The 72,089-nt window shown below is 35.4% G+C and overlaps 1 protein-coding gene across 1 annotated transcript; it reads right to left on the reverse strand.

Moving 5' to 3' along the window:
* Positions 1 to 15,585: 15,585 nt before the first annotated feature.
* Positions 15,586 to 53,673, reverse strand: LOC149790775 (protein Wnt-9a-like). Its single transcript, XM_089972833.1, has 4 exons — positions 53,011 to 53,673; positions 43,122 to 43,399; positions 23,128 to 23,396; positions 15,586 to 19,055 (listed from the first exon to the last, which is right to left on the reverse strand). The coding sequence occupies exons 1-4, from the start codon at positions 53,088 to 53,090 to the stop codon at positions 18,579 to 18,581; spliced, it is 1,104 nt and encodes a 367-aa protein (XP_089828959.1). The 5' UTR covers positions 53,091 to 53,673; the 3' UTR covers positions 15,586 to 18,578.
* Between the last annotated feature and the right edge of the window lie 18,416 nt (positions 53,674 to 72,089).

Raw genomic sequence — 72,089 nt, forward strand, 5'->3', positions numbered from 1 at the left:
CGCGTAAAGATAATATGCATTAATGTATAAACTTATAAAGAAAAACGTAGCATTCTCCGACATAAAAACCAACGGAAGAACAGCATTGTGGAGTCGTGACCGTTTCTTGCTATCGCTGAAGTCGCTGGACCAAATACAGTACAATTAATTTTAATTATTTTATATAACGTTGTACATGTATTACTATTCTGACACTTTTATGACTTTAACTATATGTGTAGTAAAATCTTTAAATCGATTAAAAAGTCAAAGTTATTATAGTTATTTATAGTATATTTACATGGTAGGCAAATTATCAAAAATAGCCTTTCACGTTTGTCTGACAATACCCGAGTTATTCTCCTGGGCAGCAAAGGTAACTGTCAGGAGCGTTTTCTGGAATGGATGTATGAGTGATACTGTAGGTGTCTTCTCCGATCTGATATTTTTCGTAATTTCTCGAAGCTGAAGCAGGCAATTTATAATGTACTCAACAAAAGTAACATCTTTCTCGGACAATGAACTGATGACGCTGGCGTTACGTCTCACTTAGTTACTAAAGCAGTCTTAAACAGCAGGGTGCGATTCTAGGAACCTTTCAATGTCTACAGTATAGCTCCACATGGTACAATCGTCCTGAATCAGCTTTACGTTTTTAAGTCTGACCAATTTCGTTTTGCTTTTAAGTACATCAGCAGCTGTATTGCTCCTATGAAAAAAAGATACAATCCTTCTAATACGACGAAGAATTCTTGACACATCGTGGATATTTAACGTTCTACGCACTGCTAGGTTTAAAGTATGCTCATAAAAGCCTATATGAGGGCTGCATCCGGACTCGGAAACAGCCACAGCGATGTTGTGTCACTTTTCACCATGGTCGAATAATTCCACTGGATGACCCCGATGATGATGCTGTCAACCCTGTCATCTTGTGGTGTCAAGTTAGATGGATACTAAAGCTGCTCTTTCCACCACTATAACGTAATTCTGTATTACACTTCTTGCATATGGCAATATCTTCCTCAATTTTTCCAATACTCTATCTTTTCTTTAAATCGAAAAATTCCCACGTTACAGTTTTTACTTTTTAGTTGGGAATCCTTTCAAAATCCAATTTTTTTAGGAAAATAAGTTTCTGAAAATTAAAATACAGATCTACACGCCGGTCAACGAACTTAAAAAATGAGTCGATGTTAATCGATATTTGGAGAAAAGAAAAGGACGCTAAAGTGACGTTAGCAATTTGATCTCGCCGACCATGCATTTCGCACGGAAAACATTTGGTTAAATATTTTGCACTCATTTTATTCTTTGAAGCTAAAACATCAATCATGACAATATTCTTGCATGTACGTTTAGGGCATCTGATTCACATATATATAATTTTAAGGAATTGGTATATTTACGAACACCGACGTTTGAGTAATGTTCATTTAGTTTCATCGCGAACAGGACATAAATATCTCAGGCAAGGTGAAGTTTGTAAATTATTACTTATAGCTGGAAATATATCCATTCGTCTTGACTTGTTATTGTTGCAGCAATATCAGATAATTACAGAACTATCTGAAAGAATGTTTTTAAACTTGCACAGTATATATCGGTTCTTCAAAGGTAATCAGTTTTCTTTGAAGTTTCAGCAAAACCATTTTTCCTGGTACATTCCCGCCTTAAGTTTATATCAGCCAAACATGTTTTCTCCAAAAATATCGCCAGATGGTATATTTTGACGCTCACGAGGAAATAATAGCAATTTGTGACATTGGCAAAGCCCAGCGCGATCCCTGTTATTGTGTTCATTTCTGATTGTATCCGTATAGATTTTGCATGCGATCTCGAAATCAAGACATGTCGTGACTGGGACAAGACGCCGTTTGCAATTTGGATAAGTATGTTTGGGTTAAACGGAAAACTGATGCTAAAGTTGCTAGAACAGATAGTTCAGATGGGGCAGTAGCCAAGTGTAATAAAGTGTGTGATGCCTGGCAAAGAGTTTGGAATAAAAACTTTCCTTGGATTGACACAATTCATTCTGATGGACAAACAAGAGCTATATGCCAGTGTTTTAAAGAATGTGGAAAATTAAACTCAATGGCAACTACTGGTTCTTCTAATCTGCAAAGTTCCACATTTTCTAGGAATGAGACATCTAGAGACCAGCTACTTGTTAGGTAGTCATAAAATCATTGAGCTGCACAATAACGGAAGCCTGTACAACTCTGCTTCAAGAGTTCAGAGATGTATTTGCAGACTTTGCAGTCCTAGCTGTAACCGTGTTGGAATCAACATTGATGTCTGTGGCATGTCAGATAGGTTTCAGTGTGCAGCACAAAATCAAGACGAAGGAAAGGTCCAGAAAAAAAACATGAGACTTTAACACAATTGATGCGAGTCAAAGAAGAGGGAACTAGTGTGGAGAAATACCATCCAAAGCAAGCATCAGAAACCATTCTAACACAATCACGGTGGTAATCCAGCCATTTTGTTAGCAAGGTATGTTACTGGGTAAATTTTAACACCTTTCAAAGCCCTAGGGCATTTACTTTTTCTATTGCCTGTGGTTTCATTTGTGCGTGCCTGCTGCGTTTGAGCATCCTGAGATGGTAATTGTATCCTTAGACTGAATCTTGTGAGCTCTTCTTCGTCCTCCGTTGTTAGCATCCTTCTAGTTGCGCATTGCCAATATAATTCACTTTCATCTGCATTATATACCTGCTCATGACCGAGGTTCTCATCAACTACAATCTTATGAAATTCTTTCACAAACTCGGCATCTCCTTTGTAGTCTGCGGACCGTTTTTCTCCACACACTTTATGCATGGAAATTCTATGACGCTTCTTGAAACTTTGACTATAGTCACAAACATGTTCTAATTTAAGTTCTTTATGAAACAACTGAGCCTGTACTATTACCATCCTGTCCGACAAGTCCACTCCGTCACTTCGACGTTGTCGAAACCATTCCAACATCACCCGGTCATACTCAATAATTATACCACCTTTCATGTTTGTTTTTTCTACTGTTCATTCGCTTCTTGGAATCACTGTCTGCATAGAATTTCAATATTTTCTCCTTCTGCTTCTTTATATACTAAACAGTTGATGAACCAATACCACATGTGTCACATAGCTTTTGCACGGTAACACTACGGTCCAGTTTTTTCAACAGTTCTTCTTTATCTTGTATCAATATTGACTGGTGTTTACGCTAGACTCCACCACTGACACTTGCATCTTCCTTAGAAGCCATTGCTAGGGTTAAATGTAAGTTAAATAAGCTATAAATTGCACAAATTACAGGTATCACCTCCAAAAATTGCAGTGTAAGCTATCTGAGTATGCACCCAGTGCCCTCTCGTACTTTTTTCCGGACTAAAAGATGTGTGGGTCCATCCGTTGCCGGAACATCGGTGGTTTACCTATACGGTTCTTGACGTAATCTGGAAAAAGTGTGCGGTATACAGATATTTGTTCGATAAAAGCAAGACCGTGAAACAATCGCTGTGTGTATTGCCAGAACAGCAAACTGGTATACCGATATATCGTTGCACCCATTAAAGGAAGTATGTATCCTGGGTCACATGATCTATTCCATGTCCCATTATTAGATGCCTCAACTACTGTTTGGCTGAATTCTACACAAAATTCTTAATTTTTTGTACACAATTTGTTGGGAGGGGGACAGCATGGGGGTGGGGGGCTGTTGGTCCATTGGAGAATAAAAGTTTCACTGTTTTAAAATACTTCTGAATGAATTTTACTTTCACACCCAAAACTAAATTTTCTTGAAACATTTTTGTGTCATGGTCTACTGGATAATTTTGGCTAGTAACACTTAGGTGTTCTTCAAAATCTTATGGATAAGCACCATACTCAGTGATTCATGCCATTTTACCAAAACTGCAATCTCGAATTATTCAGTTATGAAACTCTGACTAGGGCTTTTATATATTTTATTAGTGAGTTGATTTAGATGTGTGTTGTTTTTTATGTAAGGAAATCATTGGCTTCAGATTTAAACAAAACAATAAATGCACCTTATTATTGTCCAGCTACTGTGTTTGATGGACCCGGTGACAAACGAATAGTAAATGGATTAGATAATACAAAGTTATATCACAGAGAAAACAACCATGTATGCCTAATATATATATATATATATATAAATATATATATATATATATATATATATATATATATATATATATATATATATATATATATATATATATATATATATATATGAGAGATAGCAAAAGCAATGTATTATAGATGTGTGCGGTATTACCGGTATATTGGTTTGCATTGGCATTTTCTTCCGGTGGCATGTACCACTGTATTTTTTCACTATACCGACTGTACTGGTACTTTGGTAGTTTCCGTTAGTAAGGAACGATATCATTTTGAATAATACAAATGTAATTATATTCATGGTCTTTAAAAACATGTTTGACACGAGTCACGTATGCCAACACGAGTCACGTATGCCAACACGATAATAAAAATGGGATATTGTAAAAGATATTCGGTTCAAATCCAGATTGTTGGAAACAGTTGACATTATAAAACAAAACTAAATGTAATTTTTAGCAATTTGCTAGTGTATGTTAATGTGCTAATTTTTAGTTATTTGCTAGTGTATGTTAATGTGCTAATTTTTAGTTATTTGCTAGTGTATGTTAATGTGCTAATTTTTAGTTATTTGTTAGTGTATTTTAATGTGCTAATTTTTAGTTATTTGCTAGTGTATGTTAATGTGCTAATTTTTAGTTATTTGCTAGTGTATGTTAATGTGCTAATTTTTAGTTATTTGCTAGTGTATGTTAATGTGCTAATTTTTAGTTATTTGCTAGTGTATGTTAATGTGCTAAGGGAATGTATTCCTCGAAAAACTGCAAATCAACCCAAGATAAACAAGACAAGCGATAGATTACATAAAACAATATTGTAGAATGAACTAATATAGTTGGTGCAAAAAGTGAAACATTTATAACAGATATTAAAGCGTATAAACAAATAAAGAACAGCTTTAAATTAAACGATTACAAAAAGAGTCAAATGATATAAAAATAGATATAAAAACAGGACTAAGAAATCAACATAGCAATTAAACTTGATGTGTATGAAATGGTATATAAAAGACTTCAGCAATAAAATTAATGACAGAATTGATAAAGATAATTAAAACTTAAGACACTCAAAGCAAAAAATCAAAGAAATGGGGACTGACGAACATTTTGTGGATTTTTTGTTATAGGTACGTACAGCAGTATAGAAAGCCACATATACAAGTATTATTAAAATATTCCAAAACGTTTCTGCTTGGGGCTTTCTTAATGTTTGTCATTAGTATTATTATCATTATTAATGCTGCCAACATGTATGTACTGACCTCGATAAATGTGTTTTGGAACTGGAACTACAAGAGATATAACATGCTTGGTATATTCCTCAATAAATAAAAAGACACCAGGATTTTTAAAAATGAAAGTATATGGTATTATATTACACGTGTTTTGTCACCTTAAGAGCGAACAGTATGATTTTAGGACTGACATTAGTGTAAAAGGTATGTATCGATATTGCGAATATGTTGTTTAAAAAGAAAGCTCACTAGCAACATAAAAACAATTTATTTAACCAAGCTATAAGTCTTCAGGAAATGAATATTATTAGACCCCTCAATCACTACATGTACAATATCACAAAAACAAGGTTGATCTTTCACCGTATTATAATAAACGTTTTATATTGAAGGGATACCTTGCCTTGTGGAAATTATTTTCTAGTAATGACCCAAAAAGGTCATAAAAAAAGAGTCCGCTGGAGTCCATAATTTAATTTCATACCATTTTACATAATGATTAAATAAACCGAGAAATAAAATCAAGAATATAAAGGCATGCATCGGCTCTTTATGATCGAATAATTACAGGTGTTCGTTATGGAAAACTGGTATAAGTCATTCTACGTGACCTAATAGTTTTTGATAAATATTTGATAACCACTTCCGTATTTTTATCCAAAAAAATGTTTTAGATAAATGCTTGCATTTAAGCCTTAACGGTAAATTATAGTCTGAAATACTTTTGCTTCGTTTTTAAAATGTTTCTCCATTTTATTTAAAATTGACCAAAAACAAAACAAAATGGGTCAAAAAGTTAGGATTTAGTGTAAGAGGTAGAATTCAGGCGAAAACGTTTTGAAACAATGTTTTCATCAATTCATTTCTGAAATCGTCTAGAAATACATGCACCATTACATACGCGTTCTCTACACCGGTGATCCACCATGCGTGTGGAATGGAGGGAGCGGGAAGGGAGGGCTTTCAAAGAATATATATTTACCTAGTAGAATTGCATCATGGGATTATATATAAAAAAATGGCATGCAGCGACTGTCTAGAGGGCGCATTACAAAATGTACGTGACAATTTTTAGAATGTTTCCCCAGTATCATACAAATTAACAATTCCCAAGACAACATGAGTTTAACCCGAGCCATCGTTGTGCGTTGGCAAGAACGAAACCGCAGAATGGAATATTGCCTGGAAAGCGTTCGAGAATCCGACAGAACCAAACAACGTAACGGAACAGAACTCTTGTTTCAGCAGGCAGGCATATCGAAAACGACTGCCTGTGGCTTTCCTAAAATGCGAAAACTTCAATATATCTCGGCAACATGCTATCATATAAAGCAAATCCTTCAGTGGTTCGCGGTCGTCTTTCAAGAGCTCCATTTCCCAGACGGAAAATATGTTCACGTCTATTATCATGAAGAACATTTCGATGTCATTACCAGTACCAACCTGATTTCTCAGATACAGCATAGTGAAAAATGTGACCAAGGGGGAGCAACATATTGTTACCGAAAGAGATGTCAGAATTGTTTAGCGTCTAAATCCTGCATTCCTGAAGAAAGAAAAAAAAGACGAATTTACTGCTGAGCTTGCAACGAACCTTCAGCAATACTACGTTTATTGAGCAACATCGTATGATATCAGGTCCACAACAAAGAAGTGCTTGCCAATTATTGCGATTGTCATCTACCTGTGGATATCTCATTCGCACAAACGACCACTAAGACCACGTTTGTAAAGGGATGAAACGGTGTCTTTTGTGATCAAATTCGAATGTATTGAAGAGACTGGTCCGGTATTCACATCGCTAATTTCTGCGTCACTCAAAGGGCTTTCGAGAAGTTAATACAGGAGCATATCGTGTTTCGTTGTTCTCATTGTAGCAAGATACCAGGAGGACGTGAAAAAACACTTCCCGATTTTGCCCGACAGATCTTAGACCCTATTGACGATACATGGAGTGAAGAGGACACCCGGCATAATGGAAACCGCCATCAGTATGATTTGGTGATGGTTTAGAGTTGGACAATTTCTTCTGAAACACTTTTCAGAGTAAGGTATCGAATGCCCCAAAGTCATCATGAATGGAGTCCAAATCATAAAGATGCAAATAGGACAAGTAGAGTTTAAGATTCCATGAGTTAATTTGCCATGTCTTTGAATCGTTGAAATAACAGAAATGAATAAAAGGTACTTTCAAAACTTCTGTATTTGCCTGACGCTCAATATTACGATCATGACACCTAACACGTGGAAGTAGTTTGTGAAGATGTAATCTCGGTCATTTACGAAGAAGAGCTAGTTTAAAAATTACGTCATTGCACTCTGCGTGATAACCAATGCTCGCTTAAACTTGTACAAAGACTTACACCTTTTACGAGATCGAATCCTTAACTTTGACACGGACAGTTGCATCTAATAAAATGGCGGTGAAAGCCCTTACCCAGAAATCGACGGTGATGCAACGTCGAACACCTCGTAGACAAGAAGGGTATAAACGCATACCAACTGCAAATGTCAAAGGAATTATCGAGCGAGTCAAGTGATCAAATTTGACATGCTGAAAGAAGCTCTGCAGTTCCAAGAGGATCAACACTTTCGCGTGACTACCTTGGAGCCGCACAAAATCGTACGGTCACAAAATTACTAAATTGTCAATCGGCCTTTGAAAAACAACATATCGGTGTGTGCCATAAACGAGTGCGGCTTCCAACGACAACACTTTACCGTACGGACACACTAAGCTCCAGCATAAAATAGGAATACTTCCAAAACCTACACTTCATCACGACTACAAGGGCAGAGCTAGACATATGAATCATTCCACATATACAAACGAGTGAGGCACTCAGGTGAGAAACTGGAGTGTGACGCTGTCCCTTGAGATCATATCGATGCCGAACCCTGAGACATAGCACTACATGTCCGCTTTTCTACTACTAGTGTTACTATAATGTCTTGGCCTACATTTATGAAAAACGGTAAAAGAGGAAAAAATTAACCTTTCCATTCAACACAAACAATAATAAATTAAAATATAAAAAATAGTATGAATAAACATTTTAACTAAGGTCTAAACATCAACAGTAAAAATACATAAAATTGAATTAAATTAGAGTAATTAATATTAAAATAATAATACAATAAATATTGAACCTAATATAGATAATATAGGATATCATAAAACACTTTAACAAATCCCTAGCTTATTCGGGGAATTCGAGCTGATCAGACAAAATAAGAGAAAGAAAGGAAGAAAGGCTACTGCCCATCTGTTGATGCGGAAGACCTGTGAAGTAAAGCCTGTGATGAGGACACCACCACAGCAGAGAAGTGAACGGATTCCACAGACAGAAGACTGGCCACTGAAAGCTGCCATTACCACAGCGGCACAAACCACCTCAACAACATTCAGAAGCTAGTCAGGCCACCTCTGCGTTTCCCATCTGGACCAGTCTTTGGGGTGAAGATCGACGGAATCGACTCTGCGTGTGTAGCACTAGGCAAGGAGGTACGGGCTTTAAACAGGTGCACTTCAGCAAACAAAAGGCGCTGTCCAGTTCCAACCTGATCTCTTGAAAAGAAAACGTTTTTGAGTTTGTGTGTTTCTATTTCTGTACGTCTTTGTCTCTCTCCATTAAAATAAAACATTTTCCCTTCTCCGGTGTGTGTTTGTGAGGATCTGAAAGTATGTCTTTGAACGCTTCTATTATTGCTAGTATGATAGTGTATGTATACCTTTTGTTTTATGTATGATTTTGTTTCAACTATAAAAATCATTTCTATTTTTAAAATGCGAGTTTTGTCGGTTTGTGTGTTTGTATGTATCTGTCGTTACTAAAACAAATGTTTCTCTTTTTAAAAGGTGTGTTTGTATGTTATGGTGTGGTGTATTTGTATGTAAACAGTAGAGATGGTTTCTTTTAGGTTCGAACGATATTTCTTTTCAGTGGTAAGATTTTGTATGTGATATATATTTTTTAGTATGGGATGTTTCTCTTCACGTTCGTACTGTAGACATATAAAAGCGACGGACTCATCTTTCGGATTATATACAAGACATCGTCCCTTACCACAATGCCAAAATGTCAATCAACCAAAATAGAGACGGAAACAATAATAGAGACGGGAACAACATTCTAACAGTGACTTCCAAGGAACAATTTTAGCTAAAGCAACAAATCGTAGCTGAAGAAGACGACACAAGAAACAACCAAGCAAGACATCCATACCAACCGAGAAGGCAGATACACGCAATAATTCTACAAATAATGTTAACTACGATTGATGAAACATACATAATAATAAGTAATGTTAACAACAAACAGGTAAATCCATGCATACCTATGCTTAACAAAGATAAACATAAAATCACAGTAAGTAACAACAATAATAAAGATGTCAGCTATCATCCTGACACGAACAAGTACATATCCTTAAGCACTATGTTTGCGTACATTAGAGACCGTCTAATGGGGATTACAGAATTAACTAAAGGTAACCAAATTATGCTACAACATCCCCTGCATCGAATGAGTAAACTATTGGACAACTATTCCCCAATGTACTAATCATTACAACTACTGGTGAACTATTGGACAACTATGCCCCAATGCAATAATCATTACAGCTACTGGTAAACTATTGAACAACTGATTCCCAATTCAATAATCATTACAACTACTGGCAAACTATTGGACAACTATTTCCCAATGCATAAAGCATTACAACTACTGGTAAACTATTGGACACCTATTTCCCAATGAAATTATCATTACAACTACTGGTAAACTATTGGATAACTATTTCCCAATACAATTATCATTATAACTACTGGTAAACTATTGGATAACTATTTCCCAATGCTATAATCATTACTGGCAGGAATTAACAAACTCCAGTACCTTAAGCTACTAAAGACGTGAAGCACTCAATAACTATATGGCAGCGGAACTGCAGGAGATTACTTAAACATTGCCCCAGAATTAATAATCAAAATACATAAAGAAGTAACAAGTCAGACATATTATAGCTTACAAAAAAAAACACTTAAACAGTGCTACTAGTTAAACACGAACTCCTAGATTACTCCATATGATATGTTAAGAACAGAGACAACGGAATAAAAGGTGGAGACGTAGCAATCTGTGTTAGCGTCACAGCTGGAAGCACCTGAATAACGCCTAACAACTTTGACACACTAGATTTCCAACCAATCATGGTTATCTCACAAGGAAAACACAAATCACAATATACAATATATATGATGGGGGAAGCAACAACAACATAACAGAATAAACATATACTTAATTGCTAGGCAACTCAGAAGAATATATAATACTGTGTGAAAATTTCAACGCCCACAGTGAACAATGGTGAGGTAACCACCTGCACAAAAGAGGGAGAATAATCGAAAACTGGGTCACTCAGACCAACGTATGTGCAATCGATCTATCTACACCTAAAATAGATGAAATAGCTAATTGGGAAGTAGACCAAACCAGTACTCAAGGAAACAATCACTTCCCTATATTGATCACACTAAATATCACTACCCTCATAATCCAAACAACAAATATACCCAGGTGGAGATTGGACAAAACTGACATGGTTGACTTCCGAGTTATCCTTGAAGGGATAACTTTGAATTAGCTCTATGACGTCAATACAAATAATTACAACGAAACTTTCATTGAAGCACTGTCCTCTGCGGCTGCTCTGAACATCCCCTGAACAGGTGGGTGGAGCGCAAAACCGTCAGACCCATGGTGAAGTGTAAATGCAAACATCTTCTCAAATATAAGAAAAATGCGCTCAACAGATTTAAAGATTAATGATCATCCTCAGATTTTTTAATGTTTAAGAAGAAAGGAAACAAATCTCCAAAAATATCATTCTCGCAGCTAAACAGAATACTGACATTACTACTGCTCATCAACGGACATCAAAAAACGATCCAAGACAGGTCTGAGACAAAATTAAATTATTAAATGTCAAAGCAATGCAAATGCACTCCAAAATTTTCAGAAGCAGTCACTACTAAATTCAAAGCAAACATATTAACCAGACTGTTTGCTGGAATGAACAGTAATACAAATCATACGGAATATAGTTGAACAAAAATACCCCCATCTGTTCATTGATCTAGGAACCAAACCTTTCCATGCTAACTATGGATCCCAAGTGTCTCCTAAAACTACTGCCCCCAATCGCTACACTGTCCGCAGTTGCCACATATTACTACTTATTTCCCTACAGAAGGCAAAACTGAGAAAGGGATTGAAAACGACAGAATTCATCCAAATGTGACAATTCTAACATGCTGATGGCTAGCAATGGGACATATACATAAACACAGACATACTTCGAGTTTTCTTATTCTCTTTCTTCTTAACTAATTATTATGTTTTACTATGTATTGCTTCGTAACATGCCTGTCATGGAAAAGGAATTCCTTGATAGAAAGAGACCAGCCTAATTGCTGCTCAAAAGGTCAAAGAGTCAATTTACATAATGCAGAAAGAAGAAAGCAAGATTGTATAGAGCTCTGATGCAAAGGAAAATAATATTGTTTCTCACAAAAAGCGGCGAAGGTGCTATGCTGTAATACCAAACATCATTTAACAAACGCGTTCTCTCTCTCTCTCTCTCTCTGGACCATCGTAGCTAGATACGGGCGAAAATCCATGAAAATACGAGCGTTGGGGATTTTCGCTTGTGTCGTACTACGTTGTCTCTAGACCTATGAATGATGGTAAAGTTAGGTCAAACCATCCAAAGGAAAAGGAGAGAGAGAGAGAGAACTGTATGGTCAGTAGTAATGTTAATTAAAGCAGAATAATAAGTTCGATCAACTGTAAATATATTAAAATGTTTTAATTATCTCTTGTTGGTTCGTCATTTTCTTTAGTTTCCATTCCACGCTAATTTCCATACGCCACTACGAGAAATCCCGAGCGTTCAGTGTGTTCAAAAAGCTTATGTGTTTGTAGTGTTCTACTCTCTTCATAGAAAGAATGTTTCATCTTTAAATCCTAAGTGAGCCTTACCTTGATTTAATCATTCTGAATAAAATAAAAACTTAAAAAGAAAATAATAAACTTATCAATTTGCAAATGTGATTGTGAACAACAAGAAAAGGTACAGAATTACATTTTGTAGCGGACATATTCGCAGGGATGTGATGAGTTCATTCACTCTGTCAATATACAGTTGCCCTTGTATATCTTAACTCCATTCAAAGGGCAAATATGTGTATTTTTATGTGATATAATTAAAATATATGTATAGTATGTACGCTGTATCAGTGATATGCCACTCGTTGTATACATTTTTTATTAAAACGAAACTCGTAAAGTCTCGTTTTGTTTTAATGAAAAATATATACATCTCGTGGTATACCATTGATACTGTGTATATAATATACATATATTCTATATATGGATGTGTGTAGAGAGAATGAATTGCAGCAAAAAACATGTGCCAATTAATAATCTGTTAGAATCATCTGGTGGTCAGCATTTACGACAACAAGTGAAATATGGTAGAAATTAGCTGCTTGTGACGTTATGTTGTAATTACTGAGACATTTGTGTGACATGGTGTATTGTAATCATTGTGACATGGAGTGTTATTGTCACTACACCATGGTGTGTTGTGTAATTACTATGATATGGTGTGTTGAAATCACTGTGACACTGTGTGTTGTGTAATTACTATGATATGGTGTGTTGAAATCACTGTGACACTGTGTGTTGTGTAATAACTATGATATGGTGTGTTGAAATCACTGTGACACTGTGTGTTGTGTAATCACTATGATATGGTGTGTTGCATTCATTGCTATATGGTGTGCTGTAATCACTGTGACATAGTGAATCGTAATCACTGCGAAATTGTGTGTTGTAATCACTGTGGCATGGTGTATTGTAGTCGTTGTGACATGGAGTGATATAATCACTGTTACACGGTTTGTTGTAATCATTGAACAATAATAATAATAATAATAATAGCGACATAGATAATTCAAACGGTCTTGAAGGTTGCACTCAACATACTCTATTATTTAAAATGCAGACAAACTCCAACTAGACAAATCTGTTTATATAAACCTAATGACTTTAGTAAAAGATAGCATCGCATCTCGGACTCAAGGACGGCTTTTGTGGCATATGCAAAGAATGTCAAGACGAACTAAGCATTACACTTATCCGTGGACTTCTTTGCATCCCGCACTTTCATTCTTTTCCTGCCAGATATTTACTTCGTTGCTCAGACACCAGACTTTAAAGGATCGCTTCATCAGAAAATGTTACCACCTGACGCACTTCAACCAAAGAGGAATGCAATTTGTGTCTATAATTTCCCCTTAACAATAAAGGAGTTCCGATTACACTTATGAACTCATTCTTAAATATCAAACCAACAGCACGTGCGAAAGATACGCAGCAGATAATTCGACCATAGCAAACCTTCACTTCTGAAGACAACAGATTTTATCAGCAAATCGAAATCGACGTAAGCTGCTGAGGACGGATCAGATGTAACGATAGATTTGACTGTTTCTGGCAAGAACTAGTGTAGATAGCCATCTCTCTATACATCCAGCCTTCCAACTAAATATTTTGTTGGCAAAGCTGATGAATAATGTAATACATTTATAGAGCCGAGTATATCCGAGTATCAACTCACCTTTACTGTACAGATTATAGTTATTCGTCATGAATAAGGTTTTCTGTCTGTGTTACCGACATTTAGAGCAAATTTTAAAACTGTATCTGACTTAAATGTTCGGATTCCTTGTCAGGAGATGAAGAGACAACATACATATATCCACAATATTCTAACAATGTTCTTTGAAGACATCCAAATGAGCTCATCTGTAGACTGAGTATGAAAAGGGAGACAACAATACATAAAGAATAATAGTTTGTCGAGGTAAAATAACTAATCGGCACGATCATTGTATGTAAAGTGATATACTGCTTTAGGTAATCGGCATAACCACCCGGTATACTACTGTATCTGCCTCAGTCTCCAGCATTTTTCATTTTCTTATGTCTTTATGAGCGATTTCCATTGTTGTTTAATAACACCAACGAAATGCTATATCAGAAAATATTTCACATAAGCCATTATACTGTAGTCTTTATTGCATCCGATGAGCTTCATTCTCGGGGGTAAAATTCTTCGCGGAAGTTTGTACAAATTCATATGTTATAAATTACGTTAAGAAAACGTCTGCTTTGTATTTCAAATGCGGTTCTTAAAATATATTTAAAAGATTGCCTTTAAACCTGGCATGAAATGTGTATTTCGTGTTTTTCTCATCTACAAATATATGGCGGGATTTCTAAGAATCATCATAATTTAGGCACAATGTTAATTAGTTTATGTCATTTTTGTTTCTGCCTTTTATTTCGACGTACAATTATATGCCTTTCCTGAAAGGGAAAGGGTGAGGGCAATGTTACATTTTCAGCAGAAGAACAACTGTTAAATGAAAGATAAAACGCATGCTTTATTGCCCGGAAATCACAAAAATGTACAGCTGAAGTTATAATTTCATTTTTTATTGTATTTCAATGAGCAACAAAACTTTTATCATAGCAGGTACTTGAGAAAAGTGTTAAGTTACTACTGCGAGGGGTGGTCAAGGTTGTATATTTTGGTGTAATCTCTGGTATTTTTCATATCCCTATCTTCATAATTTTATGCATTGCTTTCAACAATCCGCATAAATAGATCGTGTTACATATCTCGTTACTATGACGACTATGACAAATATATACTCGAACGAGACAGGAAATAAATCAAAGGGAAATTTATTTGAAAGAGACATGTGAAAGAATCATGAAGTATATCAGAGGTGTTATTTAATAGTTCATAGCGAGATAATGTATCAATAGCTACATTGAAAATGCCACTTTTATCGCAGTGCTGGTGATCTCACTTTTGGAACTACATTATTTTCCTCAGTAGAAAATATACTATTCAAACTCATATTTACATTATCTTTTCCCCTTTTCTTCGCTGTCTTTTTCTTCCCCCATCTCTCTCTCTCTCTCTCTCTCTCTCTCTCTCAGGCGGAGTAGATTTTGTATGTAAAGTCTAACATATATATATATATATATATATATATATATATATATATATATATATATATATATATATATATATATTACGTAATCAATTATCAGGTGACATCACAAAATAGTTATTAAAAAATAACTCAAACAAAAAAGTCGTTTCAAGTATTAACTTTTATTAAAAAAGAGTTTTCCACGTGAATAGTGCAAAAATTGTCAGTGACTGAATTTACATGACATGTTTCTACTTGATATTCATTGTCTCTCTCTGATACAATCTACAGGAAAAGGTGCCAGCTGTTGGGGAGAAGCTCTTGATTAACCAAATTGTTTAAGTAGCAATTTTAACTCTCATGGCAGTCAAGATAATATTTGGAAACGATGGACTACTCAAGAAGAGATGTGTATTGATATTAAAAGACATTCGAAATACGCGGGCATCGTATGTTAAGGAACAAGACTGCAAGATTCGTAAGACCACACCAATCGTGTTTGAATGCAGAAATATATATAGTAAAGAACCATAAATCTTTCAAGGATAACTTGTATTCATCAAAATGTTTTAAAATGTTACACTCGGATGTCTGTCCGTTCGGATGTCTGTCCGTCACGACCGCTATGTGGTGTTTCCACAGTACCTTCCCCCAACAATTTTCACTATATCAATCCGCCAAGAAATGAGTCCCTGAAAATAAAATGCTTCTAATTTTCGTGTCAAAACACATATTGACAAAATGCACAATTTGAAGCAGTCCATATAGGAGATAAATTTGTAAGCAGTCACTGTCCCGGAAGTTCTTGTATTGACGCAGTGATGTCCCATTAATCGCATTGGTACAAAATGGAGAAAGAAGTTCATGCAAAGTTTTTGTCTTTAAAGCTATATCATGAAAGGAAAACCCAAGTTTCTTAGTAGATGTAAGTTATAAGATACGAGTTGATATGCGTTTTAACAGATATAAGGAAATATTGAACTCCTGAAGTGGACAAATATTTCTTCATATCTACATAGAAAGCCAAGCCCAAATATCCACCATTAATAACAGCGACATATGTGACCCATTCTTTTTAAATGAGCCGTCTTTGCTCCCATAGTCTGTTTGGGTTTGGGATGACACTGCAACGGGTGAAGTTCGTCTTGCAATTGGAGTTATTTACTTTGCCCTGGGACACATCACAGCTGCCAACCCAGACAGATCCTATGGTAGGATTCGAGTCCGCAACCTTCTGGTCACGAGTCCATTTTCTGACTAGTGACTGTTACAGCTTGTTTGCAATGAATGGATGTGCATCCTTTGTCAGTCTGTCAATATGGCGATGTTTAAGAATGTTCGGTGAAATTTAATAGTTTCAGTAATTACCACAGCCGAAACATACCCAAGACGTATAAACAAATTGTACTTGAATCAGCCTCGCTTGGCCCTCAGCATTAAGAGGTTAGTGTTAGGACTGGTCGGCCAGGTGTGATGATAATGTGACTGGTTGGGACATGATGATACATGTCTGCGGCATGATGCCCCAGTGCTAGGCATCACTATAAACAGTCACACTGCAGACATCGTAGCGATATGACTGAAAAACTGTTAAAGCTATGTTTAAATCCAAATCACACACACTCATACACAATAGTTACAAACGTTATACAGGAAATTTTAAAGTCACCTTGAAAGCTAAAATTAATTGGCCTTGGGGTGATAAGTGGGTGTCTCAGTTTGGGTTATTTATGAACACAAATGTAATCATTCAAAATGTCACGTGCGAAAATATTTTCACCGAAGATTGTATAAAAGAGAATAAGCATTGCATTTCGTGGTAGAAAATAAACTCAACATGCCATCATAAAAACCGATCGACTGTAAATCTAGACTGTGGAGCATATGTAAGAAAATAAAACTTGATAATAGAGCTAGTAATGTCATCAATTCAGTGGGTGGGTGGGTGGGAGTGTTTAATCCATGTTAGTGGAGCCAATTAGTAGTACTGATTCCTTTAGACGCTGTTTGCTTATTGTAATACAATGCTAATACAAATGTGGATTATTTTAGAAAGGCAAATTTTGGAAAGTAGCGATAAGCTACTCGATGTATACCGATTCCACCAATAAAATGTCGTCTACTAAATATAACCTTGTCAGCACATTCAAAGTATATGTCTGCCAAAGGAGGCACCGTGAGCACGAATGGTAACAACAACATCTCAGGCATGAACATGCACCCTGAATATATAACTGAGGCAACCATTTTCAAAAGAAACGGTGTTAAACTTGGAAAGCGACCACTTTAACTTTTTCTTTGGCGCTTGGAATATTTCCTTGATCAAAACAAATCAAAACAAAATCCTAAAGCATTCCAGTTATATTTGCGTAATCAAGTGTATTTAAGCGTCTTCTGGCGAACAAAATATGTTCTCATCTTACAAATCGTGACATCTAAGTTATACAGGCTTGTTTCGTCTTTTACGTGAACTGCCGAATAGCTGCAAATAAACGTATGGGTGCTTCGATCAGATCAACCTCTGCCATTTCTGTCATGCCAGAAAAATAGTCGGATGTACGCGGTGTACTGATCACCCCATTTTTCGGTAAACATAAAACGAAACAGCATACAATATTACGCAACCTACCATTCTCTCTTGTCTTGATTGTATACAGAATAAAAATAACAGATCAATGAAGCATATTCCACTTAGGGGCCATAAACTGTTAACCAATAGAATCTTTCCAATTAAACAATACTCTAGTTTTTTATGTACACTGTTACTTAACATATCGTCACATGAATCTGTCACGTTATAGTATTGCCTTGTGTACGAAATTTAAATTAGCTGCCGCGACGACACATTCGAGATTTCTTAATGGAAAAGGTCAAGGACGCTCTGGATTACTTCAATATTTACGAGATTTGTCGAGGGGAAACGGCAAATTAATTTATATACGATTTTTTTTTTTATAGAAAGGTCTTGCGGTGTGGGGTGGGAGGATTGATTCGGGTAGTTCCAGTTCATATGCAACTTGTATAACTAAGATTCAGGCATTAAATATAAGAGAAAAATGTAGCCCCACAGTCGATGGTTATATGTGTTTCCTTTATATGCGGTTGCTGATAGTTCTTTCTTTAATGCTAAATTATGCCTTTGGAACAGAATTACTTTTATTTGCACATGTAAATTTCTTCCTCGTTCATACACTGTTTGCATTCAACATAACAGCACCAATGCACTTGACACTGACACGCGCTTTTCACAGTCACCGATTTTACGTTGTAACCACGCCCACAGCACATTACGTCACAGTTAATCCCTTTTTGACATGTTCTCCCGACCGTTCCCGGTGAATACTTGCTCGCCGTGCAAAAATTAGGTGAGTCTTCTAGGTAAACCATATCTCCAGTTTTTGGTGCAGAACTTTCCTCTGAAACATGTTGTGATTCCTTTAGTCTTTTCACAAGATGGGATTTTCCAGTTGCCTGGTTGGTGTATGTCACAACTTTAAAAGAATTCTCATATTTGTCTTTTAATAACTGTCCAATAACATGGAATGGTGAAAGTTGTCTCCAGCACGTTTGCACTGTGCAGGAACCGGATACCCCGTGACATTTACATGTGGTTTTCACTTTATCCCGGACTATCTGTAAAAATATAAATAATAAACGTTAATAATAATAATAATAATAGCAATAATAATAGCAATAGTAAGAAGACGAAGAAGAAGAAGAAAAAGAAGAAAGTTTGTCTCTCCAGTACCTTCTTATACATATTTATTCAAAGGTTTGTCATTTTTACGTAACATCCGCATAAGTAGCTAACTTAGCTTTATTATGTTCCGATCAACAATATACTAATGTACTCTGTGACACAAGAATGTTTAGACAAGTTCCATAAAGGACATATGGTACTAATGGTATGGAAAAATGGGAACCAGCCTGGAAATGGGTGAACCTAAAATAGAGTATATATGGGTTAGGCTGACCAGGGTTGGTTAATAATGTAAGATATGTTGTAGAAAAAAAAAGAATATATTGAGAGCTTTTCCTAGTTGTAAGTGAAAAAAATAGAGACATTGTTTGTTTTGTTTTTTGTGATGGAATTTCAGTCTTTTAACAGTCTTGAGTTTGGAACACTCATTACTAAAATTAGCACCTGACTCTTTGGTGCGGAATTGAAAGCACATGTTTCAAACACATGCAGGTCCAGATAATTCCGTGGCTCATATCCTTTCCTCTACACAGAAGCTGACATCCAGGTTTCCTCTATACTGATAAATATAGGTTTGATCATGAGCACTCAAAAATTTTAAGTTATTGAATTTTTAATATCATGGTGTTTGCATAGGTTTGCTATGGGAACTGAATTAGTACCGTGAGCCATAAAGAAATTTAAGCAACGGCAGCCATGTTTAATGACTGATTGCCACAGTCAAGACACGACGAAAAGGTATCGATGTCAGAATCCACCATTAGCTGTAATTTATTCTAATTATGTTGAGTTAGGGCTTAAAGAAAACAATCTTTCGTAGGTTTTCCTATTTTCAGACATTTAATTTGGCTAATAACAGGATGCTTTCAGTGATATTTAGTCAATTAATATTGACAAGTTAGGACAAAGTTGTTTAAAGATGTCCTTTCGTCTAGTAACAGTGGCCATATTTGATGGTAGATTGGCAGTGTATCTACAGAGAGAATAGGAATTAAGTCCTGAGTATATACTGCTTATTAGGATTCAAGTTTCTTTAGCAGTGTCTGTGAAATGGTCGTTTAAAAGTTTGTCTACTTTGAGGCATATCAACTATAATTTATGATGAATATGCTTTTATTTTAAGTAAATTTAAATATTGGAATACATTACGTAAAAGTATGTTAAGCACCTTGCGAGAAATCGTTTTGGAGGATATGAGAATGATAAAAATACCAAAGGTTTATGCATTGACAATGCATGTAACAATATGTACGACAAAACGACGGACTCTAGTCCATTAGCTCAATCGTCGTCGTCATCGTCACCAACATCATCATCAGCAATAATAAAGGGGCGATACTAAAATGCATTTATTTTCAGAAGTGACAAGGTGAAAATGTGTGATACGCAATGTTATAAAACATTTTAAGTGGAGAAAAGTTAGCACTAATTACTAACCAGCATAAATTTTAAAAAAACTATGAAGTCACGTGATTCGAAAGTATCAGTATCTACTGCTGGTGACTAACAAATGTGTAATGTGACAGAATACTGATGCATTCTGTAGGAATAAGAATAGCAATACATGAAGTAAAGATATAATGCCTTTATCATAGTAAATAGACAATCAATAGACAACTATTTCCATGAAATGGACTTGAAACCAGTATCCAAAATGAAATGTACATGCCTTAATGTTTGAAGAGTAGAAGTTTATCCAGGAAATAATCTTTATTTATAAGAGACCACCGTCATTATACTGGCTACATTGTCTTCATCTAATTTACATATTAAGTGAATTGCAATAGATTTTGTTGTCTCACTGATTCCGTAAGTTGGACTCGGTGTCAAGATACATTGATTTAGTAAAAGGTTGGACAAGGTGACAAGATCTAAATAAGTGTTTGCTTTTTTCCGACTAAGTACTTACAATGAAATGCCTTAAGATTGCATGTGAAGCTAGAGACATAATAAAGCAGACACACACACACACACACACACACACACACACACATACATACATACATACATACATACTTAGACCAGCATAATAGGCAATGTTTTGTCAGATGGATAGATAGATCGATTCGGTTTGTGACTCATGCACTTTATTTACTATATCTTTTCACATCTCTCTCTCTCTCTCTCTCTCTCTCTCTCTCTCTCTCTCTCTCTCTTATCATAATGCGTGGCTTCCCTTCGTGTAGTTGTCTCTTTTGTGTACATTTGTATATTGAGTCTTCGTATAACTTTATTTTAGGAGGAACCAAGGAAAATATAAGAAGACAGAATAATTAGGGAATTAGTTTGAAACATATGCTAGAGTAATCTCTCCTGTGATCAAGGATTGTAGGTTCAACCCATAAATAACGCAACTGGCGACATCCGTCTATTGACGAAACACGGTCCTTTCGTGTCCGGACAACATGTTTTGCACAGAAACAATCCAGATTCATGTAACGTCAAACGTAGGGTACATGTTCACCAATAATGCAACACAGAAGACAGCCTACGGCCGATAAATTAGTATGCACTTTCTTTAATGGAAAGAACACAAAGCCAGAATTCATCGCTTGATGTTAAAAGTTTAAAATATTGTAACATCGGCCAATGGTGAAGGAAAATAACCCTTTTCAATTGCTCATTTCTAGATCGTGCCGTGGTATTGATAGAGACAAGATTACAGGCACAACGGAGGATTTCCATTTATCTACACTTCCTGAAGAAAACAAGAGGCCGCAGTGAGTCAATGAATCTTACTTGAAAGAAGAGATGCCATTGATCTGTATCTATGCTGCCAATATACATAATGTATAAAATTATGGGTTACAAGTTTAGCGATTAATAATACCGCTGAAATTGCTATTAGTATATATTGGTTGAGATCGACGCAAAAGAAACAATATCGTTAATATTTTATATCATCAGCAATACAATCATAATGAAAATGAATCATTTTTTTTATATTAAGGTCCTTATTTTATGGGGTGTCGATAATATTGCATTCACAAATTTTCCTGTGGACGGTTGCTATCAGGATAAGACCGATACTATAAATGGAATCTAAAAGCACTTCTCCTTCCTGATAGATACATAATCAACCTCAATGATTATTAAAGAGTGTACCTTTAGGCAGAATCCAAGTACATGTTAATATTGACGGAGGTTTCACATCTATCCCAAAGTTTCGTTGCGATATTTCCTTATCCGCAATTACTACTACCACTACTACTACTACTACTACTACTATTATTTTTGCTACTACTACTACTACTACTTCAACTACTACTAGCTTTATAGATAAGATTGCAAGTCATTTTTATTAACGATGATGAAATTAATTCTACTGTTATTACTAATATTACTATTACTATTACAGCTTGTGACTTTATAATACTGCTACTACTAATATTACTATTGCTATTACAGCTTGTGACTTTATAATACTGCTATTACTAATATTACTATTGCTATTACAGCTTGTGACTTTATAATACTGCTACTACTAATATTACTATTGCTATTACAGCTTGTGACTTTATAATACTGGTACTACTAATATTACTATTGCTATTACAGCTTGTGACTTTATAATACTGCTACTAATATTACTATTGCTATTACAGCTTGTGACTTTGTAATACTGCTACTACTAATATTACTATTTTTTAACAGCTTGTGACTTTCTAATACTGCTACTACTAATATTACTATTACTTTTACAGCTTGTGACTTTAAAATACTGCTGATATTGACATATATTATGTTGCTACGGATTAAACTTACCTCTACCCCCACCCACCAGAATGAACAATGCCGATGTAATCTTTAAGGCACACAAAAAACTGCTGATGACGATTATTATCCTTATTATCAAGATCGTCAAAGTCATTATCGTCATTATTATAGTCATCGTCTTGGTCATTAAAATTATATGAATTGAAGCGCTACCATTCAAAGAAATAGAACCTATGCGTTATGGCGGTCAGGGTGGCCAAAAATATACAGTAAGAAGAAAAATTATACCTTTCTCCCTAAGCGACTATTATGCTCGTCTACCTTGGCTCTTATATCTTTCCCTCTTCTTTTGGAATATTTCAAAAATTTCCTTGTAAATTTTGATCCGTATTTTATGTTGTCCCCGCATCCTCCCCAAAGCCACGCCTCCTTATTTTTCAGGTTCTTTGACTCGTCGCACGTGCAGCGATCGATACTTCCGCGGCTGCATTCTCGTGCGAAAGTATTCACTAAACTGGCAGAGGATATTGCATACAGGAATGATGTCTCTTTAAATTCTGAAATAGAAAAAAAATTAAATTATATTTGTGCGATAACATATACTGATTCATAATGTAAATTTCACTCAAAACAGCTGTTCAAAGGACGTAGTTCACACGATGTCGCTCAATTCGGAGCTGCTTCATCTGCCGATTTTTACTACGGAGGCTTTACTGTAATTAAGAAAAATGGAGATATAAAAAAATCCCGGTAAAACACGAATCTAATAATTATAAATATATATATATATATATATATATATATATATATATATATATATATATATATATATATATATATATATATATATATATATATATATATATATATATATATATATATATTTATCATATATGATTATAAAATTAAAATATCATCCAAAATGAGAGTCAATTAACACAAGATATATAAACCAAGGAATAATTACAACAAAAGTTTCAAACAATATCAGTTCAGATTTTATGTTGTTTGTTGTAGGGTTTAACGCCATTTTTCAGCACACGATAGGCTATACATGGCGGCCAGTATGAGGTGAGATGGCAGTGATCCGTAAAGGAGAGCGCTTTAGACCGCTCAGCCACTCGGGGCCCCCAGATTTTATGTAGTATGATCAACAGAAAATACTAGAATCCAAGGATTATGGCCATTCACCGATCATGTTATAATCCAAGGGCTATTTCATTCAAAGACAATGTTATAATCCAAGGGCTATTTCATTCACCCATATTGTTACAATCCAAAGGCTATTTCATTCACCGATAATTTTATAATCCAAGGGTCATTTTATTCACTGATAATGTTATAATTGGGGGTGGGCCGGGTGGTCAAAAGGGCTCGCCTTTACCGATCACTGCCATCTCATTTCTTTTTGCGAGGGTTCGAGCCTCTGGCTCGGCTATGTAGGTATGTGAGAAATCTGCCAATAGCTTCCAGTGGGTTGTGGTTCTTACTGAGGTTTACTCATGGTTCTTCCACCGCCATGTATAGTCTCTCCTATTTTGCTCTGAGAAATGGCGTTAAACCCAAAACAACAACAACAACAACCTAATCCAAAGGTTATCTTATTTATCCAACCTTGTGGCCCATGATTAACTTCTTATGTAATACAATATATCGATAATTCTTTGAATTCGTGCGCCATCTCGTTCATCCATACTGCCATCCAATGTCAACCCCCGCTTTAACTATCTTGTCCTTCGTGTATCAATAAAAGTCGATAGAATATGAAACTTTTGAGGGAATGAAACGAAAGCGATCAAATGTGCAGCGAGCGTTGTACGCAAGAACATAACCCCGAGCCGACTGCTGCGTGGCGTGAAGTAATTTCATAACATTCAAAGTAGTATTTCCTGTTCATCTTCGTATAATGGTTTTAGACATGTACATGCTAGTGGAACATTTGTAAAAAGATATCGTTTAAACCACGTTTTCATTAAGTTTAACAATACGGCGCGCAAAAGAAACATAATTCAATAAGAAAAAATAGTTCCGATCTGATAAGTATAGTTGACCTTTCAATAAGCACCGAAAATGCCCTACGAGGTTTCGGAGGTAACATTACGTCATCATTACCATATATATACCACAAGTAGACATCCGTTATTTGAATTTGCTAATCCATGGAAGAGGTAATAACTTGATTAATATAAATCGTATTCATCACTATATCGACTGCTCCGGTGGCCTAGTGGTTAAAGTGTCCGCCTCGTATGCGGGAGGTCAAAGGTTCGATCCCCGATCGAGTCATACCAAAGACTTACAAAAATGGTACTAACGGTTGCCTCGCATGGCGCTCAGCATTAAGAGGTTAGTGTTAGGACTGGTCGGCCTAGTGCAGGATAATGTGACTGGGTGGGACATCATGCTACATGTCTGCGGCATGATGCCCCAGTGCTAGACATCACTATAAAAGTTTTAGAACTACGTTGAAAATCCAAATCACACACACACACACACATCACTATATCATCACTGGATCAACCAATCAGGAATCGTCATCACTGGATACACCAATCAGAATCGTCCAAATATGGATCAACCAACCAGGAAACCCATTCGCTGAGATAAATCATTCAGCAACCGTCGTATAAACCATTCTAACATTGAAATGAACGGGACTACGTCTACATGCTTTTTAACACGGTCTTGGCCATCTTATATGTCACTGTCTACCCACATTTACCGAGCTTTAAAATACAGAGTGGTCCGATTGATTGTATGAAAAGTTTCATTAGTAAACAGGCCTTCAAATATTACGTGTGTGTGTGTGTGTGTGTGTGTGTGTGTAATTTCATCGTATATATTACCATTTCTGGTTATCACAAAGATGGCGGACATATTGACGCATAATTTCGGGTAGATAATTCGAATGGTAAGAAATATATTATTTCACCCTGTTCCACTTTACTAACCTAAAGAATAGCGGCTTGGGGCAATAATCCCAGACCGAATGAGAACTATCCAATCATAACCAGCAAATGGTCCTTTTCTCCTGATAGTAATCGTATTCTAGACATAATGTTTGGAGAGCTTGCGGATGGGCCACGTGTTTCATTTATTTTTTCATTAATCATATAAACTTTCATATGGTGAAATGAACATCTTGTCAAAATACAAATGCATCATCTCAAGGGGAGGACCGTAACCTTTGAAGATAATTAATGGACAATGCCAGACTAAACAACAACCACAGGTTAAAGTGGACTAAGACTTATATGACCACCCACCTCTCTCTCTCTCTCTCTCTCTCTCTCTTTCTCTCTCTCTCTCTCTCTCTCTCTCTCTCTCTCTCTCTCTCTCTCTCTCTCATGGCATGTTTTAAAGACACTGGTTATCTTCATATCAGTAGTGTAAAAATGCACACAGACTCTCCTACAAAGTACATGTAATTTAAGTTTTTAATGACTATGTGACTAATGTTTGGTGAAACTTTTGACGTTTTATCCTCCTCAGATCAGGTTATACGTGATCACGTTGGGTAGAATAGTAGCTTCCTTTTATTAATAATTTGTTTAGGGTCTATTACGGCCATAATATTTCTTGGAATCTAAGCTGCTTCTGATATCATTGATTAACTTGGATTAATTTTGCAGGGTATCTTTGGATATCTGCCGACGTTTATATCTGCAAACACAATTTCGCACAATCAGGAGATCTGAAATGAAACGATTGTAATATAAACCAATACCATATTAAAGCCTTCCAGTAGTTCATGCCTGGTCAGTATCGCTACCTTCTACCATCATCTTCCACATCATTTTGAATCTAATAAACTTTATTTAAGTAACTCTAAGTTTCTTTCATTTACAATTAAGAAATTACACTGCTTACCACCACTGTAAAAGTTCTTTGTCTCAAAATTTGAAGGTGTGTGATTTTAGCGGCGGCTATTTACTATCAAGTTTTCAATCAATTTAAACGAAATGAGCGACGTTTACAAACTCGTCCTCTCCACTCCCATTCACTAGACAATTAATATCTGCATACGAAATTATTCTCATGGTTTAATTAAAAATTACAGATATATTGTCCGTAACAGAAACATAGTTCAGGTGAAATGTTTTGTCCAGTTTACTGCCATGTAGAGAGAATACTAACAGTAAGGACATACCTCGACAAGACCGTATTCCGCCTCTGTTACTACTAACAGTGGATGCTTATTTTTACAGTTTTATTCAGTGTATCGATTTCTAGCAAGTGAGACTAAAGTTGTTTAATTTGAACTCAAATAAAATTAAAGACATTGATCAGCTAGTTAGTGTGTAGATAATTTATCTGACATTAACTATTATAAATATAATAAATTATATATATATATATAGATAGATAGATAGATAGATAGATAGATAGATAGATAGATAGATAGATAGATAGATAGATAGATATTTCCGAACAAAATCTTGATAATCTCACTTTCTTGTTTGAAAGCGTAACTGTTCGGAAGATTTCTGGGCTGCATAATCTACATGTAATGTAGTCTATATCAAGTACAAATTTGTTCCAGTTTCTGAAAGCCGTGTGCAGATCCTCTCTGGGAAGAAGATGTCCAGTTGCCCGTAATAAGTTAATTGTTTAATTGGACAAGGGAAGTGTTGCACTTATTCAGAAATTTATATCAGCTATCAAGGAAAATCTCTTATATTTCACAGGAATGTCTGTATTTTTGTTCCATTTTTGTTCAGGCTTGTTACAATAGCAGACATTTACTGCTGATCTCGTCCAATCAGACGTGGTTCAATGAGATCACCTCCAAAGATTTAGCAAACATACATAAATACCAAGAGTTTAGCAGAATGGGGACTTTGCGTAACCCAATTATTATTTTTGGGATTTCTTTCATACAAATGACTCTTGCTTTGCTATATTTTGCAATTAGATTTTTACTGCGTCCGACATTTATATAATCTTAGTTGTACGTGCTCGCTCCAAATAATGGAATAATCGACGTATATTTGTGTCCTGTATTTAAGCTTAACTTGGTTATATTGTCATTGTAACCCTTTCGATTAAACCCCCACCCCACTTTTAATAGCATTCACACAGCCTTCACGTATTATCTTAATATCTTGTAATTCCGGCCGGATGATACTGCTTGGAACTAAACGGGTCTTAAAGCTTAAAACGATTAACACACAGGTGAAAAGCTCCATATTGGAATTGACAAGTGACGAGAGAGTTGACCATGGGAGCAAAAGACAGTCATCTTCCCGACCTTTTCGAAAGCACACTATAGGACAAAAGATGGCTCTCAAACATGCTTAACGCAATTTCAGCTGATTGGTACAAAGTGCAATATAATGAGCAATTTGCCCTATTTATGCACCGAGACCACCAAAATGGCACCTGACCAGAATCTGAAATTTAAGCCGTTTAATCAACTATGCGCATTCTGGACATTAGAGGAATTTTAGGTACGAGTATTTTTGTGAATGAAGAAACATTCTGATTTATTGTGGCATGAAGGAGTTCAAAGGGGCAAAAATACCAGTGACAATTCATTTTTAAAGCATTCAAACCACCCAACAAAAAGAAATACAGACCCCTAAAGTGTAGCTTCAGTTTGAAAGAGACCTTGTCGGGATAAAAATGGAAAGATCCGGTATAACAAACAACCACAACACAAAAACAGTAATATATTTGTGCATGGTAAATGGAACGATCCGGTATAGCAAACAACCACAGCACAAAATCATCAATATAGTTGTGCATGTATGTATGTATGTATGTGTGTGTGTGTGTGTGTGTGTGTGTGTGTGTGTGTGTGTGTGTGTGTGTGTGTATTCATGCATGCATGTATGTATGTGACAGACTCCTCCAGCCGAGAAAACAATATCCACGAGACAAAAGATACAAGGTGAAGATGTTGCAAAAGTTTCCCAAAAACATTAAAAACTAAGATAACACAAACAGGAAGAATTCATTAAAATACATAGTCGAAACTGTATTTATATAAATTGCAATATTTAAAAAGAATCCAAGACATCCTCATCTGGAACACAATAGAAGGATACATTCCCACAGTTCGGTCTACACGATTCACTGTGCTAGTCCACATCCTAGCTCAGCTCGTAGGGAAGGGAAAAGAAATGTCCCAGAATAACAAGCTTCAAAATGCCCCGCAATGGCAAGTCAAACAGTTCCGTGCGATTAAAGAACACAATTTAAGATGACACGTTAATTCATACATCCGATCGACCTATATATACATATATATACACACACACACACATAGATATATAGACACACACACACACACACACACACACACACACACACACACACACACACATATATATATATATATATATATATATATATATATATATATATATATATATATATATATATATATATATATATATATATATATATATATATATATATATATATAAGTGGCACCTTAGTAAATAGATTTCTACTACAAATGCCGTCTATATTCGCGTGTACCACGAGTGAAAACAACAGAAACCATAACGCGCCGGCAAATCAGAATCCATGTTGTGAACACAACTGAATAGTCCAACCACACCAACGTATTGCCCTAAATCATCTGCCGGCTAATCTGTGCGCATGTTCTTTGAGGTTGGAACAGACTTTCACGGCGAGTATATACGGTACCAAATCAATTTTCTTTAATGTTATGTAAAACGTTTTCCAGTAAAATAATGACAGTGTTCGTCATTTGTTTGTGTTTGTTTTGTTTTTCTTTCGCTAAATTATCGTTATTGTCATACACTTGTGGCTTAGGTATCGTCAGATATGAAATTACTGGCAAACTGTAATGTCCCTTTTTTGAAGAAGGGATTGGCATCCTAATTAATATTTCTTGCATCTGAAATATGCTCTCCTATTTTGTTTGAAACATGTTTATCATTCCCATTTGAGCAACATGCGCCTGGACACGTACTGACCAAGACACACGGGTTCGTTATTATCTTGCAAGCAAAGAGTACAATATAGTAACTTGTTTTCTGTATGTACTTAATCACATTTCCTATGTTGGATATAACTGATTATATCTGTTGTAAGTGACAGATATAATTAATTATGTGTGTTGAAAGTACCATTAAAACCATCCAGCAATTAAGTCTTACATTGTAAAATCAAAGTAACGTTAAAAATAATCGTTCTTTCAAATGCAATGTTTATCAAACGTTACCGTAAATTTTAAAAACTGGTGCTCTTCGTATCTCTGGAATCGAAAATATTTTTTATAAAGGTCATTCTTAGTTTAGTTTCTATCACTGAAATAAAGGGTCATTTACAACTGTGGCGTGTGCGTTCCAAGCCTGTATAAATAAGTCCTGTCGTTGCGTTTACCGGGACAAGAAACCTTGCCGCCTGGCACGTAATAGTGTTTCGTGTGTTCGTGTAAAATTAAACACAAATGAACCAATGAACTTAATAGTAACAGGGATGTATGGACGGATGGAAGTAGCTTGTTAAACTATTGCTGTATTCATCGTATTCAGTGGGTCTTACACATAACATACCTCGTTATCTCTAAAGTGGTCTCTGTATTGCGACTGTTCGCTCCCATCTGAAAACAAGCACGATACACCTGACAGCAGACATATGTCTTGCGTTTTTCATCTTTGTATTTCTATATTTCTTATTAAATACAACAGTTTAAAATATTCTTCTCCTTTCATCTGATCATGCACATGCATATAAATTTCTGTAAAACGAATTCTGAAATATTTCAAATAAATTTCGATGCAACATGATACATCCACAGTTGATTCGCCTTCATCAGACAAATCCATTTTAAAGACGACACTTTTACAATCCATTAAGTTTTGCCATTGTAACTTTTATAATACGTACACCTGTTTATGCACATCAAACTTATTTGACCCATTTTTCCCCGTAAGCTGTATGAAAATATCAACCTCTTTTAAAAGTACACCTGTTCATAAACTTTTAATGATATCTTTTCTAAATTTCCTGGTATAAAGGACAACATAACAGCCCTTTGAGTGTTGTATATAGACAGGTTCGGCATTAGATGTATTTGAGTACCAGCGATTAGCTTATAATGTGCAAGAACATCACCATTACTACTCCAGGCACTATTTTCTTATGACTACTCCAAGCACTATTTTCTTATTACTACTCCAGGCACTATTTTCTTATGACTACTCCAAGCACTATTTTCTTATGACCGGGGCGGGGGGAGGGCGGGTCTTACGACAGAAAGACACTGGGAAGGTTATATCTTGTAATAACCGACTGGACTCCTATTCCAGACAACTGCCGGCCCAAGCAGTGCATGTAAACTGTTCAATGTATGGTCTAATAATTGTTAAAATCTCATCCTATTCGATTCTCGGAATATATTGTTACAGGTAGTGAACGTAGCAAGCATATTCAATAGTGACACGACAACGAATAATTAGACCTTCTTTATCTAACATGTTTCCTATCCCAATACTTAGCTAAAATGTTTCCCTCCCAGATACTTAGACAGCATGTTTCGCTCAATACTTTGCTAACATGCTTCCCTCCCCAATACTTACTTAATACCAACTGTTACGTATTTTCAGCAGCATATATTTGTGACTCACGTGAAGGAAAAGAAACATTCAGTGTGTGCCACATGCTCTCTCTCTCTCTCTCTCTCTCTCTCTCTCTCTCTCTCTCTCTCTATATATATATATATATATATATATCAGCATCCATGCCATCCTCTCCCTTTCTCTCTACTACTCTCGATCTCGATCATGTAACTTGATAGTGAATTAATTTATTTTTGCTTTCGTTGTTTGCCTTGCAGACAATTAAATTATATTATCACTGTATACATACAGTAATCGAAGTGAGAAAGCCATTGATGCATGTCTCATACAGAACTGTCATTTATAACGCTTCATCGTGGACCGCTCCGTTGGCCTAGTGGTTAGAGCGTCTGCCTCGGATGCGGGAGGTCGTGGATCCGATTCCTGGTCGAGTCATGCCAAAGACTTTCAAAAATGATACTAACATCTGCCTCGCTTGGCGTTCAGCAATAACAGGTTAATGTTATGACTGGTCGGCCTGGTGTCAGGATAATGTGACTGGGTGGGACATCATGCTACATGTATGCGGCATGATGCCCCAGTGCTTGACATCACTATAAACTGTCACACTGCAAACATCGTAGCGATATGACTGAAACATTTGTTAAAGCTACTTTCAAAATCCAAATCACACACACACACACACACACACACACACACACACACACACGCTTCTTTTCTTTATGACGCAAACTTATATCTACCTCTACCATTGTTATAGATATGGAACACTAGAAATCATTATGTCAAGAGAAAAGTTATAACAAGGTTTGTCTTGGACCTAAATCCTTTTATACAGTAATGGTCTTACAGTAAGCATCACTTGCTTAGTGCGTGAGAACTGTATAATGTGAATGCTATTGTTTATGAACCAATTTCAAAGATCCCCACACAGGTACAAACACCTGTTGCCCGTACCAACCGAGGATATATTCAATATACGAGAAAATCATAAACGATTGTTCACAAGGTTTCCGATAATTTCAATGAAGAAGTTCGAGCGGTGTGAGCTGGGTCATTTAGTGCAAACACATAGTTAAATTTTCACAAGCGTTAACATTGATATCTAAAATTAAATCCATGGTTCTGAGCCCTAACGAGAGTTCTTACTGTTGATCACTATTCAAACCCCTGCATTCTCTGTCTTTCTGTCTGTCTGTATGCGTCTGTCTAATAGTGCTTCAGGTCGACATAATATTATTTTAGAACTGAGTATCGTTGTGTGAATGTGTGCGTGGGTTTGTATGTGCACATTACTAGAAAAAAATTAAACCCGTCTGCCCTTTAACAGATGTGAAACACCAAAAAAAAAAAACTTTAAGGACGCTGTTCTGGTGGCTGGTGAACTGTCAGTATGGTAATTAGAGTACGCCGGAATTATGAATCAGGGAGTATTTAGCATGCTATACATCCATGCAGTAAACTGATTTTTAATTGTGAGTATTTATTTATTTGTTTATTAACACAGACACTTGTCACTAGTGCTCAGTTGTGAAATTAGAGTCTATCTCCCTTTGAAATGTACCATATGCTACAGGTGCAAATATATGGTGGCCCTGACTTGTGATCTGATTTATTCTAAGGCAGCCGCTGCTACGCTCAATCAGAACTAATAACATTGTTCAGGACAATCCAGTTTCGATCGCCTCAGAGGACATACGCTGGACACAGCCTATACAGCCCAAGAGAACATATGGTTCGTGAAAATCGTCACCATTGACGAATTCTATGATGATGGTCTCACGGTAGATTAATTATATCATGTTGTTGTTGTTGCTGCTGTTGCTGTTGCTGCTGCTACTGTTGCTGTTGTGTTTTTAAGGCCAGTTTTCAGCATATGATATGTTATACAAGGTGGCCAGTATAACTGGTCGAGCAATAGCCTGGAAAACACCTCAAAGAACTAAAGACCCACGGTAACCTACTGGCAAGATTTCTCGCATACCATGTTGACCAAGTGCGATATGCGCACAGAGGATGGATGTCAGTGATCGCTAAAAGCGATCGCCTTAGACCATTCAGCCATCCGGGGGCATGTTCGGTTATGTAATTGAGTTGCCCTCATTGCCCAAAGTCATTAGTAGTAGGAGGAGTAGTACTACACATACATTTTTCATAAGAGTTTAATATGCTTTTCGGAGAATATTCTCTCTCTCTCTCTCTCTCTCTCACACACACACACACACACACACACACACACACACACGTAGTATTGTTGTACACTAATAACAATGATAAATAACAGAAACAGTTCTGATTAAATCGAATACTGTAAACAACCCTTGCATGATCATAACCCATTTTCAATTCATTTCCAGACAAAGCACTTTCTTGGTATTGTACTTTCTTACTATCTCGTGATATTAGACACTAAATCACATATTATCAGAGAATTAATAGTTCTTGAATTTACAAACTGGCAAAACAAATATGCGGTCAGTCTAAATAGCGCGGAGGCCCGTATAATTAAGAGTGAGACCCACCTCAAGGGTCTTATCAGGGTGTTAGAAAGTACAGTTAAACATATTGATAACACGTATATGCAAGTGTGTATTTCCACTTAACATTTTCCTCTGATCTCTCGTGTTAACAGGATTAGGTCTTGATATCTGGTAATAGAGAGGAACAAACAAGGCAAAACACTGGTCTCCACAAAAGCCCCAATGAGTTCATTCACTAATGTCTCTTAACTTGGGGATTACAGTTTCCATTACTCGAAAACTTTAGTACTGCCACGGCCCTTGACTATTATTTACCTAAATGGTGACGGAGAGATGCCGCCTATGTCTGAGATCTTCAGTTTTGATTCTAGCTCTTATCCGTCTTTGTTCTATTTATTATTTATTTTTTGGGTGGTATTTCTGCCCGTTTGTCTTTATTTTAAACTTATTTTTGTCTTTCTCCAGCATATACGTTTATCCGCCAATGGGAATGTTCGGTGTTTGTAGATTGGGATGGAGAAAATACTCGATGTCCATCTATATGTATCTGTTAGACTGTTCGTGTTCGTTGTTTGAGATGGAGGAACACTTGACGTTCATCTATCTGTATAATTTCGACTGTTCGTATTAGTAGATTTCGACTGTTCGTATTAGTAGATTTCGACTGTTCGTATTAGTAGATGGAGACGGAGGAAGAATTGATATCCATCTATCTGTATCTTTTTAACTTTTATTCTTAGAACATTGAGATGGAGGAAGACTCAATATTCACCTGTCTCGGTTAGTCAGTTCGTGCTAGTATACTGAGAAGGAGGATCACCTATCTGCCTCGGTTAGTCAGTTCGTGCTAGTATACTGAGAAGGAGGATCACCTATCTGCCTCGGTTAGTCTGTTCGTGCTAGTATACTGAGAAGGAGGAATACTTGATATTCATCAGTCTGTCTCGGTTAGTCTGTTCGTCTTAGTAGATTGAAATGGATGAAGAATTGATTTCCGTCTATCTGTCTCCCCTTGTCTGTTAAACTGTGCATGCTAGTAGACTAGTAGATTGCGATGGAGTACGACTTGACGTGCATCTCTCGTTCTCTGGCCGCTCTGTACTTGTCCGTTTGCTTCTCGTCATGGACGAATGATAAACAACACCATCGATAAACCCAGGATAACTCGTGCACTCTCTGTATCATACGACATCGTGCAAAATTAAGTTTCATTCAAATGACAAATTAATATGAACTGGTATGAACGCAAGGAATATGCTTGAAATTTCACAAAAGTTTGTTGCAGAGTGACGACATTATGCCCATCCGACCAGTCATAACACTAATCCCTTAATAATGCGCGCCAAGCGAGGCAGCTGCTAGTACCATTTTTATAAGTCTTTGGTATGACTCTGGCAGGGTTCGAACCCTCAACATCCTGCATACGAGGAGGATGCTCTAACCACATAGTCACCGGAGCGGTCTTATACAGTATATACAAAATAATATTTCATACTTGGTGTCATGCCCCTAAAATAACAGGATCAGACACGGATTAATACAAATGCAAGTCTGAGAACAAGGAAAGAGCCTGATGAGGTATTATTGTTCTTCATTGCTGAGAGAAAAGTCTCCGGATTGATTGTGAAAATAAGTTTCCAGTATACCAACTATTTCCAACTACTGGAAACAGAGTTTTGACACTATACTTGCTTAAAAAATTATATATATATATATATATATATATATATATATATATATATATATATATATATATATATATATATATATATATATATATAATAATAATAATAATAATGAGAACTTTGTATAGCGCCTAATCTTTAGAAGCTCTAAGCGCTTTACAACATTAGACAACACCTATAAGATAAAAAACATATAACGATATGATTACAAAAACAAACACCATGAAATTAGAAAACATTATATATATATATATATATATATATATATATATATATATATATATATATATATATATATATATATATATATATATATATATATATATATTGATTTCACGTCGACATAGTGATCGGATTCATTGATTTTCCGTAAGTGGAGCTCATAAACAAAATATTCCTACCGGGGGCCTGTGCATATTATCAAACTTTTGCTTCCCTACTCTACGATTTTTATCAACAGGAGAGTTGTATGAAATAGAGAATCAGTCCAGAAAATCCATTTATTTCTCATCATGACACGTTAATACTGGCTCCACTTTATCGGCTGTTTCTATTCTTTTAAACATTTCAATTATTCTTTGCTGCCAACATCTTACTCTGCTCGAACGTGTGATCTCGAACTTTTTTTTTGGGGGGGGGGGCGGAGGGGGTAGGGGAGAACAAACTAGGTTACATTGGAAAACACGTGTCATAATGTTGAGACACTTATTTTCTTCTTTCAATTTTAATATTTTATCTACGAGCAAATGTGATTTTAATGACATTATATGTCTTTGTTATCCGTAACAAAAAAAAGATCAAACGATGTGTTGTACACAACATCTGTCCAAAACTTCTAAAACAAATTTAGTGAGACTGTGATTCATATTGGCATATGTATTTGAAAATGCTCATGAGGGCGTTGTTGTGGTTTAAGATGCTAAAGTGATAAAAGAAAACTCTCGTCCTTGGGCCCTGCGGCAAGGTGTGAAACAATTACATACCCTTAATCAATTAGTTCATGACACAGATGTCGGTAAAGCATTTTGCACTTTAAGACTTATACATTTGAGCAGAAAAATAAACAAAGTGTCTGTGTTAATTTTACAAATCTGTCCTTTCTTCATAGTGTTATAGTTAGGTTTTTCAGTATGTGTAAATAATGGCTGCAATCTACAGAAAATGCGCGTGTAAATATTGAGTAAAGTTCTTTTATTCTGAGACTAGATTGAAACTGAAAATATGATTTGGACAAGTGAAGAAATAATTTAACCTTGAAATATTATTGGTAAACTATATGGGATCATTAATTTAAGTAGACTGGTTTGATAAATAACACCTTTAGGAGGTTTTGATCGATACAAGATTTGGTTATCAATCACACCAGCAGATGCAAAAGTAATGTATCATGATCCTTCTTCCGATGAACGACGTGTAATTAATTTCACTTTTTATTTTCATTCTCCAGGTAAAACTATTGTATCCGTTTGTTTGATGTATTTAATTCACAAGAAAGACCAAAAAAAAACTGACGAAGAATTGAGAAAGTAGCACTCACGAATCGCCGGTTGGAAACAGTATGAACAAGAAATTTTAAACAATTTTCACAAGATTTCTGTCCTATAAATGAGGAATTTGTTATATGCTTTTTAACAACGTGCATTGGTGTTTGGCACGATTAATATCTTACATTTTCTTGATTATTTGACATTGTGTAGTATACCCCACAGAGAAAATCAATTCGCTGGTTCAACGATATCTTCGATTCAGGCATTTCACTCTGTTTTCTTAGGCATCCAAAGCTGGGTCCCTTCTGTTCCCTTACAAGACCTAGGAATAGTGCACGGGAATAAGCCACAACTAACAAAAGTTACGGAATTAATTATGATTAAGTTTGTTGTTTTTGTAAAACCGCAGCTGTAACTATTGACGTAAAACTTATTTCTTTTTCCAATTCGTGTTAGGTTAGACCCTTATTTATTATTTGGGGGAGGGGGTTCTAGGGCGTGAGAGCATTTATGTGTATGGTCGTTATTACGTGCATAACATCGTGCATCATGTTCCTAAACAGTTAAATAGGTGGCGAATGACAATTGTTGTTTGAAAAGATTGTACTTAAATTTACACGTCGGTCAGAAAATATAAGTTAGGAGGATGGTTGTTGAACAACTAGAAGGAGTCAGTAGATTGAATAAGAATGCTGTCTATCTAAGGGCATCTTGTTATGTTTTCTTATTTATTTCGTTTTCTTTTGCGTGATTTACCATGTTTTACGGATTTTGCACGTGTTACCGCTATTTGTTATTTAATATACATTTTACACAGTTCTAGCATCTTTACGCTTACTATTATCCAGGGGCCCCGAGTGACAGAGTGGTCTAAAGCGCTCTCTGTTACTGATCATTGCCATCTCACCTCTCTGTCTGCGTGGTACTAGGATTCAGCCAATGTGGGTATGTGAGAAAGCTTGCCAGTTGCTTCTCGTGGGTCGGTGGTTCTTCCCGGGGTTTTCCCGGGTTCTTCCTCCAACATTAATACTGGCCGCCATGCATAACCTATCATGTGCTGAAAAATGGCGTTAAACCCCCACAACAACAACAACAACTTTTGATCTTGCTATTCTTCGCGTTAACATTTATTTGGAAGGGTTTATCTTCCTTAATCTATGTGCAATTTGTTTTACACTTTTTGTTGTTTATGTTAAGTTGACACCTGATTCTCAAACTGTGTGCCGCGAAAGATTTGCAGGTGTGCCGTGGGAGTTTTGAAAAATATTTAAAATTGCTAACGTTTTGAAACCTTGAACATATCGAAAAATTAAATGGTAAATCAATGTCGCAAGAGTTAAAAAAATATCATATATAAAAACGCAATCTCTGTCAGTCTGTCATTCGTTGGTTCCTTTGGTAACGCGAGACTTGTGCGAGATCTCGGGAGAACTCGATCGTTCTAATTATAATAATAGTCTAATAATAAATACATGCAGCCCATTATACAGTGTTCTCGAATTTTCCACGCTACAATAATAAATACACAACGTAACAAATCAGACCGCTACATCTGGCCGCTATGGGTGGCAGCTATACAATGTTCTCGTATTTTCCACGCTAAAATAATAAATACACGACGTAACAAATCAGACCGTTCCATTCCAACTTTGATGCTTATAAATAAAGTTTGTTATTTGTTTAGCCATGGAGAAATACTTAATCAAGTCTGGAACTCTGAAAGAGAAACTGTTAAATGAAAAGCAAGGAAGCAATCGAAAGTACAAAGAAGAGTACATTGACTATGGTTTCATCGTTTCGGGATCTGAAGATGCTCAATTGCCATTCTGTCTGATCTGCAACGCAGTTTTGTCGAATGAGGCGCTTGTTCCCAGCAAATTGAAGAGACACATGGAAACAAAGCATCCAAATGTAAAGGACAAACCAAAGGAATACTTCGAAATTCTCGTGGCTCAACAAAATAAACAAGCTAAGAAAATTACGAACTACATGAAGCTGCCCGAAAAGGGATTGATTGCAAGTTATAAAGTCGCTCGGTTGTTGGCAAAACGCAAGAAAGCGCATACAGAGGCCGAATCAGTCATTTCGCCAGCATTAACAATTGTCGTTGAAACTATGCTTGGAACCGATGCAGCCGAAAAAGTAAAGAAAGTTCCATTGTAAAATGACACGATTTCGCGCAGAAATGAAGACTTATCGTCAAATTTAACGGATCGAATTTGCGAAAACTTCGGAGCGCCTGACAATGAATAGTCTCTGCTGTGGTCTCTTCAAGTTGATGAATATACAGACGTTAGTGGCAAAGCTCGGCGGCTGGCTTTTATTCGATTCATAAAGGATGGAAACTTTGTGAACGAGTACTTATTTTGCAAAGATTTGCAAACTAAGACGAGAGGCGAAGACATTTTCCATTTGGTGAATGAAAACATTTTGCTCTTCAGCCTACAGTGGAAAAACTGTGTCAGAGTTTGCACCGATGGATGTCCTTTAATGCAGGGAAGAAAGAAGGGATTCGTCATTCTCGTGCGCCAAGAAAATCCAAACGTGTTAGTTGTACGCTGCATGATCCAAAGAAGCTCTCGCCTCCAAATTTTTGCCGAATGATTTGGAGTCTGTTCTGAACCAAGTTATTAAAGCTGTAAACTTCATCAAATCTCGACCGCTTCAATCTCGACTTTTCTCTCAACTCTGTGAAGCGATGGATTCAGACTACAAATACCTGCTGTACCATACCGACGTTCGCTGGTTTTCAATGGGGAAAAGTGTTAAAGCGTATCGTCCGTCTCAAGATTAAAGTGATTTCGTTCTTGGAGGTTCAAAAAACAAACTTTGGATTCTCTCTTCATGACGAAATATGGTGGCTGAAGGTTCAGTTTCACTCCCATTTATTCGACAGATTAAATTCGCTGAATTTAAGTCTTCAAGGGCCATCGGAAAACATCATCACTGCAACATCAAAACTGAAGTCATTTGATGAAAAGTTGTCGCTGTGGCGAAGTAAGGTCTCGAAGGGAGTCCTCGACTGCTTTCCTACTGTCAACGAATCTCATTCAAACAAGAAAATCATCCCCGAACTTCTGAACACACTGAGATACCTACAATCGGCACTGCAGCATTACTTTACATCACATACAAGCGATGAATATGGATGGGTGATCAATCCATTCGGAAACAACGAAACTACAAATCTTACAACCGAAGAAGAAGAACAGCTCATTGATTTAGAAAACGATAAAAAAAAAAATCAGTCAACATTTCCCGAAAAGAGCCTGCATGAGTTTTGGATCTCAATCAAGAAGTCATATCCTGCAATTGATGAAAAGTTGAAAAGCAATCAAAGTAATTCTGCCATTTGTGTCTTCGTGATTTGTGAGTTTGGATTTTCAGAATTGACTGAAATCAAATCAAAAAAGAGAGAGAGACTTCTTAAAATCGACGATGAAATGTGCGCTTGTTTGTCGACTTTGGAGCCTTGCCGCCTCAATCTGGTTTGCTCTCCAAAGCAGGCACATCCTTCACATTACATTTAAAATTAAATATATATGTAAAATTAAATAAGTTCTTCACCACAAAAATTGTTAAATCTTTTCAGGTGCGCCGTGAAATTTTTTAGATCTTTTTGGTGCGCCGCAAGACAGAAAAGTTTGAGAAACACTACTTTATAGTCACTACTGTACTTATGTATCTTAAAACATACATGACTCTCTTTTGTAACTTGAAATTATTCTATACCGATTGAGAGAGGTTTATGATATTTACTATGATGTGTTTGGATGATGCGAAGATGACAACGAACGTTTTGGATCCTGAATGGAACTACCGGAAAAAAGTGTTAGGAGTTGGGGGAGGGTCAAACGTTACATTTTCACGTCAGAGATTGACTTTTACTTGTAACGTGAGCTCTGCCTACACCTACTGAATGAGAATAGTCATGCTCGCTATCATGTTTACAAGGGTGATTAGATGACAAGGAAGGTTTCAGATCATGGCTGCAAGATAAAAGAAGATAAGATAGAGGTCAAGGATCACATATTCATGGGTAAAATGGACTCCATCTTGTAACCTGAACGCCATCTTCTCGACGGAGGGAGGATGATCGCATTTGGTACCATATTTCATTATTACAATTTGATAGGTACGAAATTTCAAATCTTATATACAAAATCTGAGTTTGCCGGGATTTGTTAGAAACTTGCATATATTAGCGATAACTTTCATCTCTTTTATCTAGTATTTCGTCTATAAAATGTCGAGATCGACTTTTACAAATTCCAACCGAAGCTGACCATCTTTAACGTAATCGAAATTGGAACCTCACCAATACCGACTGGTCAACAGGTATTCCTTTATCAGCAGGGATACATTGCTTGCCTGTTGTTTATCTCTCGGCATGAACGGCGTTTGGGGGTGGCAAGTGGGGCGACCGCCCCAGGTCCCGCTCTTGAGGGTGCCGCACGCTTCAGGCCTAAGGTCGTCCTTATGAGTTTGCCAAGTTATATTCTCCGCCAAATCGCGAAAATTGATATAGTCTATATATAATCAGTGTTAGCAGTAGCATACAATCGAGATACCGACACTCTGGCCCCGCGCGGTCATGGTCGGCCCTAGGCCCCGCGTACTCCTAACGCCGCCTCTGTCTGTCGGCATGTACTAACGTCCATCCATCAAACATTAGTTTTAGAGCGGTAGCACTTACATCGATTGAACGTAAATCCTATTTTGGCGATTGGGATCGAAATTGCCAGAGAGAGGTTTGGCAACTGAAAATGCGATAGTCTTTGTAATTCTCATGAGATTGTTACATTGCAATCACTGATGTCAAAAGTGTAATGTATTTTCGACGATGTATAAATGCTAATAGCATATTATATTTCTTTATAAAGGAACGTGCAAATACAATACTTATAAAAAAGAAACATTAGTTTCAAGAAATAATTTCAGTAAACAATAGAAGTTAAGAAAAAGAAAATATTACCCAACAAAGTACAATGAATAAAGTTGAAGAGAATCAGATATGAAAATGGAGATTCAAGAGCGCACACAATATCGTACACTACTCAACAATTTTTTTCGGTATATTATTTGTCAACTATTTAATTGATTTGGCAATTACTTGACTGATTATCGACAGTGTAGAAGAGCCCAAAAAGTTTACACACAATATGATAAATAGACAGGCTTATTAGATTTTCTGGTATTAGAGCATTTGTTCATATTTTTTGCACATTTGTGAACTTTCCGGATATTTTTGTAAAAACATTCTAAGGAAGATTTAACAAAAACCCACCTGAGGTAAACAAAGCATGTATGTATGTATGTACGTAGGCAGGTAGGTATGTAGGTAAGTATAACCTAATTAGATATTCATCCATTCAAGCAAAGTTTTAAATGTAAATATGATTTTGATGGTTTTGGATCTTGTTTGGTTTTCAGCGGGGGCATACTTCTTTTACAAGCACAGACATATTTATCTTATCAGAATTACATACCTGACTTACATCGGTTGACTAGATGCGAATCTAAATGGAGTATGAATGCAAATAATGTTTTCCCAAAACTTTACAATTTTGTGTGCAATACTAAATTGGGTGGAGGTGGTTTGGTTTGGTTTGGGAGAGGGTTTTCTTTTGTTTTGTGTTTCCCAGTTGGGCGTCCTCTGCTATCAAAATACTGGATGATGTCATGGAATAAAAATAAATTAAAGAACTATAACGCAGGTAATTGAAGATAATAAGCTGGGTAATCGTGTTATCTGCCAAGGCATAATCTACGTATTGTTATATTGGTTCTGCATTTTCTGGAACTTCAGATAGTATTATAAACCACCCCCTGGGTCTTACAGAATACTTATTGCAAGCTGTTCGAACTTGCACATTCGACAAAAATTAAATATCGTATAAATTCATTGCTATTCTCGATCCAGATAAAACCCTAAAGAACTCACGAAGAGGAATAACCTATATCTATTTAATGCACTCCACTTCGTTGCAATCATTTGGAGTTTACGTTGCATTCTCTCTCTCTCTTTCTCTCGTTCCCTTTTGAGACATTTTAAGGTTACCCACACCTTACCTCTTCGTAAAATGTTCATCCGGTACTGGTCGTCCAAAGAACAGTTCCATCTCTCGTACTGAAACTGATATCCACATTCGAACACCGACAAGCGAATAGATTCCAAGAGACTTTTCGCTATACCCTTCCCCCGTTTGCACATTCGTCTCTGTTTTTTCTCTAGAACCAACATATCACAAAGTTTCTTACTTGAAGGGAGTCTGTTATTAGCGAGACGGTCGCCTATGTTAACTTGGTAACCAAGGGTCACTGGCAGAATCAAGTCACGAGCTGCTAATCTGCAATTGAGACAAAATGAGTTTTTTGTTTTGTTCTTGGGCATTTGTTCTTACAATTTATCAAAATAAAAATATATCTTTCTAATAGCTTTCAAAGTTTCTCTCTCTCATATATATATATATATATATATATATATATATATATATATATATATATATATATATATATATATATACGTGTGTGTGTTTGTGTGTGTGTGTGTTCAAAGGGCAATTCATTTCAATAAAAACAACATATGTGACGATTTAAAATTAGGGCGCTTGTGCTCTATTCACCAGACTTTACTTGCTCGGACCGCTCCGGTGGCTTAGTGATTAGATCGTCCGCCTCGGATGTGGAAGGTCGTGGGTTCGATCCCCAGCCGATTCGTACCAAAGACTTACAAAACTGGTACTAACAGCTGCCTCGCTTGGCGCTCAGCATTAAGAGGTTAGAGTTAGGACTGGTCGGCCTGGTGTCAGGATAATGTGACTGGGTGGGACATCAAGCTACATGTCTGCGGTATGATGCCCCAGTGTTAGACATCACCATAAACTGCCACACTGCAGACATCGTAGCAATATGACTGAAAAATTGTTAAAGCTACGTTTTAAAAAAATCCACAAAATCCAAATTACTTGCTACGCCCGCTTGTGTAACGCATTTTCCAAGTTGTGTAAAATTATGTGAAGGACTAAACGTACTGTATACGGAAGATGATGCAGAAAAATATAATTTTGCAATAAATCAAATTGCTATTAGTTTTAAAGAAAAATTTAGGAGAAAGAAAGGGGAGATAAAATGTTAGCGAATCTTGGTAATAACTAACGTTGATAGGAGCCAGATCCGGAACGTTACAAGGATGTTCCGGTTCTTTATTAAGCACCAAAAATCGAACATCTCAGTATTTTTAGGGAAACTACATGCAAAATTCTAGCACCAACCTAAAATGACAGACTCAAAGAGAAAGCCAAATGAACTCGGAGACAGTCGTCCAGAGAGAGAGAGAGAGAGAGATAGATAGATAGATCGTTGGATGGTGGGTGGACGGGTGGATTGATGGGTGGTTGGATGGATGGATGGTGGATGGATGATGTATGGATGGATGGATGGATGGTGGGTGAGTGGGTAGATGGATGGATGGATAGATAGATAGATAGATAGATAGATAGATAAATAGACACGCGGCTATGAAGCAGATAATAGCATACTTAGGTTGGTTTTTCAGTACGTTCTTGTGTAAGTAGTTACATATGTAAAACAATGGATGAAAATTTTTAAATATAAAAATAAATTGGTTTGTGCGTAAGATAAAAATTATACATTCCGTAGGTATTTCACATTTTAATTATCGAAATATATGGATTTAGAAAGAAAATTGTATTTGAAATTTGCTAAATTTATTTAATGTATTTAAATGTCACCAGACGGAAAAAACCAGTGGTATATAATCGTTTCATTTCAAAAGAATTTCTAAATGTGTAAGAAAACTTAGTATCCTTTTACCGTTAAGGTAATTAATTTGTGCATTAGAACTACTTTTACAACAAACAAACAAAATAACGAAAGAAAGGAACAGAAGAAAATATAGGAAAGACAAAATGAGCAGACGAAATGTTGTTTGGCTTGAAGTCGTATGTGTAACACATTATTAGCTATAGCATGCGAAGGAAATAAGAGCTAGGTGCTTTTCCCAAGGATATAACGAGTCAGTTAGAGGATATCCAACCCACTACCATGTGGATTACAAGGTCTAAGTTTTACTGAGGTACCAAAATGAAAGAAAAACGTGGATATTTAAAGAATTGTAATCGTCGATATATATATATATATATATATATATATATATATATATATATATATATATATATATATATATATAACAGGTATAATTTTTTTAATGAACTAGAAACTTTTTAAATGTAATAAATTATTGCCAAATAATAAAATGGATGATGAAACGATTTCTTTCAAATAATAAAAAGGGCACCACAAAAGAAACGTTATCTAACACATATCCTGTTAACGTCAACTCTCAAATCTTCTGCTCAAGTGTGGAGTGTAAGCTGTAGTGTATAGAGTAAGCTGTAGTGTACAGTTTCAGCTGTAGTGTATAGTGTAAGCTGTAGTGTACAGTTTCAGCTGCAACATATAGTGTGAGCTGTAGTATAAAGTGTACGTTGTAGGCTACTGTAAGCTGTAGGATACAGTGTAGATGAAACATTAAGGCACTCTGACGGTCATTTTTTGGCACCAAGCCATTTCAAAGATAACCTGCATCATATCAAACAGTGTTTACAAGCTACCGAAGGTAGTGCAAGCCAGCCGAATGTCAAAAGTAGTACTCATCGCTCTTTCTTCACCGAACTGTTTGATTCAAGAGCGAATGAAATATTTCTGTTTTCTACGTAGCTGCTGTAGATTTGGGGTATTTCATATAGCCTATGACTACAACCCTTTCTACAGTATTTCATATAGGCCTATGACTACAACCCTTTCTATAGTATGTCATGTAGGCCTATGACTACAACCCTTTCTATAGTATTTCATATAGGCCTATGACTACAACCCTTTCCATGGCACGCTTCGCTACTGTAGATTTTGGAGTATTTCATATAGGCCTATGACTACAACCCTTTCTATAGCACGTTTCGCTACTGTAGATTTTGGGGGCATTTCATATAGCACGTTTCGCTACTGTAGATTTGGGGGTATTTCATATAGCACGTTTCGCTACTGAGTTCGAACGGGTCGACAGTGTTAACCTTATCTGTCGTGCGTTTCCTTGAGACTCAGGTTGATGTTAATATAATAGGGCATTCGTGTCCCATGAACAAACTTCTTGTTTATGAAAAAAGAAAAGAATGAGATTAATGTGAACATACTATTCTAAGATTTACGTCCTTGGATCAAACACTATGTTTGTATTTACTTCTTGTAAACACGGCACATTATTTCTCCGATAACACTAAATTGGCTAAAAATCGTATTTACCGATGTGACCATACTTTTCTTAAATTCACCCCACCCCTTGTGTCTTATATACCTTCTTATTTCATATTACTCATCTGATAACTGCACGTGACTGAAAATCTTATGTTATCGCTGTTCCCTTCCCCTTCCAAACTTCACAATGTATGTGTTATGTTCACAGTCAGAATTTCAGTACACATTTGAAGTTCCATTTCCAGCAAGTAGTAAGATTAGTCATTACATTTATTAAGGTTTTGGCTACTTCCAGCAGACGTAAGATCTGAATATTACTAAATTACTGTAACATGATACCTGTAAATATATTTAGCGCTCTAGAACATCTCTCAGTCCTTTCCATAACTCAAACATTTATCGTTACATTGATGTAAAATGTTTTCCGGAAGTAATAGTCCTTCCGTGATAGGCGGTTTGCCATAACAGAGGTATGATAGAGTTAGCTTTCCTAGAAATAGTTCTGAACATGGCTGCTCTGGGTCATTTTCGGTTCTGAACGAATTGGCTGAGTGGTATTCCAGTTGGAATATTTGATTCTAAGTCTGTCAAAGTTGGCGCTATCCTTTTTAGAGGGTTCAAAAAAATGCTTAATAAGATAAAACGTGAGAAATTATGTTGTGTATCATTATTTATTTACAGTTTTCATTTCGCGCTAGAAGAAAAACCGCATAACGTTCGGATTGTTTTAGACAGTAACGGTGTCGTTTATCGCTCGGCAAGGATCACATGTCATCAGTGTTTCCTAAATATACAATATAAATAAAAGTCGTTTTTACAGGAATGAGTTAACTATTATAATGATTTATGCAGACCCTAAATTATCATATTTATACAAGAATATTAGACGATTTCCGATTTCCACCACGGAAGAAAATTTTGCCATTAAAGTTTTTTAAAAATCTGCACTGTAACAAAAACTAATAAAAGAAACAACACATCAAATTTATTTTAGACAGGAGTATATAAAAAACAGAGAACAGCTAATTAGCAGATAAATGAACGTTTAAGATGAAAACAGATATCCTTAACAAAAATCACCCATTTTACAAGCATAACAATGGTAAAATGAAAATTTGTATAATATAGGTAAGGAAAAGAATCAAAGGAACAGGTTAGCGAGAAATGTTTCAATTATGTTATAGTTAAAGACAGAATTTCATACACTTTTTAACATGTATCTTGACACTGATTGAACCAATCAGGTTGCATCCTACGGTTGTCTTTACGACATTAATTATTATATCATTCTCAGACTTTATTATCAGTGAAAAATGTTGCTTGCATTCAATAGAGAAGCAGAAATAAGCAAATACAGAAAGCAAACGTTTGCAGAACTTAGCCTATGGTCTCTTTTTACGACGAAGAAGGCATACGGATGCGATTTATGGACTTTTTCTACGATGAAGAAGTATACAGGTGCTATTTATGGACTTATTCTACGTTGAAGAAGACAGACATGTGCGATTTATGGACTTTTTCTAAGGTGAGCAAATGATGCGAGTACAATTTGGCGCGTTCTTGTGAGGTCCCTAGCACTATACCATTCTTCATTATCCATGCTGAATTTTGGATATGTTATATTCAGTTTAGCGTCTAACATAAGTAAAACAGTCTTGTTGCATCTAAATGTAGAACGAATGCACTGTAAATGTAAAGTAAGGAAATATATATATAGAAATTAATTAGTGTAGTGAAACCTTGAAAACTAAAATCGAGAGAAATTACGGCTGAGGAATACTTCAAAGTACTTTCAATGTAACACAGTATGAGGTACCATGCTTTGCCAAGTTTGGAGTCGTATTAGTTCATGTAAGAATGTTTCAAAGCAGATCATGTCCGTGTGCTAAACTTTAGTGACATATTTTTCCTTTTTAATGGCTAAATATAAAAACGCCAGCGAATACTGATATAAGTACGTAATTACTTATAATATGCATTTAATTTTTTAACAAGACAAAATGTATTGACTCGCATTTCAATAAAAATAATTCCAGCCATCGTTATTTCCATCTGCGTTCGTACTAACGGACTCGCGGTACTAATTCAGTTCCCATAGTAAACCTATGCAAACACATGATATTAAAAATTCAATAACTTAAAAAGTTTCAATGCTCATGATCAAACCTAAATTTATCAGTACAGATGAAACCTGGATGTCAGCTTCTGTGTAGAGGAAAGGATATGAGCTGCGGCATTTTCTGGACCTGCTTGTGTTTGAAACATTTGATTTCAATTCCGCACCAAAGAGTCAGGTGCTAATTTTAGTAATGAGTGTTCCAAATATAGAAATGATTTTGACATTCTGTGTCTCTTAATTTAATTTTATGTTTGTGAGCAGCCATGTAGCATGTATAGAATACGTGATGATACATGTATTTCATTTTTTACCTTGCTCCATGTGTGTGTGTGTGTGTGTGTGTGTGTGTGTACTTAAGTAAGAATTTAGAAACAAGTGGCAGATCCTCCTAGTTCACGGATCGGCAGACAAAGGTGAGATGGCAGTAATCGGTAAAGGCGATCGCTTTAAAGCACTCGGCCATTCGGGGCCAAATGAAAGTAAATATATGAGAAATAGCCGACATACATACACATAAAAGCGAGAAGACAATCTTGTAAATTGTATCCGCAATATTGAGTAGATTTATCCTCCCAGTAATACCCGATGAGGATAGATTCCTGCCATACCCCAACCGCAGCATAATCCCCTCATACGGAGAAAAGACATCCCAAACCGGCCAAACGGTCGAACTACGTACAGCCAGATAAACCGAAGAACGTAAAGAACGGTATTCAGCTTCTATTTATAGATTAAAATTGCCAAAAGCTGCCACATGTTGTTATATTAATCTTGACGACGCCATCATTAGATAAATCATTCGCTCGTCTACATGTCTCCAGATATCACAAAAGAATACACACATAAAATAAGACAATACACACATACAATATAAGGTAATACACGCATAAAATGCAAAGCAATACACACATAAAATGCAAAGCAATACACACATAAAAATACAAGACAATAAAACATACAAGGTAATACACATATAATGCAAAGCAATACACACATAAAATGCAAAGCAATACACACATATAATGCAAAGCAATACACATAAAATGCAAAGCAATACACACATAAAATGCAAAGCAATACACACATAAAATGCAAAGCAATAAGCATATAAAATACAAGACAATACACGCATAAAAATACAAGGCAATAACACATTCAATACAAGATAATAATTTTCATGGTAGCGAACTAGGATACATGTTAAATCAAAGGTATGGCACAATTACGTAAAAAATGTATTTAAAGCTATAAAGTCATTCTACATGTGAAGTTACTAAGTGAAATAACTTATTGTCTGTGTATTTTTGTCGGTCATTTCTTTAGTTAGTCTTTCCTAATAATATATGATAAATAGTGAAAAAGAAAGCGAAATTACAGAAAATTCATCAAACAAAAATGTAAAGCAATGTAATCATTATTCAGAATCCGGATTATGGCATTAGTTTCAAAATTTAATTTAAAGTTCCTGCATAAAATATTCTGGCATTAGTCTACTTTCTATATTTCGTTAATATTTTTATTTCATTTTATTTTACTTTAGAGAAAACGTGTTCTTAGAATTTGGTCTAATTGTAATTAGTTACAAATATAAATTCTAGAAAATGAACAGATGTTTTAAAAATAACCTCAAGAATTTACGCCAAGAGAGATTTTTTTTCCAAGCAGTTATTTCCCAGATTTAAAATCCTACATCAAGAACTGTTGTAACAGATTTCTTTAATCAGCTGACCACAGAGGGGAAGGTATTGTAAAGAGCTGAAGATATTGTAAAGAGTTGAATGTATTGTAAAGAGGGGAAGGTATTGTAAAGAGTTGAAGGTATTGTAAAGAGGTGAAGGTATTGTAAAGAGGGGAAGGTATTGTAAAGAGTTGAAGGTATTGTAAAGAGGGGAAGGTATTGTGAAGAGACTTGAATATGAGGAACTTATATTTTCCTCAGCTATATTTTGAGGAACTTATATTTTCCTCAGCTATTTTTTTTTTTCAATATTCATTTCTTGCATATTTTTAATTATTCTACTTTAATGTTCGGCATTTAACGAACATGCCTTAAAAGTGTATTCTTTCCATCATTAAATTCTGATTTTATCACTTGACAAACAAGATGCTGCTACGAAAAGAACAATTTAATGATCTATATAAACTAGCTCCAATAGAATATTCACTTCGTATGCTTGCCAGTAAGTAGGGAAACAGACTTAAAGAATATACATGTCTTTACTTAGAGCATGCTTATACGGGTAAAAGTGCAAACTTCGTCAGCTTTCTTGCTCCATACAAACGAATGGTCACTTGCATAAACCGTTCAAGAGTGTATTAAATTTGTATTGCAATTTTCTGTTCATTTCTCGAAATATTCAAGCGAATAAATCTGTTCATGCTTAGATGTAATTTTAATATGCCTCTCTCTCTCTCTCTCTCTCTCTCTCTCTCTCTCTCACCACCACCACCACAACCTGTACCAAAGTAGACGTTGTTGAAGTATATTGTTTTCATTATAATTTACAATTACTATTATAGCCAAAACAAATGGCAAATTAGTAGGCAACTTAGAAATACAAAAGACAGATAAATACAGGCAGACATGGTATGAAACAAGAACATCAGTCAAGTTGATTTGCAAATCAGTTCTTAACAGGGCTGTGCTTAAGTAATATATCACATACACGTATTTTAATTTTGGTTCTATTTTTAATTGAAGACTGAATTTGATTTTGAAGCAAGTTCTTCATCTCAGTAATGGCATTAAATACATATGTACTACCTGTTCTGGGCACATCTACGGTAATTGTTAAATTCTTATGTATATGCCTTTGCTACAACTACACACAATTGCTTGTTTCCCTTCCTTTGAAGTAAATAGATAAATATACTTGTACATATGTCATTGTACATTAACTTCACATTGTTGTTGCTGCTGTACTATGTATGTAATTATGTTCCAGCTGGAAGATTGGAAGGTCTATAGTATGTGATCATATATGATAAGTTCTCATTTTCCATATTCTCACAGGTCTCTGCATAGTAACGACACAGAAAATATCGCCACTATTATTCGTAATTAAAAGAAATCGGTATTAGAATTTATAGCTGTTCTATCATTTTAAATCTGTGTCCGAAATTTTTCATCGTATCTATCAACGTAGCTGCTTTGGTCCGAAATGTATCATCGTATTTCACTGTAACTGCTTTTGCCCGAAATTTGTTCACTCCTGATCGTATTAATTTTAGATACTAAAGAAACTTCGAACATTAAACAGTGAATGCTAGAATTCAAAAAGTAGTTTAATAACTATGCATGTATGTATATATGTATGTATGTATGTATGTATGTATGTATGTATGTATGACGATGGATGGATATGGATAGATGGGATTTAACGGCACGTCAGCTCCATCCTGGCTATATACTGCCGACCGATAAAGTGGACTAAATGTACAAACTTTCACCATGGGTCAAGTGTGTTTCATACATTAACATGGCAATACTACCGCGTATCTGCGATTTGTATAATGTGGACGATGTCCACACATCAACTATCTCGTGTACAAACTCATTGTTCAAATATTAATTATGTGATATAGGGACTTGAACTACCATTCATTTATTCTAACAGTGAATATAATAAAGAAATTGGTCTGAATTAATGCTTACAAAACTGATAGTACCCTACCGTCGTCCTAGGGTGTGTTTGATATTAAACAAATCATCAAGGCTTGTATATTTAGATACACTGGCTTCTGAATAATCAAATTAGAATCATTTTCACATCAAATTTTACTTTCTTTATTTTGAATAACAGAGTTTGACCTAGAGTCTTGAATGTATTATATATTTAATGTATATTGGTATAGCGTCTTAAATGTAGTATATATTTAGTAATGCATATCGATATAGGGTCTTAAATGTAGTATATATTTAGTAATGCATATCGATATAGGGTCTTAAATGTAGTATATATTTAGTAATGCATATCGACTTATTGTCTTGAATATTTAGTAATGTATATCGTTATAGGGATCAACAGAGACAGAGAGAGAGAGTAATGTTATACAGAACATTTCACATCTTCACAATTATCTCTTTTATAAAAAATAAAAAATGCATTTAGATTTCAGTCGAAAGAAATACTACTTCTATTATTCACCTGAAACGTCTCAGACAAGATAATTCCCTAATATTTTATTATTATTATCACGCATCTTGTGCCTTATCCAACAAGGAAATCAGCACTCAATATTGGTCCCTTGACATCAGTTTAGAAGAAAAGAAGAAAAAGCTCTTGTCCAACCCTAGTGAGCTGTGTTGGACTTAACTGTTTCTACGCAACACCGCGATAGGAATACATATGTATTTATTTGATCATAAGATAAAGTTTATCAAAACATTTCGAGCCGCTATCAGCGAAAAACGTATGTTATTCCACTGCTAACAAGTATCAGCTGCAAAGAAGAATTTAATTAATTAATATTAACTAAGATATTATAAGCAAACTTTTGACAGACTTCCATGCTGGATAAATTGATAAGCATAGTTGTTGTTTTTTTTTAAATAGTATAACTTACCCAAAATAACACATGATCACGTGTAGTTTCAACGGTATAATGAATAGTACGATCCAGACCGTACTTTTATTTACTCGCATGTTGCTGAATTACTAAATCATTGGTCCGTATTCCATTCATAAATTTCTTTTCACAAAGTCGCATGATGTTGAGTTGAATTTTCTAACCACATTCAGCAAACTTTCTCTGGCTCATGATTCATTAATCCAAAAAAACACGAAGCAAAGACAATTTTTATACAATAATGCCATTACGTCCTACACATTTTGAAAGAAAAACGTGCCGTTCGCAAGACCAATCCTTAGCCAAACGATGGTTGCACACTAATGGACTGATTCCCTTGCCCATGCGCTCCCGATGATTCGCTTTTAATTTCTGCGGGGATTGACACTGAATTGAGGCAGATACACAGTCACGAGTGACGTCATCACGGAGTTTGGTCACCCATCACATACAATCCTTGAGTAATAAAGGTAAGCACTGAATTCCTGGTAACTTCACCACCTCAGAAATTTTGTCGAAACAGGCAAAGTAATCCAACTGATAGTAGAGAGAGAGAATTGCGAAAGTTTTGCACAAAAAAACTTTGCAATACTTTCATTCGCTCAGAAATGTTGGGATTAATCACTGAGCCTCTTGTATGCTAGAAAAATGTGTTTATACGCAATCGAGTTCGACAGCCCGCAGAATCAAGATTTTGTAATAGATCGAAAAAGATTGATGGGGAAAGGTTTGAAAAGACAAGCTTATTCACGCGTGCCATTCAATAACTTATCTGTAGTAGGGGTGTTACCAAAAGTCAGACAATCTTGCCCAAAGCTATTGAAGATTAAGAGTGTATTATGTCTATGTCGGACTGTGACACAAGTCTAATTACTCAAGATAGTAGTTCACACTTACATACTGTTAAATCTACCTGAAGGTAAACTTTATTTGTAACGCCAGTTTTTAACTTATGTGCCGCGTTTGTTTACCTGTCTGTCAACAGAAGTCTGAAGCTTGCGGAAGGAATGTGGTTTGGGAATTAAACTTTAAAACCGTTTACATATTTTTACAATGGTGTAAATTACTTATATTAAAATATTTTATACGCACAAACATCTTTTTCGTCCAGTAAAACGAGCAGAATTCAAACTGGTGATTACTTCCATTGAGACAAAAAACTTACCGAGACTAGAACAAGGGCTCTTATCGTTACATAAAAAAAAGTTTAATTCATATTGAATCGAAATCAAACAAATCAGACTGAAATACTGAAATACATAAAAGAAAAATAGTGTTCTCTCAGTACAGGGTATTAACATAAAATCCAGGCTTAATGCGCACTTGACCAGAGTGCGTGAGTGTTTCAGAATATCATGTGTGTGTATGTTTGTGCATTAAGACACACACACACATATGAATATATATATATATATATATATATATATATATATATATATATATATATATATATATATATATATATATATATATATATATATATATATATATATATATTCGTGTATTTATTTTATTCCACACATGTCCGCATGACTATCGACGATTTCATTATTGTTAAATACAAGTATGTTAGAAGCAGTTAAGAAAATATTCTTTGACACTTTGGTTTCCTTTTCTTATGGTTGTAATTGTCGCTTGTTGTCTCGTCCACGATAAAAATGGGATCCATATGCATTCAAAGTTCTTTGCCAGTTTATCAGACTTCCTGTACCGTGTGTTGTCACGCTTGCCCATTTGTTGTGCTTCCTTGACCCAAAAAACCCAAAACAAAACGATGTCTCAAAGATCAGATGCAGCTGGAAAGATTGTTTGTATGTTAGATAGAATCAACTATAAAATCTACGTTAAACGAAGTATTATTATTATTAGTATTGGAAACACACACACACACACACACACACACACACACACATATATATATATATATATATATATATATATATATATATATATATATATATATATATATATATATATATATATATATATATATATCTGTGTGTCTGTGTGTGTGTGTGTGTGTGTGCCTTTGCATCTGTGCGAGTCCTAAAATAAAGACTCCGGTAGAAGACAAAACCAGAACAGACAAAATCTATCTTAAGAAACCAGAATAGTGACACATCATTAGAGAGAATCCTGCAAACTCAGAATAACGATTGGCATCTTAATGTAAAATGATGTACGAGTCAGAAATATGTCCATGTTCATTGTTACTTATTGCTTCAATTAATGAATAGTTACCGTTATGTTGAACACACCAACTAAAACGGCTTCTAAATTGGACCCATTTTTACGAGGCTGAATTTGCAAACCCAAACTAGAAAGGTGCAGGATTAACTACCAATGAACTTGCAAGTGTAGGAAGTGGTTAGATCCATTTCTGTTTTGTATGAAGCCGTTACCACCCATGAAAGCCTCTGCCCAGCATATATACACCTCTTGTAGCCAGTGATGAGAATTTAAAGAGACAGGTCTCCCCAAATACAAGACGTAGCGGAGAATTGGAAAGATTAGTATTGTGTTCATTCCAATCTTCGTTTCTTGTTTCTGAAATGTGGCGGCAGTGAAATCGCTGCCTGGGGGAATGCTTGCTTCATTAACATCTCACTGTCTGGTACGACAGATTTTCATTAGATACATTGTGTTTGCTTATGCAAAGCATGATCTTCTAATGGTTGCCCGGAAGGTCTGTTCTGATTGGTCCTTCAGTATTGTTTATATTTATGTCTTATGCGAGTCGCGCGTTACTTAATTGCCGAAATGGTGATTGGTACTTCAACGTATTTGTGTTATATCTCGAGCAAGTCACGTGCAAACTCTTCAAGCAATTTTAAGTTTCGTACAGAAATTAGCAAGTACCGCCTACGGTAGAAATAACAAGAGCAATGGTCTATTTAGTATTAAACTGATATTATATATACTTGACACCGTATAAAATATCAAACTGATATTATATATACTTGACACCGTATAAAGTATCAAATTGATAGTATATATACTTGACATCGTATAAAGTATTAAACTGATAGTATATATACTTGACACCGTATAAAGTATCAAATTGATAGTATATATACTTGACACCGTATAAAGTATTAAACTGATATTATATATACTTGACATCGTATAAAGTATCAAACTGATATTATATATACTTGACACCGTATAAAATATCAAACTGATATTATATATACTTGACACCGTATAAAGTATTAAACTGATATTATATATACTTGACACCGTATAAAGTATCAAATTGATAGTATATATACTTGACACCGTATAAAGTATCAAACTGATATTATATATACTTGACATCGTATAAAGTATCAAACTGATATTATATATACTTGACACCGTATAAAGTATCAAATTGATAGTATATATACTTGACATCGTATAAAGTATCAAACTGATATTATATATACTTGACACCGTATAAAGTATCAAATTGATAGTATATATACTTGACATCGTATAAAGTATCAAACTGATATTATATATACTTGACACCGTATAAAGTATCAAATTGATAGTATATATACTTGACACCGTATAAAGTATCAAACTGATATTATATATACTTGACACCGTATAAAGTATCAAACTGATATTATATATACTTGACACCGTATAAAGTATCAAATTGATAGTATATATACTTGACATCGTATAAAGTATCAAACTGATATTATATATACTTGACACCGTATAAAGTATCAAACTGATATTATATATACTTGACACCGTATAAAGTATCAAATTGACATCGTATAAAGTATTAAACTGATATTATATATACTTGACACCGTATAAAGTATCAAACTGATATTATATATACTTGACACCGTATAAAGTATCAAATTGATAGTATATATACTTGACATCGTATAAAGTATTAAACTGATATTATATATACTTGACACCGTATAAAGTATCAAATTGATAGTATATATACTTGACATCGTATAAAGTATTAAACTGATATTATATATACTTGACACCGTATAAAGTATCAAACTGATATTATATATACTTGACACCGTATAAAGTATCAAATTGATAGTATATATACTTGACATCGTATAAAGTATTAAACTGATATTATATATACTTGACACCGTATAAAGTATCAAACTGATATTATATATACTTGACACCGTATAAAGTATCAAATTGATAGTATATATACTTGACATCGTATAAAGTATTAAACTGATATTATATATACATGACACCGTATAAAGTATCAAACTGATATTATATATACTTGACATCGTATAAAGTATTAAACTGATGTTATATATACTTGACACTGTATAAAGTATTAAACTGATAGTATATATACTTGACACCGTATAAAGTACTAAACTGATAGTATATATACTTGACACCGTATAATAAAGTATTAAACTGATATTATATATACTTGACACCGTATAAAGTATTAAATTGATATTATATATACTTGACACCGTATAAAATATCAAACTGATAGTATATATACTTGACACCGTATAATAAAGTATTAAACTGATATTATATATACTTGACACCGTCCGCGTGCTTATATTATTTCAACACGAATTGCTTATCGTGGTTATCGAAGGATCTTATTTACTTTATAGAAGTATACGTCGTTGTAGTGTTCAAAGTATACGTCGTTGTAGTGTTCAAAGTATACGTCGTTGTAGTGTTCAAAGTATACGTCGTTGTAGTGTTCAAAGTATATCTCGTTGTAGTGTTCAAAGTATACCTCGTTGTAGTGTTCAAAGTATATCTCGTTGTAGTGTTCAAAGTATACCTCGTTGTAGTGTTCAAAGTCTTCCACTTTCCTTAATTTGCCTCATTTAAGTGTTTACAACGGCTGAATGCAATCCGTTGATTAGACATAATCTACGAACACAAAGCACCACACGATATGCAAATGAATAGAGCTTTGACTCGTACGTTTTCATGATAATGTTCTCTCGTACAATCCAAAGCAGATTCATTCAGTATATTTGAAACAGATACTTTATATTTCATTTATTACCTACGATTTAGGTCGTAGACTTGGTATGCATACTTAGGTTTCTACACAAATTTCAAACGTTGCTTGCAGTTCCTTGATTAGAATCGAATGTTGACACTTTAATGAAATGACATCTTGTTCAGAAGTTGGATGTTGTCGTCCTGAGCAAATTATGTCGCTGGCACATTTATACCGGACTAAACGAAAAAGGTTGATGAGGAAATTTGGCTTTGGTTGTAACAGAAGATATTATGGTATTTAACAGTAGGCCATTGATGGTAAAGACATGTAGAGCTATGATGAACATTAGTGTAGCTTGCAATCAGGAAAGCCACTCAGGGATTACGTGTAAGAAAAAAGTGAGGGTACATTATGACATGTCAACGTCTTTTAGACGTTTCTGATTTACAGCCGTAATTTTGCACTCTTACGTTCTAAATAGAGAATGCCTTGAGAATAGGCAAATAAGTCTGTTTATCGAAGAATCTCCATGCGCAAAGCAAAGCTCCACTTGCAATAAAGTCTACTTTATTTACACTTTACAAAATTGATAGGTTTCTTTCTTCAAATATTTTTTGAAGACTTATTTTCAACGGTGTGTAAAGGTCAACATGTCGTAAAGTAAGTGGAAAGGTCTAAATAAAGGTAAAGGGACTTGCGACATGCCAAGCAGACAGATAGGTAATAAATAGCTAATTGTTATGTGTATGAATAGATGTGTAAATATATGTGCTGAGAAAAAAAAGACAGTTTGAGGAAAGGTGTGGATGTGTGATTGAGCGCTCTAGCTCGTGTGTACAGCTGCATATGTGACAATTTGAGAGAAAGTTCATATACGTTCGTCACAATTAGCTCTTTGTCCAAGTGACGTTGCCGAGGTTTGGTTGTTTCCTAACTCTGTTAATATTGACGCTATGTTTAAACCAAAAAAGCTTTCTTGCAGTGTTCGAGTACAAATTGTATTGGAATGGAATACTTCATTTTCTACTTCTCTAAATGTTGTTATTTCATAAAAATGGAAAATCAGCATTTTTTATTTAAAGCTTATTTTAATATACTTCGAAGTCGCAAGGTGATCTATTTTTATCAGACTGAGCGACTCGTCTAGATCTATTTTTATCAGACTGAGCGACTCGTCTATATCTATTTTTATCAGACTGAGCGGCTCGTCTAGATCTATTTTTATCAGACTGAGTGACTCGTCTAGATCTATTTTTATCAGACTGAGTGACTCGTCTGGATCTATTTTTTGATTCGTCACAGCAACTGAGAATCAAACTGGTAGATATGGTGTTAATTGAGTAATACCATGGCATATATGATGAATATCAGTTTTGTATTATTAAGCTGAGAAACATTATTATGATTTTAAAAGAAGCCGATACAAATGTCTCTCTCTCTCTCTCTCTCTCTCTCTCTCTCTCTCTCTATATATATATATATATATATATATATATATATATATATATATATATATATATATATACACTAACGACTGATTAATATTCGATTAATATTAATGTTATTTGGGGAAAATGGTTCCAGAGAATAGCCACCCCCGAAGACTGAACGAAAGATTATTCTAGAACCAATTTTCCCTGAAATGTTAACTAGTTGAACTCTCCCCAACATCAAAATATAATTTATTTCTGAAAAGGGTAGTATGCCTCTCACACCTTTTTTTAATCATTTGCTCCATGTTTCAAAATGATTCATTAAAGATGTGACGTTTTATACTTTTGTTTTATCCGGTTTGTCGGTTTTGGTAACATAGTAGTTAATTTTAGTTCAAAATGGTTTTTAAAACCATTTTAAGCGCCTAATGTATCAAAGTCACTGGGTTGAATACGAGCCAGTGACACAAAATGACAATATGACATACTTTAATTAAGTATTTGCAATTAAAAATGTGTACATGTATTCTTAGTTTATATATGTATTTATTTTTATTTTTTTTCCTTTCTAAAATTCAGGCAAACATTCGTACACCGCTTCAGCTTTTGTACCTCTTGTCCTTTGTATCGGTGTTTACCATTGTTCACCGTTGTCAACCCAGACTCTTTAACGCGCGATAAAAAAAAAAAAAACTATTTCAAAGATCCGTTCTAACATATTCACAGTAAAATCTGTGTTTGAACGGTAACTTTAAAGTGGTTGTTTGATTAGCCTCGGTAGATTGCCTCTAAGTGGTTATTTAGTTCGGCTCGGTAGAATTGTAATTTTGTCGCAATGATAAAGATTTTCGAAAGGACAATGTAATGGCTGTAGAGCCATTTCCATCGTCTGCCCTGGGTATATACAATAGAAAATCAGCAGCTGTGTGGTTGTATCATATGTAGTAACCACACTAACCCACCCCACAAAAACATATCCGGTAAATCTAGAATCGATCTGACAATGAAGACGCAGATTTAAACACATTCCGCGCATCAGTTGTAAACGTGACTATGACGTGAATTTCCTGATATGGATGTTTCTGATGTAAAGGTCATCGCAGATCACGAATGGTAAACTGATAAAGGATAGAACAGGTATATGAAACAAAGGATGATGTTTTCGGAAGTATGAGTGATTTTGCTGATATCACGAAGTCCGGTCGGCTATAGTATGTGCTGAATGTGCCGATAAATCAAGACATATTTTGCAGAGGAAGATACCACAGCAGTAGATCGATACATACATTTTTGTATATCTACATACATTTTTTTTATATCAAGTCCCGTTTTTTTTTTTTAAATTCACGTTGTGCATTAAAACAAAACCAAATGCAATAGATTATCATAAAGGCCTATCCAACACATTCTGATCAATTTGGTGAGAATTCACTGTCCCGATTTGGTTGTAGTTACCAATCCCATACATTTAGTAGGAATCCCGCGTCCCACACATTCTGATCCATTTGGTGGGAATTTCCTATCCCACACATTCTGATCCATTTGGTGGGAATTCACTCCCTCACGTTCTGATCGATTTGGTGGTAGTTACCTATCCCATTCCATACATTCTAATCCATTTAGTATGAATTCCCTGCCCCACACATTCTGATCCATTTGGTGGGAATTTCCTATCCCACACGTTATGATCCATTAGGTGTGAATTTCCTGTCCCACACATTCTGATCCATTTGGTTGGAGTTTCCTATTCCACATCAACGCATACAATGAATTATTCTTCTCTTATTTTTGAGAACGAAAGTCTTTTTAGGAAACAGTGATGACCTATGGATTCAGATTTGTAAATGCAGAATAATGTATAGAAAATTGTACGACACATGAGAGAACATATTACGTCACATGAGAGAACATATTTTGTCACGTGAGAGAACATATTACGTCACATGAGAGAACATAACACGTTTAGATTTTAGGAGAGAAATAATTGTAAACTGTTTAAAACAAGGCTAATGACTCCTTTTTAGAACTATAAACTAAAATCTCAAAGATCATGTGCATTTTAACTGTTCTGCGAATAGAACGTTTTGAATTATGTGACCTAGTTACCGGTATAGGTACTATATAAACAGGGTTCTAGTCGAACAAGCCGATAATTGTTGGCTTTTTTTCCCCTGTTTATATTTTCTATTTTAAAGTTATCCTATCAATATTGTATTATTTATACAGGGAATATCATTCTTGATCGCATCAGAACTGAGAAATATACCAATATTTTTTCTCGTTTAATCCGAGTACATTTTGTTTTACCTGTTCGGTCTTTTCATTGCGCAAGCTCAGCGGTCTATGTTGTACCATATCGCATTTATATTACTGTGCATGCTATTTTCGGCACGCATTTCGGGTGTTGCGTATTGCCGTTATCTCGACGGTCTTTGACACAATTCCTTGAACAATGCTATGTTTTCAGGCATCGTTTAAGAAATTTCACTAAATATTTTTAGCTCTGTCTAGAGAAGAGGATATTTGCATTGAGTGTCTGGAGAAGAGGATATTTTCAATGGGTGTTTTGCTGTTTAAAAGTTGAAACAATATTCCCAATATACCCCTTTCACATCGATACTCAATGTTCGATCAGGAATGCGAGGAAAAAATAATCTTTCATTATGTATCGGTGTTGATTATCAAAATTGCCATCCTTGGCATCAGAATTTTGCTAACGTTTGGTCATCTGGTTAATTTGTATATCCACGTGGTCTTCGCGCTTTAGCACACATGTAGACGCTACTCTGTAAGCAGTCAGTTTTTGAAGACAAAAAGACAACTAAACACCAGACTATTATCACTGTAACATATCAAATTAAGTTGTTTGAAGGTTTAAAATGTTTCTTTTTTATAGAACGAGAGCTGCAAAAAGCTCGCAAAGAAAAAATCCATAATGATAAGAAAAATCCGCACCATTTCTAAATGTGCCACAAATTCACGAACTGTTTGTTAAATTCGCAGTATACGTTCAAATCCACAGATGTGGTCACCATGACCTTCTTTGTGGACAATGGCATTAGTCTACACTAGCAAGGCGACAAATTCAGAACATTCTCGTCTCAAAAATAGGACCTGGATGAAAATAACCGCACTGACTTGTATCAAATTGATGTAATTTTTTTCTCAAGAAGAATATATAAATGTTCCGTCAACGGTTCTTAGGAAGCTAAATATTTTAATCAGATTAAAATATACTCACATTTGTTTATGAAAGTTACCCCACAGCTCCCTAAAACAACAAAACAAGAAAAACAACAATAAAAATCAGTATTATTCAAGACTTGACGTTTTAGCCATGAAAAGTCTTCAAACTTATTTCGAAATAGACTCAAGAATCTCAGTGCCGTTCAACGTAGTGACTATCAGTGCTGGGTTTTATTTTCTTCTTTTCCCTAGAAAATGGTTCTCAGTGTGGCATACGAATGATGCCATAGATCACACTGTAATCAAAGAATTGGGCTAAAATGTCCTGCTTTTTTTTCACGGCTATGTCTCTATTGAATGGGGTGGGGTGGGGCATTTAGTTGCTAGTCTGGCAACCGCTGATCAACTTAGGCTCTCGCATCCTATAATGGTTTCTTACGACATGTTGGAGAGCGCTTCGGGCCATTTCTATATTCCAGAGCATGGAGAAAGTCCATCAATCAGTTCACTGGTAATTACACACACACACACACATACACTCGCATATACAAATATATACACACACACAGACACTCGCATATACAAATATATACACACAGACACTCGCATATACAAATATATATATACACACACACAGACACTCGCATATACAAATATATACACACACAGACACTTGCATATGCAAATATATATACACACACATACACTCGCATATACTAATATATACACACACAGACACTCGCATATACTAATATATACACACACAGACACTCGCATATACAAATATATACACACACAGACACTCGCATATACAAACATATATACACACACACAGACAATCGCATGTACAAATATATACACACAGACACTCGCATATACAAATATATATATATATATATATATATATATATATATATATATATATATATACACACAGACACTCGCATATACAAATATGTACACATACACAGACACTCGCATATACAAATATATATATATATATATATATATATATATATATATATATATATATATACACACACAGACACTCGCATATACAAATATATATACACACAGACACTCGCATATACAAATATATACACACACAGAGGCACTCGCATATACAAATATATACACACACAGACACTCGCATATACAAATATATATATATATATATATATACACAAACAGACACTCGATATATAAATATATAAACACACACACAGACACTCCCATATACAAATATATATACACACACACAGACACTCGCATATACAAATATATTACACAAAACTGAGACGGCTATATCTGAGCCGATCGCCACGGTTCCGACGTCCATATAAAGACTTCCATTCGTTAAATAAGTAAATAAATAAATAAATAAGTAAATAAATATATAACGTATCTATTCGTATGAGTGATGCGCTAAGCATTACAGTTTTTAATCAAAAATTTACCATCCATAAATAAATAAAAACTAAACGCAGTTGTCAAAGATTTATAAGAAAACAGTAGAATCTGTTCATACTGATTTGAGTGCAGACCTCAGCCCATGCTTGTTCTCCTTCTTTGTTATGTATCATTCATTTTGTACATTTCTCCTTCTTTGTTATGTATCATTCATTTTGTACATTTCTCCTTCTTTGTTATGTATCATTCATTCTGCACATTTCTCCTTCTTTGTTATGTATCATTCATTTTGTACATTTATCCTTCTTTGTTATGTATCATTCATTTTGTACATTTATCCTTCTTTGTTATGTATCATTCATTTTGTACATTTGTTTCTTTAATTGACTGACCTTTGTAACTTTCTGTACATATTAACTCATCTTACCAGAGGCGGCGCGAGGGTTCGATTCACCCAGGGGCAATGTTTGTTAGTTGCGCCCCAACATTGTTACAGAGAGCACTTTTATGTCAGTTGTCAACCTCCCTCCCAATTTAATATACAATTTAATATAAATTTTGTGAAGACTTGTCCCCGTTACACTTCCTCGAGCGTTAAATACAATGAAAATTTCAGGCGAAAAAGCAAAATGATCCCAACAGCGCCTGGGGACGTTTGTCCCCTCCCAACCTCCCTCGAGCCGCCACTGCACCTTCGTGCATGAATTTCTTAAAGTTTCATCATAGGTCGACAGGTCGTTTTTGTGTATTAATACGGTAAGCAGTTTTTGTGTATTAATACGGTAAACAGATTGACTAAAGTGAAGCAACAAAAAGTGCTTGACTGACATACAATCAGGTGACATGTTACATATCATTGTCTTTATTGCAGAGGAGGCACTTTTAACAATGTACACAGTTTTGTAAACATAACCTGTAACATTTCAAGACAAGCCAGCTGTGAAACACACCTATGAACTTGATGCTATTTTTTCGGAATATCTTCCTGATTTCGGGTAACCTCGAGGGGAGCTATTGTGGTTTGAGGCCAGAAAACTCTGCACGTTTCCAACTAAACTTTGACAATAGACTACATCGACTATCGATTTACAACGAACAAGAAATATTTGGTACCACCATATCACCACAATCGCAAACAACTAATGGTTGTTTCCACGGCTTACAACTTGTATTCCTGCTGATTTAAAAAACGAGAAAATGAGAATACGAAAACAAAATCACAGTATAATTGTTAGCGATAGTGCTGGGGTATAAAGGACGACTAAGTCAGATGTCTCGACAGAGGTACATGCCCGTATGGGCGAAAACGTCTATAATTTAAATGATGATGATGTCTCATTTTCCCCCTGGCTGTTGAAGTAAACATACCTCTCAACAGACACTGCATTGATCAGTTCTGTGCCTTACAGTTTTCATAGTCAGTTCTGACGTAATTCCGGCAAACGGTTTTAGTTACAATAAGAAAACGGTTATAGTTAATGTAAAATATATGTATATTTATATTTTGGGCTTGCATACATTCATTGTCAGGTCTTTTTTTAAACTGCATATTACCTTACTTGTTCGCACTGAATCACAGTTTCAGGAATTTAAAGCAACGTTTAGAGCCATTTGAAAATCTTAGGTTATCTGCAAGTATTTCTTCTGTCGTTAAAATCTGGTTTCAGTTCTAATGTCACAATTCTACCTCAGATCGTATTCATCAAGCTTTGCTTCACGTGCTGTGAGGGGGCCACAATCGCGATTTTGTAGAGGCGCCAAAATGTAAGCGGTTCAATCTGATGAAGCACGTGACCCTTTACATCTGCCTCCACGTCACTAGATGATATAACCTGGAATTATTTTTTTTATTAATAGAAGGTTGTTTTTAATGTTGTATGTTTCGAATGATTAGGTCATTACAAGTGCACGAAAACAGCCTTACATCACAACAGATACTTTTATGTGTTCACTTTAAAACTTGATAGGAATAATAAATAAAACACGGACCCTTTTGAAAGGTGTTTTCGGTATATTTTCATGTCAAAAGCAACCTTTTCATCCGATTAGATCAAAGCCACCGAGACCAACAGCTTCAATGTTAAAGATGATTGTATTGTAACATCTTCAAAAATATCTACCACCAATGAATTGACACACCTTTCCGGATACAAGAATAGAAAAAATTCTGGAACAGTGTAGTTTGCAAAATAAGTAAACTCCCTCACTTCTTTGGCATTTACAGGATTGCCTCGTTTTTGCAAGAAACATGTACAGTTGTTTGTTAAGTGTGATTATTTTTGTGATATATTACACACGACGATTGGCAAGAATCGCAAAAATGAGAGTTTTATGACTATGTTATTGCCGCAAACGACTCCAGACGCCTAAACATACACATGTCAGACTAAAACTGCAGACAGAACAAGCGCTCCGAGACGGAATACGTTGTTTGAACAAAACTGCCCACAATTCCGGAACATCCTGTCAGCAAAATGTCAAATGTATTTCTAGATACAGTGAAAAATACATAAAAGTTAAAATTTCCTATTATGAATTTGATTTAATGTGAAACGAATTTCTTATTCCCTAATCTAAATTACAGCTAATATCGTGACTTTCATTAATGTAAAATGCACGTCGTATTCGGTTATCGAAATTACAGCTAATATCGTGAATTTAATTAATGTGAAATGTACGTTGTACGTAGTATTCAGTTATCTAAATTACAGCTAATATCGTGAATTTAATTAATGTGAAATGAACATCATATTCCGTTATCTAAATTACAGCTATAATCACGAATTTTAATGCTCTGGTATTCCATAGCATTACGATCACCATAAAACACAAGCTTGATTTCAAATATGGATTAGCATCCTAATGAAGGCATCATCCTAAAGCAGAATTCAATGATATTTAGCAATTAATTAATTAATTAATTAGGTGTAATTATATTAAGATATTTGTTAAAGGTTCACCTTGTATGTTCAAGTACTTGAGTCTAGAAATATGAGTGAATTTCTGGATGGCTATTAATGTGAAGAACTTGAATTGTCCCTATATAACATAAGGTGTCAGTAGGTAGTACTGTATAGTAAATCATTTTGAACAGCATGCAACTGCCTTGATGGGGATTATTTCTTTATTCTCTCTCTCTCTCTCTCTCTCTCTCTCTCTCTCTCTCTCTCTATATATATATATATATATATATATATATATATATATATATATATATATATATATATATATATATATATATATTGTTTCATGAAGCTTTCGATTCATTTCGAAATGTTATGATTTTTACCGTTCTAACCAATTATTCTCCCCCGATGATCACTTGTATAAAATCATAAAAATCCCACCTCTTGCCGTAGAAGAAAAGGAACGCACCTGCTAGTACTCTTTAGATTCCAAACCAAATAATTCCGTCAGTATATTCCTAAGCTTAAAGATGTTTCCATATTGCCATTTCTCTCACAGTTACCGGAACATTAACGTGGGAGGTCATCAACAGTATGCAGTGGGTCATGTGCACTTACCGTCCGAAAGATGGCAAAGATTGCAAAGGCCAAAGAATGATTCTACTTCTAGCACGTGTGAAAACAGATTTTGCTCCATTAAAGTTGGCTTTCAGGTTGATGGGTCTTGTCATTGGATCCAGTTAATAAGCTGACATTTGCTGGTTGATGGGTCAGGCCATTGGATCCAGTATATAGGATGGCTTTCTGGTTGATGGGTCAAGCCATTGGATCCAGTATATAGGATGGCTTTCTGGTTGATGGGTCAGGCCATTGGATCCAGTATATAGGATGGCTTTCTGGTTGGTGGGTCAGATCTTTGGATCAAGCATATAAGATGGCTTTCTGGTTGATACGTCTGGTCTTTTTAACAGGGATTGTGAGTTACGACTCAACGTAAGTATGATTGTCCTTGCCGCTTTTTATTGCCTTTTTTTAAAGGTTTTCACTCAAACGTTTTTTTCTAAACGTTCATCTTAGATGACATTTTCTGTTTGTGAGCAGCTATGTAGATGTAGCCTGTATAGAATACGTGATGATACATGTATTTCATTTATTACCTTGCTCCATGTGAGTGTGTGTGTGTGTGTGTTTGTGTGTGTGTGTGTGTGTGTGTGAGAGAGAGAGAGAGAGAGAGAGAGAGAGAGAAGATTTTGCGTGTGCACCTACACCCATACCCTTCATGCCCCAAGTACAAGTGCGGGACATCTTGATTTAATTCATTCGGTTTCGATCTAAAGGTTGGCTTACTGACATCAAACGATTTGCTCAAGTTCACCCCACCCCCTTGCAAGGGGATAGGGGTGGTGACTGACAATACATGTTTTACAAATACAAATCCGTTTCTTTGGTTGTTTTGTACATGTCCGTCCTAAATAGTGGGTATCGTCTTACGCTCATGATCCCGTCTATGCGTCTTTCTCTTAATATTTACTTGTTCAGCAGATAAGTTTGTAACAGAATGAAATATTTTCATAAATCTTCCTACCCCGCCCTCCCAACCTCAGCATATATTGTGACTAGGCAGTGTAGTATCTACCATAACCTTACCGCTGCCTCAAAGCCCAAGTCACGGCCAGGGAAAATGTAATTATGTGACCTGTGTCCTTGTCCGGAATATATGTTTTAAGTCACGGAATATATTTTAATTATTATTTAGTTCATGATATACGATGTTTAGAAGTTGTATCACATACCGTAGCCGCAAAACCTGCCACAAGGTCAAGGTTACAGGAAGGAAAATATAAATCAGCGATCTTTTTTCCTTTTGTACCAGAATTAAATTTTTGTATGGAAACTTTAGCATTTTATACAAGATCAAGGTCACAACATGGAATAATGAAGTCAGTGGGCTGTTTCCCTACGCAGACTTGCGCATTTAATTACTTCATTTGTTTGCAAAAATATGTTACATACGTCCATAACTTGTCCTACGTTATAATCAAGTCCCTCACTCAAAGATCAAGGTTGTTCCTAGCTTTCACGATTTCCAAAACGTTATTTAATGTTTGTCTAACACACACACACACACACACACACACACACACACACACAGGGCTTTCCTAATGCCATGGTGATACGTTCTATAAACCTTTTGCCTCCTTGTTTCAAAACTAATGTCATGTGCAAAACCCTTTGTAACTGCAAACAAGACGTGAAATGATACGGAATTATACAGCCATCTAGCGATAGGGATGCATGAGACCCATTTCCTCATACTGGTTGGCTATCTGTCCAATATAAGTAAATAGATGACAAGACGCTGGCATCAGTTATACACGCCAGACTAAATTTTCCGAAAATCACGAGTGTCAATCAAAACCCTTGCTATAAATAATTTCTTTAGGTTATCATTTTAGAATGTCATAAATATTTTAATTATCATTCCATCTTCAGCTACGTTTATGAATGTTATTCCTTATCAGAATTACGTAAACATTCAGGATATTTTAAAGTCACCTCGGTAAATTACGTGTTTGATATGTATGTATGTACGTACGTATGTATGTATGTATGTATGTATGTATATATATATATATATATATATATATATATATATATATATATATATATATATATATATATTATATATATATATATATATATATATATATATACTGAAGGAACAGTTATCGTATGTAGATGTTTCTTGGGCTATTGGGTCAAGCCGAAGACGATGAGTACCCAAGAGAGAATACCTAATATATTTAGTACATCATATGACATCATGTGACGTCACATAACGTGCCATCATGTGACATCATATAACATGGCTGCGTGGCAACAGAGCCTACTGGAACATATATAGTTCCAGTAGCCATTTATAGATTTCCGTTGTTAAGGCCAAAAGCATGCTATCATTAAAAAAAAATGTCTATGTAGTTAACCAATCGTAACTTGATACAAACTTTAATGTATATGGCAAAAACGTGTAAAAGGCATTTTTCAACGCAGTAGAACTGTACACAATCTGCACGTGCATTTTCGATGTTTTGAAACGCCTAATCCACTATTTGGCATACATCATGCCAACCTAACCCGGTCGGACCATGTAATAATAATCATATGTTTGACTAATGACTCTCGTGTTTCAAAAATGACTTTTATGTGGATTGTATACGGTGCCATGATACCTTAACCATTTACTTGCAACAACAGCAACATAAGTAGTGTGTGTGTGTGTGTGTTTGTGTGTGTGATTTTGATGTTTAACGTAGCTTTAACAATTTCTCAGTCATATCACTACGATGTCTGCGTTGTGGCAGTTTATAGTGATGTCTAGATCAGGGGCATCATGCCGAATACATGTATCATCGTGTTCCAACCAGTCACATTGACCTGACACCAGGCCGACCAGTCCTAACACGAACGTCTTAATGCTGAGCGCCAAGCTATGCAGCTATTGGTACCATTTTTTAATAACTCTTTGGAATCACTTGGCCGGGTTCGAACCCGCGACCTCCCGCATCAGAGGCGGACGCTCTCACCATTAGGCCACCGGAACGATGAGCAACAATAGTAGTATCGGTAGTAATAGGAGTGTGAAAAATCGCAGCTGTTGTAGTTATAGTAGTGGTCAATATAATTGCTGACTTAGTTTTCTTTAAAAAGAGGGTCCAAATACAATATTCAATGAAATTCGATCGTTTAAATAATTTTTCAAAACTTGATGCAGTAACCGCATTGAAAATGTTGCTATAGTTAAGCAAGTTTTGGGAAATGTTTAAAATTATATAACGTATCGCCGATAATTTTTCTAGAACGTGATCTTCGCATTTCCACGTCAATAAATTATATCAAGGTCAGAGACGACTGTGCATAGCTTCATCACCGACCGAATTTTTGTAATAGCCCTCTGACCTGGCTTGTCTACGAAAGTATAACAAACATTTTGACGGGCTTCATATGGAATGAAATAAGGCTCCTATGATGTGATTAATCTGGTAGACGTTATGACCTATATACCGATCTAGCAATCGCCAAATCATAGAGTAAGATGCTTCGTGTTATAAGGGGAATAAAATGGATAAGTATGACTTCTAAGCTTGTTTTTTAACTAAAAGAAACACGACAAGCTAATGGAGGAGAAAAACCTCAGATTTTCACGATCGTCAAATATTCGTATTGATATTAATAAATTTCAATTTAAAATTTCAAGCACGTACATTTGCGGTCGTCTTCTGATAATCAAAGATCTGTGATTGTTACATGGGGCACGAGACAAAGATATAAAAGGGGGGCGGGGGGTCAACCGGCAATAAATGACTGAATAAGTCAGCCAATACGAAAGCTGTAAAACTGTAAAGGAAACGTTAGAAATATAAACACCGAAAAGCATGCCGTGTCTTTAGATTTTAAAGGAAGGAGCAATGACAGATATATCGAAGCGGCCTCTGAAATATAAATACTTAAATAAAAAAAGTAATGTATTGATCAAAAGTCTAAATGTGATAAATTGCTTTAGATACCATTTAGTATTGTTTATCAGACATACATCGTTGTCACTCAAATTATATATATATATATATATATATATATATATATATATATATATATATATATATATATATATATATATATATATATATCAGATAAGCTGTTTTAAATCACTATTGAATTCCGATAAATCATTTCTATACATGATGTAGTATTTAATTTATACCCGGATGAAACGAAAATTGGAGTGGCGATATCATAGCTGGTCTATAAATGCGACTAACTTCAAGAACTATAATGGCTTCGGTATGTATCAGTAATGGCGATTCATTTTTAAAGGCCGCGTTTCTGAACCGGTCGTTTGGACTAAAGAGTTGGTAGTTTCTTGTTTCTCATGAGCTGTGATTGGTCAATCCGTGGATATTTCTTTTTAAATCTTTATTAAGCAAGGTTGGTTAATCCAGTTGTTAACTGAGTTGAAAGCCAACGGGCCTTCGTCTCCCATTGGACATTTAAAAATGATCAACCTGGCTTAAAACATCAGTCATTACTACACCATGTGGCTACCTGGGCCAGTCAATCAGTTAGATTCTGGCATTGAGCAACAGCACTTGGTGGCAACTAAACTCAGAC

The sequence above is a fragment of the Sinohyriopsis cumingii genome, chromosome 10, assembly GCF_028554795.1.
Source record: "Sinohyriopsis cumingii isolate HCF-2022 chromosome 10, ASM2855479v2, whole genome shotgun sequence".
Lineage (NCBI taxonomy): Eukaryota > Metazoa > Mollusca > Bivalvia > Unionida > Unionidae > Sinohyriopsis > Sinohyriopsis cumingii.

Excerpts from the sequence above, each read along its gene's own strand:
- LOC149790775 (XM_089972833.1), bottom strand. The coding sequence starts at position 53,090 with ATGCGAGTAAATAAAAGTACGGTCTGGATCGTACTATTCATTATACCG. Across the intron at positions 23,397-43,121 it reads GATGAACATTTTACGAAGAG|AATTTAAAGAGACATCATTC; the intron begins GTAAGGTGTGGG and ends TTTCTATTTCAG. Across the intron at positions 19,056-23,127 it reads ATAGTCGCTTAGGGAGAAAG|ATAGTCCGGGATAAAGTGAA; the intron begins GTATAATTTTTC and ends ATATTTTTACAG.